General features: G+C 29.5%; 3 protein-coding genes across 5 annotated transcripts; all 3 read left to right on the top strand.

The window, feature by feature from the left end:
- Nucleotides 1–21,435: 21,435 nt before the first annotated feature.
- On the top strand, nt 21,436–26,555 carry LOC113850954 (solute carrier family 40 member 2-like). Its single transcript, XM_027481460.1, has 8 exons — nt 21,436–21,555; nt 22,143–22,293; nt 22,608–22,804; nt 23,194–23,676; nt 23,944–24,115; nt 24,314–24,451; nt 24,593–24,703; nt 26,415–26,555. Exons 1-8 carry the CDS (start codon nt 21,446–21,448, stop codon nt 26,553–26,555), a joined length of 1,503 nt encoding a protein of 500 aa, XP_027337261.1. The 5' UTR covers nt 21,436–21,445.
- Nucleotides 26,556–29,057: 2,502 nt separating this feature from the next.
- LOC113850401 (solute carrier family 40 member 2-like) lies at nt 29,058–34,712 on the top strand. 2 transcript variants are annotated; one of them, XR_003502199.1, is made up of 8 exons: nt 29,058–29,211; nt 29,619–29,769; nt 30,721–30,917; nt 31,361–31,843; nt 32,579–32,750; nt 33,196–33,333; nt 33,807–33,954; nt 34,400–34,581. XR_003502199.1 is itself a non-coding variant. In XM_027480939.1 (8 exons), exons 1-8 carry the CDS (start codon nt 29,099–29,101, stop codon nt 34,541–34,543), a joined length of 1,509 nt encoding a protein of 502 aa, XP_027336740.1. In that variant the 5' UTR covers nt 29,083–29,098; the 3' UTR covers nt 34,544–34,712. The 2 variants fall into 2 exon arrangements, 1 of the variants encoding a protein (XP_027336740.1); XM_027480939.1 differs by having other exon boundaries at nt 29,083–29,211; nt 33,844–33,954; nt 34,400–34,712.
- Nucleotides 34,713–60,268: 25,556 nt separating this feature from the next.
- LOC113849131 (F-box/LRR-repeat protein 3) lies at nt 60,269–66,030 on the top strand. 2 transcript variants are annotated; one of them, XM_027478794.1, is made up of 8 exons: nt 60,269–61,717; nt 62,340–62,471; nt 62,897–63,001; nt 63,098–63,491; nt 63,567–63,696; nt 64,121–64,415; nt 64,513–64,764; nt 65,295–66,030. In XM_027478794.1, exons 1-8 carry the CDS (start codon nt 61,073–61,075, stop codon nt 65,346–65,348), a joined length of 2,007 nt encoding a protein of 668 aa, XP_027334595.1. In that variant the 5' UTR covers nt 60,269–61,072; the 3' UTR covers nt 65,349–66,030. The 2 variants fall into 2 exon arrangements, with proteins under 2 accessions (XP_027334595.1, XP_027334596.1); XM_027478795.1 differs by having other exon boundaries at nt 60,916–61,717; nt 62,897–63,017; nt 63,111–63,491; nt 65,295–66,028.
- Nucleotides 66,031–66,737: the final 707 nt, after the last annotated feature.

Below are 66,737 nucleotides of genomic sequence, written 5' to 3'. Positions count from 1 at the left end.
TTTAGAAATTAAATGAAGTTTTGAGTTTAAAGAAGTTAAAGAGTTAACTACATTTATAGTAAGTGAGATGTAAGAAATTGAATTGTCTTTTTTGTTTTTATATTTGTTTTCAACTACAAACTGTAATTAAAAGTTAGAAGAAAAAATTTCACATGAAAGCAAAATACTGTTTTTACTTTGGGTTCCTTTCAAGCCTGAGCTTTGGATGGTCGCACTTCTAAACTACTCTGAGAGCCAAGCCTAATAACACAACATATAAATTATTATACAATTAAGGTATTTTTTTTACATCCTATTTTATTATTTTTGAAACTTATTAAAGTAATAAAATATGATAATTCTATCCCTTCTCTCTCTATATCTATATATATATATACATTCTTATCTTATCGCTCATATAAATTTTATGAAATTACATAAGAGATATAAAATAATCGAAGAGATTTGTGTTAAAAATAGATAAAATAAAATAGACAATTTTTGTTACTTTGTAAATTAAGAAAACATTCTATATTCTCTCATGTAAAATAATTATCGCTATTAATTTTATATTAAATATGTCTAATAGATAATGAAGGTTAGTAGTCTATTTAAAAAATATAAATAATTTTTAATTTTTAAAATATTAAAGAAATTATAATTATCAATTTAAATAAGATAAAAAATATTCTTTTAAATTACAGATATCATAACAAACACTAGATAAAATAAATGGAATCTTATGAGAAAATCACAACCTCTAGTGCCATTCATTTTATTTGCAAGTTACAAGAGAATTGAGTAAAGAATAGGTTGGAGGTTAATTCTTAGAAAAAAAGAAGCAAAGTCAAATTAGACATTACACTTGAAGCTAACGCAATTAATTTACTTAAATAAAAATATTCGTTTCTTTGTTATTTTTGTAAGATTTACATAAGTAAATTTAATTAACATAAATAAAAATAAAAATAGATATTTAGTTTCCATCACAGCGAAAAAAATTTTAAAACTATTATTTTAACATGTATAAAAAAAATAAAATAAGCTTATATTGATCTTATTCTATCATGTTTTAATTTGACTCTTATGTCAAATTCTTTCAATTAAATAAGTTTTTCATATAAAATTCTAGCTTTAAATCAAAATAAAAATTAGAGATTTAAAATCATAAATCATCATAGACATTATAAAATTTTATAAATTATCTTATTAGTTTAGTATTCTAATCTGTGCGGATATGGAAGTAAAAGGAAAAGAAATTATAAAGTGCAATAAGGGGTTTCTAAGTTCTTGGCTTAAATATGTGTCTATTACGGATATTAGAACTATTTTGAAGTGTCAGTGCATCCTTGGTTAATTATATACCAAACCTCATCGCTTACCTCTTGGACCATGGCGTTGAGTACCCAATTACCACTGCAGGATTACTAATTTTTGGAGAATTTTCTTTGCCAATGAAAGTAAGTACCATAGTGCCACCCATCATTAGTTCCTCCGAGCGTGATTTTAGAAATAGTTTGAAATCTTTTTCAAATTGCTTGAAGTACGCTTCATAGACTGATGGAGGGCTAGTACTTGTTATATAAACATTTCCCTTGTTGAGTGGTTCAGCCATGTTGGTCGAAGATTTTGGTGCCTGAAACCATAGGAAGATAGAATTAAAGCAATTAATTAACTTGGTGTTTCTGAAGCCACATATAGAATGGAATTCGAGGAGACATGCATGCCTTTAAATGCTTGAGCTAGCACTTTTTTATGTACATGTAAAGTTAAAATTTTGGGTCTTACTACCTTAAGTTTTTAAATGTAATATAACTATATATAATGTTAACCACATAATAAATCATTCATATCATAATGATTTGAAATTGGGTTAATGCTGTAGACCTGAGATAGCCAATGGAGAGAGCAGGAGGAATGAAAGAAGTGAATGTAATTATCAGGAAAAAGCCTTCCATAAAAGTTCCCTGGTGTAGCATGAGTAAAGCATGTTCCAACATTGTCTCCTATTCCTTTTTGTATACTTTGGTAGAAATCAGGGAGAAGTTTGAAGATGGTATTGAAATCATTTTCAAATAGATCATTAAGGTAAATTTGGAATACCGGTGGCACGCTGGTTAAGCTCAGACTAGCATTACTGATAATGTTTTAAGATATTTGACACAACCGTAATTGCATTTGGTCCTGAAAAGCAATTTATTTATTTATTTTTTTGTGAATGAAAGGGAGCAAGCCCCAAAGAAAACTAACTAACATTAAAATGAGGAAAATTTATCGCAAACGGCAACAAAATACAATGCGGAATAGTATGAAAGATTCAGATGCCACTATGAAATTTTAAGACACAACGAGTTAAAGTATCAGTACAAGAGTTGCAGGAGTGATCGACATGACCAATAACTACTTTCCAATTTAATTTAATTTTGGCTTTGATATCATCAACCAACAGTTGAAGTTCTGGTTCTAACATCAGATCCGGAATATTTGACAAAATTAAATCCACACAGCGCCTACAATCGGATTCAATGATCAAGTTCTTACAACCAATATCCCTTGCCATGTTTATGCTTGTAAGGATAGCAAGAAGTTCAGCGGCCATTAGTGACGGAGCAACAATCTTATCAGCAAAAGCTCTCATAAAACCGTCATGAGGGTCACGAAAAATTCCTGCGATAGAAGCCTTTCGCAAAATCATATGAAACAGGGTGTTAGTAGAAGAAGCCATGCCGTCGAATAACCTTTTGTTCCGGTGTTCCCAAAGAGACTGAGTTATCACCGCAAAGGTTTGGGTCCAATCCTTGCGAAACTTTCCTGACAGAGATCTACACAAATTCATCTTAAGCCAATCATGAAGAGTGCTAGAGAAGAAATGAGATATAAGCAGACGCTTCATTTCTAAAGTGTCGAATTTGTGGAAATAAGTCATCACCACAGTTGTATTTGGCCCGCATAACTTGAACCCAAAGACTCTCCCTATCTTTGATTAGCTTCCAACCCAATTTCATCATATATGCTTGATTTGTGAGGCGGGCATATCTTAAACCCAAACCACCATTTGTCTTAGGAGCGCACACTTTGTCCCAAGCTACAAGGTGAACTCTACGACGTTGGGGAGTAGTACCCCAGATAAAAGACCTGCAACTCTTATCCAAGTCCTTACAAACTGTCATAGGGAGAAGAGAAAATTGCATTGCATATTGAGGGATACCAGATAGCACCGACTGAGTGAGAGTGACTCGTCTTGCCAAGGAGATGAAATTAATCTTCCAAGAACTAAGCTTGGAGGTAGCTCTATCCAAAATAAGAAGATAAGTGTTACGTGAGGCCTTCTTATCAACAATTTGTGCCTTGAGATATTTACCAAAATTTGTGGTTCTCCAAACAGCCATAATATTGCAGATGTTATCCTTTAGAGAACGAGAGACATTGTTAAAGAAATAGACAGTAGTCTTGTCCTGATTAACTTTTTGACCCGAGTTAGAACAAAAAATCTCCATACACTCCATCAAAACATGAGCTTGGTCAACGCTAGCTTCTGTAAAAAGAACAAGATCATCTGCAAAACATAAATGAGAGATATAAGACCCGTCCTTTGAGAATGGGAAAGGCTTCCACCTCCCTTCATTAGTAGCAGCGAAAATAAAATGAGAGAGTCGTTCCTTGCAAAGAACAAAAAGATAGGGAGAAATAAGATCTCCTTGTCTGATGCCCCTAGATGGATAAAAAGGTTCAGACTCCTTCCTATTCTAAAGAACCCGCATATCTAAGGATGAAATACAGTGCCATATTACTTTGCATAAGGATTGGGGGATACTAATATCAAGAAGAGTATTATGAACAAAATGCCATTTAAGTCTATCATAGGCCTTTTCAAGGTCATTTTTTATTGCCATATAACCTCTTTTACCTCTTTTCTATTTCATACTATGAATAATCTCTTGCACAACAATAATGTTAGCAAGAACTAACAAGGCGCTGCATAAGTGGCTTGATTCTGTTTGCAGTTAGCTTCGTGAGAACCATATAGGGCACATTACACAAGCTTATGGGGCAAAATTGTTTCAGAGAAGTAGCTACCTCAGCTTTGGGAATAAGGACCAAAAGAGTTACATTAATTTTTCTCACGTCCCTAGGAGAGTGGAAGATATGCTTAATCAAGGAGCAGAGAGACTGGCCCACTATCTCCATTGAGATTGATAGAAGATTGTCTGAAAACCATCTTTACCTGGGGCTTTAAAACTACCCTACCAAAGAAGGCGCTTTTAATCTCATCATCAGAAAACAAGCAAGATAAATGACTAAGATACTCTGCATCAATAGTAGGAAAACAATTAAGAAGACATTTGTTCACAAAACAAGAATCATCCAAGTAAAGATTTTTATAAAAAGCATATTTTTATAAAAAGCAACAGTTATACCCATAAGGAGTTGGGGATCAGAGATCTAATCTCCATTACCATCTTGCAAAGTTCAATGTGGTTACGACGTCGCATAATAGTAGTCCCATGAAAATACTTAGTATTTCTATCACCACACTTTAACCACTTCACCCACGACTTTTGCATCCATAAAAAATTGCCACTTTTCAACAACTCTCAAAAGTTATGTTGGACATCATCCGGTTCACACTATATTCAAGTATGCTCTTCACTTTTATTGCCACTTTTGCCTGCAAGAAACTTAATTTGGATTAGTATCATTTTACACCCTAAGCATTAACTAGTCTACTATCCCTGTTGAAATATAAAAGTAACTTTTCTAATGAAAAAAAAGAAAAGAACATACTCACAAAACAAATCCACAAAAACATGATTTTTTTTTTACATTCTTTTTAAAAGCCAAAACAAGAAGAAGTCAAATGTTACTTCTTTATTTTCCTTCTTTCTCTTCTTCCTTCATCCTCCCCTTCTTTCTAAAACTTCCTTTGCCTTACCCTCTTTCAGGCTTCTTCGAACAACTTAAACATATTTTAGCATCATTTTATTTTAAATTTTCTTTGAATGATTAAGAAATCTAATGTTTAGTACTTTGAAAAATAATAAATCAATTTAGAAATGATGAGACATTCTTACATAAATTTTGAAAAAGAATATATTAAAGAGTCAGCTCCATTTTCGAATGGCAGTGGGATATGTTTCTTTCTTTTTTTTCATTTTCTTTTTAATTATGAACATTTTTCCATCAGTAAAAAGAGGCTTGCCACCATAATGTATCATACAATATTTATCTTTATACAATATACAGTAAAAAGAGATGATACCTAAACTAAGGAGTTTTTCGTATAGTTAGTTTCTCCCACACCACTCTTCATGGCAAGCACCCTATCAGTTGCCATTAACTGTGAACATTGACCATACACGTTCTATCAAGTATTTCATTGTCCAAGATGGGTATAAGTAACAAATTGACCACGTTTTCCTCACGCACAACATACTGAATTTTTTTTTCTCTTTTCCTAACATGTCTCTAAGGATATATGTTAAAAAATTATTAATTTTATTTTGTTATTATCATAAAAATATTCTTATTACTGCTTCAAAATAATATTTTTTTCAATTTTTTTGATAGATATTATTATGTAAAATAATCTGTTATTATTTTAAGTATATTTTGTAGCATTAATTGCCTAAAAGTTAGCCTAAATTATAGCTTGTCAATTATAACAATTATGTCATTCTTGAGCGTAGAGTTTGCTATGAAGGATCTTGGTCCAGTTAGTTATTTTTTGGGGATTGTAGTTACCTGTAATGCAACTAGTATGTTTCTCTCGTAGAAAAAGTATGCAGAAGAAATTCTTGAAAGAGTAGGGATGACTAATTGCAAAACGTATCCACACCGGTTGATACGAAGCCCAAACTTGGCGCTTGTAATGACATTCCCTATGAAGCCCAAACTTGGGGTGGATGTCCGAATACTAGACGACCTACCTCCGAATATTGTGTTTTCTCCGGTGATAACTTGAGTTCATAATCGTCCAAACGATAACCTACATTATTTCGCTCCAGCGCTGAGGCCGAATACAGTAGCTAATGTTGTTTCTGAATCATGTTGGATTCGCAACCTCCTCCTTGAGCTTCATTGCCTAATTCACATAGCTACATTGGTGTATTGTAACAATGTGAGTGCCATTCATCTATCGGGTAATCCTGTACAACATCAGCACACAAAACACATTGAGATGTACATTCACTTTGTACGTGAAAAAGTTGCCCGGCGAAGTCCGTGTCCTTCATATTCTGTCTTGCTATCAAATTACTGATATCTTCAGTAAAGCCTTATGCGCATACTCTTTGGTGATTTTCTGGACAGTCTAAGCTTCTGTCAAATTTCCGCTTTAACTGCGGGGTTGTGATAGATATTATTATATAAAATAATTTGTTATTATTTTAAATATATCTTGTAGCATTAGTTGCCTAAAGATTAGCTTAAATTATAGCTTGTCAATTATAACAACCTAAATTATAGCTTACAAGTTGTATATATTCTTTATCAATGTATATGCAAATCATGGATGATTTCCTACATTTTTTATATGTAACTGTAAGGTTTTTCTTCCGCCTCTTTTCTAACTAAAAATAGAATTAGATTCCCTGTTTGACCTATCCTTATCCAATCTAATTCAAGACCTAGTAGACGGACACTACAATAGTAGTGGATTGAAACAACTATTGTTTCAACATTTATCGATTCCTTTTCACTACTAGAATCTTTCCTTCAATATGAGACGAAAAGATTTACAGCATTTTTTGGAATAAACCTTAAAATTTAGAATAAAACAAGTTTCAAGAATCCTTTTGCTTCGCTTGTTTCAAATCCTCCTAGCTATTATCCTATTGCAATAATTTTTGCTAAGAAAAATGTCCATGTTGTGGCAATTCCACTTAGAAGGTAATGGGTTACTCCTAGAACACGTCCTGTACAATGTTCAAGGATCTAGGCTGAGTAGCAGGAGCAACTTTTAATTTATTATGAGCCCAAATAATGGATTCAATAAGTTCTTGCCAATAACCACATCCGCTGAATAGAAACATTAAACTAAAAGCCCATATAAATTGGGCAAAAAAAAAAAAAAGATTATATGCAGTTAATGAAAAACTGTAAGATTGAATTACCTGGATGCCTGCGCTCACATTGACAAATTTTCTTTTATTTGACAAAAACTTGAGAAATTCACATTTGCTTTATAAACAAAAATAATTTATCACTTTATCTTTTTCATATTCGATAAATTTTATTTGTTTTAAATTATTTACTATTTTAGAATATAAAAAAAATTTAATTACTTTTTTCAAACAATAACCTTATTTATTAAGGATTTTTTTACCAATTAACTATTGAAATAATTTTAAAAAATTAATTACTTATAACCTTACTTCTGTAATGATTTTGACACTTTTAATATGAATATTTTTATAAAACCAATTTATTTTACTATAATACTTGATAAAGTTAATATTTTTTTAAATGCGTGCATTACTAACTAACACTTTAACATCAGACAAAATAAATAATACATTTAAATAAACCCTGTAATATGAAAGTACACGGTCTAATTTTATTTAAAAAAATGTTAATATTATTTCTTATGATTGAGTTAAAACAACAAATAATAATAATCGTTTGGTAAGTTATTATTATAACTTAATTTAAATTCTTCATGGACGATCTACTTCAAATTTTAAGTGGACTCATTTTAAAAGTACATGTTAAGAGAGGTTCAAGAAAGCTTCAAATGAATTTTTTTTAAAAATTTAGGCTAGATATGTAACTATTAAAGGATATTTTAGCTAAAATGATGCAAATTAAGGGATTTGGGTCTTATTTAGCTTCAGCTTGTTAATTTGAGCGTAAAACAATATTTCTTTGAAAATAAATCTATATATAAAAAGAGTTAATTTTTGTTTCCAATTTTAGGTCCAACAAATGAAATGTCGTGGGTAAACATTTTTTTTTCAGATACAAAATATGTCATCATCTAGGTTAGCATTCTTTTATTATTTTTTTTGGTTCATTAAATATAATTCTCGATCTTAAAAATTTCATAATTGGATAGGATAATTGAGAAGATAAAATGCTACTTATTTTCTAAATTAGCAAAAGTTTCTTTAAATTTGAAAATCTTTTTTGCTTAAAAATTAACAAGTGAATTAGAATTTTTTTTATTTCTCTAGATATGATAGCCTCCCATCTATATATATATATATATATATATATATATATATATATCAGATAACCCGAAGTGGATCAAGGAAAACAAAAATATGTAGAATAAAAGACTGAAAGGAAAGTAGGCAGTAGCAGGACTACTAAATGATATGCAGAAATTAAAAGTGTAGTATGTAAAACAGTTAATTCATAAAGAAACTAGAACGGTGGTAAAACCAACACAGATCTAGTGAAGGGAGAAGAGAAGAAAGCCGGAGCGACGGTAGTCCGAACAGGACCGGCTAAGAGGGAGAAGAGAGGAAAATAATTTGAAACAGCAAATTTTATTGAAAGATCTCAAAGAAGAAGAAGGCTTACAAGAAGTTTTTCTCTCAGAGCTTCTCTCTCTTAAATCTCTCTTCTCTTGCTAAATGAAAGGGTACCTCACAATATAGACGAGGCCTCCTTATATAGAAATTTTTAAAGTACTATTTCTACAGTTCCGGTTGGTGACTGGAACTATTCACTATAGTACCGGTTACTAAAGATCTTGGATATCAATACCGAAACAATCATCTTCATTCTGATTATCTTCAATATTGGCATCTTGGTTAGAAGTTTCTCCTTCTTCTTGGCTTTGCAATAACAGGAGAACATCTTGAAGATTTTTCTTCATTTTTTCTTTGGTGTCGCATCCTGATAAGAATGCTGCAATTTTGGATTTCTGATTAAGGAATTGAAATGTTGCTGGGTCAGCAAGATTTAATAATTTGGGATTTTTCCCAAAATATTCAGCAACTCCTTCTGGTCCAGCATGATCTGCATTGAATTGATTCCACCACTTTACAAAGGATATGCAATAGAGGGAGAGTGTCTTCATTCTCTGTCTTGCCATATCTGTATTGCCATGAGAATACCCATGCCAGGGCAAAGTCAGAGAAGTATTTAAGATCTGCTGGAATTCTTGATTCTCGCAGATATCTGCCTTTGTAGATCTTGTATCCTTCCTTGACAGGGGTGGGAAGGATTTCTTCTATTGGCCCAAAATAATCCCACCATTGGAGGAACCAATTTGGAAAGTCATAATTCTGATTCTTTTTAAAATATATTAACCAAGAATGTCGGTTAAGTTTATTCTGGAACCAGAAAGTTCTTGTCCAAGCGTCAATGTAATCCCAATAATTGTATCCTGCTGGATCAAATGGTTGGGAAAACTTTTTATAAGAATTTAAATTTTTTCCAAAAGCCTTTGGAGTTAAGACTTTCAGGATCTGGATTGTCGAATGGGTTGTGACTGATGGGTCTTTGTGGTCTTTGTAGTGTTTGATGGAAACAGAATCTGAATCTACCAAGATAAACTCATAAAACTGTCTAGTTTTATTAGCCTGATATGGCCTGAAATGAAACCCTGGTGGGAAAACTTTGGTAATTGCCTTGTATGGGTTTTTGTCCCAAAATTCAGGTTCCATTTGTATAACTGAGGAGAATTTTCCTTTGGCTATATAATGGCTTGGACTTGAAGTTTTTTGTTTTCCTTTTTGAAGGTCAAGGGTCCCTTCTGGTCTATTGGTTATTGTTTTCTGGGTTTGGTTGAAGGACTGTATTATAGTGTTTAGGCTGGCTAAATCTAATTCCATTTCTTCTTCAGAGGCAATGTCTGCCCAAGATTTATTTGGTAGGCTATTCAAGCTTCCTTGTTGGACAGCTAAAAGCGTACTAATTGGGAGAGCATAGTCTGCTTTGGTTTGTTTGGTGGGTTTTACAACAGAATCAGTCTTTTTAGAGGATTCTTTTGGAGTTCCAGATTGCTGAGTTGATGACTCAACAATTTGGATTGCCTTTTGAGTCGATGACTCAATGGGGGTAGATGACCCAGAAGAAGAGGTATTTGGGTCTACCGAAGCAGATTGTGATTTTGATTTGTTTAAAGTCAGAGCTAATCTGACTTTGCCGCCTTTAGTGGTTCCTCCCCTAGAAGGGGTAACTGCCTTTCTAGGCATCTTACTTATCCTGTAAATATTCACGGGTAAGATAATCAGGAAGGGAGTTTGAAGTGCCTTTGAGATATTCTATATCAAAATCAAAAACACTTAAAATTGCTTGCCATCTCGCAAAGATTTGTTTTGAGGCAAGATTTTTAACATCCTTTTGTAAAATTTCTTTGGCAGACTTGCAGTCTACCCTAATTAAAAATTTTTGATTTAATAAATCAGATTGAAATTTTGAGACGCATAAAACAATTGCCAAAACTTCTTTTTTTACAGTAGAATAATTCTGTTGTGCAGAATTCCAATGTTTTGAAGTATATGCAATGATATGCTCATGAGACTCAATTTTTTGTTTAAGAATGCCTCCATAACCTATGTCTGAAGCATCAGTTTCAACGATTTTGAAGGCTTGAGGGATGGGAAGATATAGGCAATTTATCTTCCTGACTTTGGTTTTGATTTCTTTAACGACATTAGTGTGGACGTCAGTCCAAGAGGGAGGATTCTTTTTAAGCCTATCATGTAAAGGCTTGATAATGTTATTTAGGTGGGGGATGAAATCTCCTACATAATTGAGGCAACCTAAAAACCTTTGCAATTGGGTTTTATCAAGAATCCTGTCAGGAAATTTATCAGCAAATTCAATGGATCTGCTGATAGGAATAATAGTACCTTGGTGAATATTATGTCCAAGGAATCTGATATTAGTTTGAAAAAGACTAATTTTTGATTTTGAAACGGCGAGACCGTTTTGTTTAATAACATTGATAAAAACATTTATATGTTTAAAATGCTGATCAATGGATTGAGAAAAAATTAAAACATCGTCAATGTAAACGATGACAAATTTTGAATAAGGATTAAAAATGTCATTCATGATTTTTTGAAATTCAGAAGGGGCGTTTTTTAGGCCAAAGGGCATAACATTCCATTCGTAATGCCCAAAGGGAACAGTAAAGGCAGTTTTGTACCTATCATTTTCGCAAATTTGGATTTGCCAAAATCCAGATTTCATATCAAATTTCGAAAATATCTTAGCAGAATTAAGTCTGTTAAGAAGATCTTTCTTATTGGGGATAGGATGCCTAATCCATTGAAGGGCTTGATTGAGAGGTTTGTAATTGATGACAAGTCTGGGAGTACCTCTCTCAATCTCAGCAGGTTTATTGACATAAAATGCTGAGCAAGACCAAGGACTCTTACTTTTCCTAATAAGGTTTTTGTCTAAGAGATCAGTAATCTCTTTCTGACAATAATGAAGAAGTTCTTCATTCATCTGAATTGGTCTGGCTTTAGTGGGAATCTGGGTATCTTTGAATCCCGATTCATAAGGGAGACTGACAATATGTTTTTTCCTATTCCAGAAAGCGCTGGGTAGGTCAGAACATATAGAAGCTTGGATTTTGTTTAAAAGAGCTTGGATCTTCTTCTGAAGTGAAGAATTACATAAATATTTTTCAATATTAGCAAAAGAAACTTCTTCTTTTAAAAAATTGATTTGATTAATTTTGTTTTGGATGGAATTAATATTTTTTGTAAAAGGCTTATTAGAAAATTTGAAGGTTACTTGTTTTCCTAAATAACGAGTGGATATGCCATCTTTCGAAATTTGCAAAGGGAAAAGAGCCTTTATGAACGGTGTTCCCAAAATAACTTCATTTTTTAAATTTTTAACAAGAAGAAAATTTGTTTCAACCTTAAGCCCTTGATTTTCAATCACGGCTTTAGAAAGTTTGTAATTAATTTTCAGCTTTGAACCACTAGCAGTGCTGAGTTTTTCAGAGGTTTTTTCAAAATATTTTGTAGGAATTAGACCTTCTAAGATACAATTTGAATCAGCACCTGTATCAAAAAGGGCCAAAGTATCAAGAACAAAATCATCAATAACGATTCTGATATTAATATAAAATTTTTGTATTTTGACCTTGTTGATCAAGCACATAAAAGTTTCTTCTGGATAATCAGAATCATCTTTCACTGAATCATTTTTTTCAGGAAATTCAACTTTCTCATTGTCAGAATCCTCATCTAATTGAGAAAGGATAATTTGATGAATTTGTTGTTGCTCTTTGATTTCTCTGATCTCTTTCTTGAGATTATTTATCTCAATCTGGAGATCTTGAATGGTGGTTGGTTTAATACTAGAATTCTTTTCTAATCTTTTGAAAATGTTTGTAATATCAAATTTGTTTGAAGTGAAATATTCTTTAGGTTTAGTTTTGTTTTCTAAAACCTCTTTAAACTTGTTTAAAAAATCTTTTCTTTCTTGAAGATCCGAAATAGAGCTTATAGCTTCAAAAAGAAGGTCTTGTTCTTTTGTCAAAACATTGATTTCTGGAGTTTCATCACTGTCAGAAGAAGAGGCTTGGTCATCATTTTGAATTTGGTTGACCTCTTCTTCGGATTCTTTTATAGAATCCTCATCAGAAGTATCAGCCAGGAGATTGTTGATTTGGTCTTCTAAGGAAGGCTCTAAATTGAGACTACTAATCTTTTTCTTTAACCTGCAATATTTACTAATATGGCCAGGTTTACCACAATTGTAACAAGTTATGCCTGTTCTGGGTTTTTTGGGAATATTGGTGGGGATGACATTATCCCCCTGTTTCTTAGGACTGGGTTTTCTATTGTACCGGCGCTTATAGGGCTTTTTGTACGGTTCTACAGCCTCTTTCTTAGGGGCATGTTTCTTCCTTTTGGGAGAGCAGGATGGAAGACCAAACTGTTCGCAGAATGAACCTAATTCTTTCTTGCTCAAAGCCTTTTCTTTGGCAAGCTCTTTTTGGAGTTTATCTTTCTGGCAGGCTTTAATACCGCTATGGATGATAATAGCAGTAAGCTGACCATAATCATAATTATCATAATTAATTTCTCCAGTGGGAGAACGACTTCGGAGTTTACTTCTAATAAGATCTCCGAAGGCTTTAGGAAGACCATCAAGATATTTTTCTTTCCAATAAGCCTGGTTGCAATCTTCCCTAGTAAGGACCCTAGACATGAAGGTATCTTTATACCATTTGAAATGTTCTAGGGAATCACATTTGAGTTTTGAAAGTAACTCACCGGATCTCTCTCTCCAAAGAGAAGGATCACCAAGGAAATGTTGAGATATTGTGTATAATAACGTATACACAGCATCGGGGAGACGCTCATTATCACTGACAATGGTTTTCCCTTTATCATCAATTTTGACTGCAGAGAGAATGTTATCTCTGTCGGCTTCAGTGAGATAATTATCCCACCAGCCTTTGAGTTGGCCCGTAAAGCCAGCGACTAGAATATAGACAATGGTGTCTTCAGGCATATTTTGATTAGTAAAATATCCCATAGCAACAACCGACATATTTTGAAGTTTGGCAATGATATTATATTCAGATAATCCATCAATATTCCAAATATAAATATCATTAGAATTAAAACTTTGAATAAAATCTTGTTTTTCTTCTAAAACAAGATCAGGAGCAGTAGCCCTATTATAATAAAGCTTGGAAGAATTTTTCCAATTATTGATAGGATTAATAGCTAAGACAGAATCTGTTTCAGAACAATGTTCTGAATCAGTCTTAGAGATGGCATTGATAGTTTTGGCAAGAGACCTAGTTCTGGGTTTAGCACTAGATTCTTCAGAAGGTTGAGGAGTGTCTGGGATGGTAGTGAGGAGACTAGTAATTTTACTAAGCAACTCATTTTGATTTTCCTCATTTATTTTGGTTTTCTCTTTTTGCCTAAGTTCTAAGATTTTCTGCTTAGCTTTGGCGCTGATCTTAAAAGGTTTAAAAAGAGGTTTTTCTAGTTGTGGTTGGGAGGATGAAGAAGCAGTTTCTTCAATTTTTGTTTTGACAGGATTAACAGAGATTTTCTCTCCTAAAACCTGAAGGTATTTATTGGTATAATTGGCCTGTTCCATAAGGCCTTGGATGTCATGAGGAGTGATAGGCTCATCAGCACTCTTAGACTTGAAAGGAGTGGCAGTAACAGGGTTACCGCCTTTGTCTTTCAAATTAAGCAATTGGTATTGAGATGTGGGCGGTAAATCACTTTGGACTATTTGTCCATCTTTGATTTGCCAGGTTATAACATTAGCAGAGGAGGTGCTAATAACATCTTCTTGCCAGGGATAATTAATATTATTTCGAATGGTATAAGCATGATACCAATCAAAGAATGGAATATTTTGTTTGACCTTTTCGAGAAATTGATAGAATTTCTCTTGGATAGCAGACCTGTCTTTTCCCCTATAATTTTGAAAGAACCACTCTCTTTGAGGTTTCCATTCCTCAGAGTAAAAATCTTTCCTAAGGGTTTCCTTATCTATAATGAATTTATGAGATAACATCATAAGACTCATTAAGGGAAGAGTAAGTTGGAGATTGGATACTCTGATTTTCGTCTTCTTTTTCAGAAGTCTGATAAACATTTCTAGGAATCCTAGAAGAAGTGTCTAAACCTTGAAGATTTAGAGAGGGGTCATGATTAACAGACCTAGGAATATCAGGTCTAACATAAGATCTAGAAGAAAAAGATCTCCTAGCAGAGACAAAATCAGATCGATTACTATAAGCATCGATCCTAGAGGAGAAAGAGTTTCTCCTATCAAAGGTTATTTCAACCTTTCCAGAATTGTCCTGTGAGATGTCCTGTATTTGAGGAGCAGGACGAGGAACACTAGGTGAGGCTTTATCCATCACCCATTTTTCTGGGAGAGTAACCTCATCCCATTTAATAATTCTAGGTAGAGAAACATTAGCCTTTGTCATATCAGTGATAAACAAAGTAGTTTCTCCCTTTTGAGGCTTGAGAAGGACTCTAGAGGCACAAGAATTCATGACCTTATACTGAATCCTATAGATTAATGCGGCGGGAATAGATCCCTCTTTCATGTCTAACCCATGAAAGCAAATATTAAGAAATAAGGAGTCTAGGATGTGTTCATCCATAAGACTCACAGTTTTGTTGGGAAAACAGTTAAAATAAATCGGTCCTTGACCGAGACTGGTTTCAACTGTTCCTATGAGAGAATCATCAAATTTATTATGACGAGTATCTCTTAGACAAATTAAGACAGCAGCATCTATGCCTATGTCTATCAAAGGTTTAATTGCTACCTGAACACATCCTATGTGAAGGTATTTGTACTTTCTTTTATGGTCATTGAGGGAGGATTTGGACAGGAGATGAAATTCTTCTCCTATGCCTTTCCCTAAAGGGATATTATTTTCAACAGTCTTGATAATATAATCAGAACTGTTTTTCTTGGGTTGGTCTTCAGGAACATATAATGTATCCTGAGGAATGACTGGAATAGTCCAGTCATCCATACTTTGATTGATCTCTTCAAAACGAACTTCTTCGTCGAAGAGGTTGTGTTTGGGTGTAATTTCAGGAGAATGATTCTCCTGGTCATTAAAGAGATTGGTTTTAGTAGGAGAGGAGGAGGAGGAACTGGAGCCAGAACGAAAAGAAATACGAGAGAAAGAGCGTAAGAGTCTAGACATGATATAAAAACATCTGGCTCATTACCCTCATTTGGTTCCGTAACAATACATCTGTTAATTATTTATAACTTATTCAACTGGATCTGGTTATTTTTGGACTTTTTTTTTTTTTTTTTTTTTTTTTTTTTAATTTGATTTGTTTACAAAATTCTGAAAATTCTTTTACTATAGCCACCAGTTTCTTATGTTCTTTTTGTTTCTTTTGAATACAGCATCGTCAAATTAGCCTTACTGCCCTTTCAACCATACGGGACTTACTGCTACAGCCCTATTCAAAAGAACGAAGAACTGCTGTACTTCCAGTAAAGGATTTTCAGATATGCAGAACTGTACAAAAGCAATATTTCGGTACCATTAGTTCGTGGCGTTGTTACAGACAGGGACGATCATTACTGATCTCACCCGAAGGGCCTGTCAGCTGTCCAGCCTATAAACCATGGTTACAGAAATTTCATAAAGGAATTTAAAGTCCAGATCCAGAAGAACATAGTTACAGACAATTAACAGTTATATTCCTACTTCCCCATCAGGCTCTGATACCAGATAACCCGAAGTGGATCAAGGAAAACAAAAATATGTAGAATAAAAGACTGAAAGGAAAGTAGGCAGTAGCAGTAAGTCCATCCTGCTCTCCCAAAAGGAAGAAACATGCCCCTAAGAAAGAGGCTGTAGAACCGTACAAAAAGCCCTATAAGCGCCGGTACAATAGAAAACCCAGTCCTAAGAAACAGGGGGATAATGTCATCCCCACCAATATTCCCAAAAAACCCAGAACAGGCATAACTTGTTACAATTGTGGTAAACCTGGCCATATTAGTAAATATTGCAGGTTAAAGAAAAAGATTAGTAGTCTCAATTTAGAGCCTTCCTTAGAAGACCAAATCAACAATCTCCTGGCTGATACTTCTGATGAGGATTCTATAAAAGAATCCGAAGAAGAGGTCAACCAAATTCAAAATGATGACCAAGCCTCTTCTTCTGACAGTGATGAAACTCCAGAAATCAATGTTTTGACAAAAGAACAAGACCTTCTTTTTGAAGCTATAAGCTCTATTTCGGATCTTCAAGAAAGAAAAGATTTTTTAAACAAGTTTAAAGAGGTTTTAGAAAACAAAACTAAACCTAAAGAATATTTCACTTCAAACAAATTTGATATTACAAACATTTTCAAAAGATTAGAAAAGAATTCTAGTATTAAACCAACCACCATTCAAGATCTCCAGATTGAGATAAATAATCTCAAGAAAGAGATCAGAGAAATCAAAGAGCAACAACAAATTCATCAAATTATCCTTTCTCAATTAGATGAGGATTCTGACAATGAGAAAGTTGAATTTCCTGAAAAAAATGATTCAGTGAAAGATGATTCTGATTATCCAGAAGAAACTTTTATGTGCTTGATCAACAAGGTCAAAATACAAAAATTTTATATTAATATCAGAATCGTTATTGATGATTTTGTTCTTGATACTTTGGCCCTTTTTGATACAGGTGCTGATTCAAATTGTATCTTAGAAGGTCTAATTCCTACAAAATATTTTGAAAAAACCTCTGAAAAACTCAGCACTGCTAGTGGTTCAAAGCTGAAAATTAATTACAAACTTTCTAAAGCCGTGATTGAAAATCAAGGGCTTAAGGTTGAAACAAATTTTCTTCTTGTTAAAAATTTAAAAAATGAAGTTATTTTGGGAACACCGTTCATAAAGGCTCTTTTCCCTTTGCAAATTTCGAAAGATGGCATATCCACTCGTTATTTAGGAAAACAAGTAACCTTCAAATTTTCTAATAAGCCTTTTACAAAAAATATTAATTCCATCCAAAACAAAATTAATCAAATCAATTTTTTAAAAGAAGAAGTTTCTTTTGCTAATATTGAAAAATATTTATGTAATTCTTCACTTCAGAAGAAGATCCAAGCTCTTTTAAACAAAATCCAAGCTTCTATATGTTCTGACCTACCCAGCGCTTTCTGGAATAGGAAAAAACATATTGTCAGTCTCCCTTATGAATCGGGATTCAAAGATACCCAGATTCCCACTAAAGCCAGACCAATTCAGATGAATGAAGAACTTCTTCATTATTGTCAGAAAGAGATTACTGATCTCTTAGACAAAAACCTTATTAGGAAAAGTAAGAGTCCTTGGTCTTGCTCAGCATTTTATGTCAATAAACCTGCTGAGATTGAGAGAGGTACTCCCAGACTTGTCATCAATTACAAACCTCTCAATCAAGCCCTTCAATGGATTAGGCATCCTATCCCCAATAAGAAAGATCTTCTTAACAGACTTAATTCTGCTAAGATATTTTCGAAATTTGATATGAAATCTGGATTTTGGCAAATCCAAATTTGCGAAAATGATAGGTACAAAACTGCCTTTACTGTTCCCTTTGGGCATATCAGAATCGTTATTGATGATTTTGTTCTTGATACTTTGGCCCTTTTTGATACAGGTGCTGATTCAAATTGTATCTTAGAAGGTCTAATTCCTACAAAATATTTTGAAAAAACCTCTGAAAAACTCAGCACTGCTAGTGGTTCAAAGCTGAAAATTAATTACAAACTTTCTAAAGCCGTGATTGAAAATCAAGGGCTTAAGGTTGAAACAAATTTTCTTCTTGTTAAAAATTTAAAAAATGAAGTTATTTTGGGAATAATTCCTACAAAATATTTTGAAAAAACCTCTGAAAAACTCAGCACTGCTAGTGGTTCAAAGCTGAAAATTAATTACAAACTTTCTAAAGCCGTGATTGAAAATCAAGGGCTTAAGGTTGAAACAAATTTTCTTCTTGTTAAAAATTTAAAAAATGAAGTTATTTTGGGAACACCGTTCATAAAGGCTCTTTTCCCTTTGCAAATTTCGAAAGATGGCATATCCACTCGTTATTTAGGAAAACAAGTAACCTTCAAATTTTCTAATAAGCCTTTTACAAAAAATATTAATTCCATCCAAAACAAAATTAATCAAATCAATTTTTTAAAAGAAGAAGTTTCTTTTGCTAATATTGAAAAATATTTATGTAATTAAAACTGTTTTAAAAGAGAGAAAGAAAGAAAATTAAAACAAAATCAAAAGCGTATATAAAGTAATATATGATCGTAATGTTTTAAAAAGAGACATTAAAGAAAGAAGAAAATTTAAATTGTGAACTAAGAGGACTTAATTTTCTTTCAAAAGATAATTATTTTAAAAAAAATTCAAATTCTTTTTTATCTCCTATTTAATTTATATTGATCTTATACTTTTATATATATATATATATATATATATATATATATTTTAAATATTAATTTTTTATTAAAAATAAATTTAAAGTATAAGAGATACTTTATCTCATACAACTCTAAAGAAAATTAATAATATATTTAAAAAATTATTAATTTAATTCACATATAAAATTAATCTTTCTCAATATTCTGCTATAAACTATTTTTAATAACGATACTTCATAGAATCAAATATTTTACCAGTATTTAACACATAAAATATTATTCCACTCAAACTAAATTATGCATACTACCTTAAACTATACTATTATAATCCTCTTTTATTTCTTTTTTCTACGTTAGATTCTATTTAAATATAAACTCACACCAAACTATTCAAATATTATTTAATATTTTTTATACTTATATATATATATTACTTTCTTGTTTATTAGTGTATTCAGTCATTAAATTGTCAATTAAGTTGTCTTAAATGCTGCAATAGCTCATGAGAAGGCTGAACTGGCACGTGAATTAGTTAGATCTTAATAAACTGTTATTTTTCATTTTATTTATGATAATTTGTTTTATTTTAACATTATAATTGATGTTTCGTCTCTTAAACTTGCTAAGTTTCTCTCAATTTTCATGCGAGAATGCTCTTGTTAATAACAACACCGTAGCGCAATCTTGTGCTATTTTTCAAGTAAACGCGGTCGTCCTCGGCATCAACATACCCATGTTGAACAACACAAATCAATAAAGTATTAACGTAAATATTTTTATTACAATTTTATTATACGTAATTATTTTAATTTATATTTAATATATTTTTATACATCGTATAAAAATTTCCATAAAATATTTGAAAAGACTTTATTTCGTAAAAAAATTATTTACTATCATTGAGAATTGAGATATAAAAATATGTCACTATTTAAAATTTTAAATTTTTTTATCATGATATAATTAAGTAATTCTTATTGTATCGACTCAAAATATTATTAATTGATTCTTATAATTCTATCTTTAATTATTAATTAGATCTTTTATACATGAAAACAAATATTTAAATTTTTTTTATTAGAAAAAAATTCTTTGTTATCTAAAACTTTTCTTAATATTTTATTAATTACAGTTATGATTTTTTTTTATTAATCCATCCATTCACTAAATACTATGACTTTTTTAACTCAAATATATAACTTCTAATTTTTAAAAAAATCATGATCTTTAATTTGTTATCCTATATTTATTTTTTTTAAACAAGCTAACAAACTTTTTTTTTTTATTAATATACATTTAGCTTCTACGATCGACACTTGTTTACGAATTGATTTTTATACTTGAAAAAACTTACAACAATGATAAAACATAACAAAACAATCGTATAAAAAATAGAATATAATTTTTTTAAAAATATATAAGCTAATTTGTAAACGAGTGTCATTTTATCTTGGTTATACGAGTTATACTTATTTTAATATTATTATAAATTTTAATTAAATCATTTTATTTTACAATATTTATAATGTTGAAAATTCTTATCAAATATATATATATATATATATATATATATATATTAAATTATTCTAAAATTATTTAATATCTCATTCATATATAAAATTAATGTGATATATATTTTAAAAATAAATAAAAATAAGAATCAATTAAAAATTTATCATTATTATTTATAATATTTGACTCAAATAATCTTGATTTAAAAAATTACAGATAAGATATTGAAAAGGATAATGTATGTTGTTATTAATAAATATAAATATTTTGTTATATTAAATAGGAGTAAATTAAAGAATATTATATCAAGATTTAAAATATAAAATTAAATTAATAATATTTAAAAATAAAGATGAATAAATTAAATAAAAATTAAACGCTCGTTGCATGATACTGTAAATAAAAGGTGTATGTTTTTAATTAAACGAAATAATTGTGATAAAAAATGTTTTAAAATTTTATTACTAAAAGTTAAATGTTGAAAATATTGGTATTCATTATTTAAATATATCACATTGCATGAAAATTGTTTAAATATAATAAAATGTATTACCAATTAGTTCATTAAGTAAAATACTCCCTAGTAGAATAGCATCTCCACCAGTAGACTTGACATTAATTGTTTTCTGCAAAGTAATCTCATGTTCAATGTTCAAACACAAAATTCAAATTTTATATTCAAAATATATTCATTCAAAGTTTTTGCCCGTGAAGTTATTTTACTGTTTTTTTTGTTAATGGGTCCATGATAAATGATATTTTATGTACAATTCTTTCTAACATTACACAGCATCTCCATGTGTCTCCTACGTGGCTACAGCGCACAATACATGGACTAGTTCTACATACGTCTCACTCTAGCTACCTCATTTCATAATACTCTAACTGAGATTCCAAATGCATTCAACGTAACTATTTTTCTATAACCCTAAGTAGAGTGAAAAAGTGCCTCTTTCAGTTACCTATTATTATTTTATTTTATTTTTTTGTTTGTTTGTATAATTGAACTCAACATCATGTGACACATTAATGACAGAAACTGCATGTTGGTTGTTTAAGATAACCATTGTGGAAGAAAACAAATGATCAAAAGGACTAAAGAGGAAGAATTTGATATGGAAAAAAGCATCATATTGAGGGAGCCTCTGATTGCCCAAGAACAAGAAAACCCATCTCTAATCAACCATTTATATATTGGTCACTTCTTAGCTAGATGGGGTGCCAGGTTCTTCTTTCATCCATCTCTCACTTTGATATAACACATAAATAATATTGATATATCACTATTTGCTCTTGTGTACTTTGATTTCATTGTTACAAAATTTTTCCCTTTTTCTTCTAGTTTTTAAACATCACCTTTTGTCAAGAAAATCCTCTCTCTCCCTTCTATTTAGTACTTTTATTTCAGTTTAATTTCGTGTTAATTGGATTAATTAATGGGTTTTTATACCGTATTGTTACATAAAGAGATGAATTGAAATGATTGTCTTTTCCATGAAATCAGAAATTTATGACTGGGATATAAAATATCTCAATATTTATTATATTACCATGACCCAGATACATGTATCAATTAAACTAACTGTACCAAGCTGAGAAATTGGACCACATTAGATATGGTATATTTAGTGCACAGTAGGTGGTTAGGAATTAGGATCACTAGTCTTGGTTTGATAGTTGAGATCTTCAAAATCACTGTTACATCAGTGAATGGTTTACTGTAACAGCTCTATGTTACATTTACACTATACTGTTGGTTTGGTTTGTTTTTATATTTTCTTAGTTTAATTCATTGAGAATATCTGTTTGCAGAATGTGGGAATTCTCTGTTGGTTTATATATGATCAACATTTGGCCAGACTCGTTGCTCTATGCAGCAATATATGGTGCCATTGAATCTGCCTCCATTGCACTGTTTGGTCCCATAATTGGAAGATGGGTTGATAAGTTGTCTTATGTGAAGGTGAGCCCCAAATATTGTTTATCTCTAATTTTTGTGTAAGGATTATGAGAAATTAAATTATATGACCTCTAAAGCTTTTTTCCTGTTGCAATTAGCTATTTTGTGTTTAAAATTCTACAAAAACGTGCTTCCGAAAAGCCAAAATCTTTTCATTTACTATCTAAAGAATGAAATCTGAACAATTCAGAAAAGGTATGTAGTTGTGTCTGACTTGAGTAGCTTTAGTTATTTCAATTTGCTGCATAACTTTTCGATTATGAAGGTCAAGGTGCATCCTATAAGGAATTAACTCTGTCTGCATGTTTTATTGGAAGGTTTTGCAATTGTGGTTGGTGACACAAAATCTCTCTTTTGTTATTGCTGGGGCCACTGTAGTTGCCTTACTAGCCAACCCGTCACTGAAGAATACAAATTTCTCAGCTTTCGTATTACTAGTGTTGATAATCAATATCTGTGGTGGCATTGGTGTACTTTCAACTCTTGCCGGTACAATCTTGATTGAAAGAGAATGGTAATATTGCTGAGGTTGTAGTGAGAAATATCTACATTTGTTTAATCATACCTAGTGAAAAATCTTTTACTGGAATCAAATATCGATGCTAAAGATTTTGTTCTAATAACCATCATGTTGTCTTTACAGTCTTTCAAGCTTTTCAACTCAAGTAAAAATAGTGGATTCTTTTCTAGTAGTTTGATTGTAGACATTGAAGAAAAAATGATATCTCACAGCATTATTAATACTCCTATGTTGCTTTCTTCAAAATGTGATGACTTTGCTGATATTTCTTAGTAGCACTTCTTATGGGGCACTGAATTAAGTGAAATGTCTATTATGTAGTTGAAGTTATAGAAGAAATTTTTAGTAAAACAATTGTTTTTATTCTAGTTTCTATTATACAGGTTGTTGGTTATATCTGAAGGTCAAGCCCCAGAATTGCTGACAAAGATGAATTCAGTCACGAGACGCATTGATCTAAGCTGCAAGCTTTTTGCTCCTGTCATTACAGGGTTCATAATAAGTTTTGTATCATTAAAAGCATCTGCTATAACATTAGCACTTTGGAATACTGTGTCTGTTTGGGTTGAGTATTGGCTTTTTACATCTGTATATAATGGAATTCCAACTTTGGGCCAAAGTAGCCAGAGGAGGATGGCAAGACTTTTACAAAGTGATCAGGAAAGGAACAGTCCAACTTTGGTTGAAGACAACATGCTTTCTGTTACTGGTGGTAATCCAGAATTGGCTGATGATAGAAAAGGCCAGAAAAAATTTTCTGATTGGATTTCAGAGATCCCTTATATTTCTGCATGGAGAGTTTATTTACAGCAAGAAGTTGCCCTTCCTGGAATAGCTTTAGCTTTGCTATTTTTTACTGTATTAAGGTGAAAGCTTACCAACAACTAGAACAAGATATATGATATGAAGAAACATTAGTCTTAACTATGGCATGTTTGGATTAGCGTTACTCAAACATAGATTCATTCTATAACTACAAGTTATAGTTTACAGACGCTTAGCAATGCTGGGAATTATACTTTAGCCATTTAGAAAATTTCATTCTAAATACACTTTAATAAACATGCATTGTATTTCTTTGATGTCAATTGGGCATGAAGCCTCACTGATGAATTTTCAATTACTTGCCTCAGCTTTGGAACTTTGATGACAGCCACCTTAGAATGGGAAGGCATACCTGCATATGTTATTGGAATAGCAAGAGGAATTAGTGCTGTGATTGGAATAGCTGCAACAGTTGTATATCCTGTGCTACAGTCTCATATATCCACTATTAGAACTGGACTTTGGTCTATCTGGTCTCAGGTATAAACTTAACAATGACTTCAAAGTATATATTTTTTGTATGAATAACCAATGTACTTGTCAAATATTCAATTTCGGTTCTTTGTGAACAAGTACACAAGAAGTGTCACGTATAATACTTAACATGAAGGCTGTTCTTCTTTATGAGTAATTCCTATTGATCATTGTTGTCTTTCTTTATGTATATTTTATATGAAGTGGACCTGCCTCCTCCCATGTTTAGCTGCAATATGGATCCAAAATGGCTTTCTATCATCATATATTCTGATGGGAAGTGTGGCTATATCGCGGCTTGGATTGTGGATGTTTGACTTATCTGTACTTCAACAAATGCAGGCAAGAGATAACCCTGATTGTTTCCTAAAGATATTTTTAATAAATGTGAAATATAGATTTTAATGTTTATTATGAATCATTGTTGGTCTCTTTCTTTATAATCATATTAGTCTTATTTTTCTTTTCATCTTTCTTAAATAGGATCTTGTTCCTGAATCTGACCGTTTGATTGTTGGAGGTGTTCAGAATTCACTTCAGTCTTTGATGGATTTATTGGCCTATGTAATGGGAATCATAATATCTGATCCACGGGTGAGTTTTAAAACTACATTGATTCATTTCCAACCCAAATATGCATATTTTCTTCATCCTTGTTACGAACATACAAATGGGGAGAGTAAGAATGGATATTTCTGTCTCTCTCTATCTCAGTGAAATCACTTAATATACTTCATTATATCGTTTCCTTTGAAGCTTCTAGACTAATATTCACTCACCAATCTGAAGAAGAGACGTTAAGTCACCAGTGAAATGGTTCATCAGATCTTGCTAATACAATTGACATCTTACAAAATGCCAGCTTAATGAGCAAACCCCAAGTACAGCTACATAATTTGATTCTGAAGTTTATGCAAGAATAATTCCTTTTATTTATATCATTTCATTTAATCTATCGATTTGTTTTCCTATAGAAGTTTGGAAAAGTTTGAGAAAACAATAACCGGAGTAGCTCACTAATCTCTTTAATAAGATTTTGAGATTTGAAAATATGTCAGATGAATGGATGAAGAGTACTTTGGTCCCTATATAAAAGAATAAGGGTGATATTCAAAATTGTGCGAACTATAGAGAGATTAAACTCATGAGTCACACTATGAAGTTGTAAGAAAAAGTGATTGAACATAAAATACGAGAGAAAACTGAGATTGCATGAAGATCTACAAATGAAGCACGACCAGTTATCCTATATGTTAGTGAATGCTAGGCTTTAAAGCAACATAAGAAAAAAGTGGAAGTAAAAAAAATGAGAATACTAAGATAAATAATGGGACATACACTAAGCTAGATGATTGGACATGTAAGAAATAACATAATACAAAATGACAGTATACGAGAGTGGATTGGTCATTGTGCAAAGAAAACCTTTGGAAGTGCCAATAAAGAGAGAATGGATTGTATGACTTGTAGTCCAGTAAAAATAGATCAAGAGAAACTCAAAAGAACCTGAGACGAAGTTATTGAAAGAGACATTTTAAATTAATCAGATTTCTGATAATTTAATTTTTGACCAAGTTCAACAACATTGTATGATGTAGCTAACTGCACTTAGTGAGATAAGGCTTGATTGTTGTTGTATTGATTTGTTTTCCTCTACATTTTTCATTAATGACTATTGCTGTAGTTTTCAATGTTAGAAAGGAATTCTCTAACTTTACCGCCACCAAATTAGATCTAACAAAGGCACTCTAGTTAATCTAATAATTGCAGTTGAAACTTTAGACTACAAATTCATCTATTGCATCTCTATTTGACCACTCCCACGCTTTCTTTTGCACCATATAAAGATGTAGCAGCATATTTCTTTCTCTGATGGAGAAACTACAATTCAACACCCATGATCTCTTCCAAAACCACAGGAGAAACACAGAATTTCACTATCCTGAGAGAATTATTGTTTAATAATTGGTCGTTGCTCCAAAATAAATGCATGCTTAGATATAGCAACGGTAAAACAATTTACATCTGCTTGTTCATTCGCATTAATGCTTTTAGTAAAATGTTCATGCCAAGTAGGAACACAATTCCCTCATTTCTCACCTTGCAAACAAATTTTATCTCCAACTTTACAAAAACTATTCACAACACTACTTTGGATATAATTTATTTCTGAGTAGTACCTTTATAGTTATACTTAACGAAAAAATTTCACCTATTGTCAAAAACTGGCTTTTGATTTGAATCTGATGCTTAACAAAATCACATTTTATTGATCCTGTTTCCTGTTATCTGATTTTCTTTTCAGGACTTCTGGAAGTTGACTTTATTATCATTTCTTGCAGTCACATTAGCTGCATTCCTCTACTGCATTCATGTATACCATGTGCGGAAGCACATCTTTCACTTTGATCTATTGTGGGGTAAATGTTTTGTAAGAGAATCTTAAGTTGGGGAGGTCTATTTGTTGGGCCAAAGTTTTGTTCCTGTTAATAAAATTTGGAGAAATGTAAATACAATGGTTATGGAGTGATAATGTATGGTGCTTGTCAATAATCATCCTACTTTTAAGCAAAACATTTTGCATATATAAGAATTGCCCTTAATGAGATACTGGATTGATCAAATAACTGAAGTTTTGAAATCTATATACTTGACTTTTTTTTTTATAGTAACTGATGACATTATCAAATTTGCACTTAATGAAATAAGATCATCATTGTCGTCATCTTACTTCAAGTGCTTCTAATTTTATTATGTGTTTGGAAATAGGTTACAAAACTTACAGAAGCTACAACCAATAATGTCATAGTAAATACGGCTCCATATTTAATCGCGAATCCAAACATATTGAGTTGCTGATTTCGTTACAAGTGCAATGTGAGTGATGCATTAAAGACTTGATGTGACTCACGTTTAAGCTGATCTTTAAGAGAACCTCATGAATCAAGAATTTAATTTTTCTTCTATAGAGCCAAATATTGTACAATTCACCTCATAAGGAACAAGACACAAAACTTGAAACTGAATAAACAAGTCTTTGGTAGTAGAGACTTGCTTTCTACTTGAAGAATTCACGACCAAATGTGTAATTGGATATGCTTTCTTTGATATCTATTAAGCACAATGTATAGTTGTTGTTACCACCTGCAGGCTCATAAAATAATATTAGATTAGAAAACTTACTAGCGGTGATCACATAGAATTGCAACCAATGCCTAAACAATTACAGAATAAATAAGCAATTAAACATATTTAAGAGTCTCCAAAAACCATATAACAATTGTCACAACCATCTTAAAAGGTGGCCACATTGAAAAGGGCAACTTAAATTTAAAAAATTTGGAGTTCCTGCCATATCTTGTGTGACTACGTACGATATATAAACATGCCAACAGCATCATCACCCATTTGACACTATCATCTCGGTGACTACCAAAAATTTTCTTAATCGTTTGTTCTGTTGAAAAATAGAATGACAGGATTGGACACCTCAAGAAATGATGTGCAATTTAGAGCTAAGATTGGGGAGTTAATCACAAATTGGAAGGTGCAGCACTTTACGTTGTCCATAATGAATGAATATTTATTAATTATAGAAATACTAGTAACACATACTAATATTCCATGTAGCACATTCTCTTTTAACACACTATAAAAATTATAAAGAATAGTAAACAATGCATTAATAGTTACAAGCGTTTTGATTTGTGCAATGCAATGTTGTAACTAACGCATTGAATATTCTATCTGAAGAGATTTTGTAAGTCTTATTTTTCGTACTTATAAATTAATGGTTTTTTTCTCGTGCTTACATATTTTTCAATAAATGTATGTCAATTTAGTAGTGTATGTCATTATTAGTCTTCCTCTTATTATTATTTTTAACAACTGCCAACAATATATTTAACAAAAAATAGATATTTAGGTCATACAAAAGTAACATTTAAAATCTCAATGAAATGCTTTAAAATGTTATCATAATAGTAATATGCATATACGTCGTATCTTTTGTTCATATTATCATCCATATTGTTGCTAAAACTTGCACTTTTTGCCTTTCCATCCATCCTGCATTGAAGCCTCCTACGTAGTGGTCAACTCATCTATACATTTTATGCATCACAAAAGCAAATTGATATCCTAAAAACAAAATCATATATGGAAGTAACATTTAAAATGAAAAATTAGAATACGAGCTCATAAACACTTAAATTCATTTAAAATTAAGAGATTAACACATTGAGGATGCAAAACCATTTAATCAACATCTCTTTAAAGTAATAAGTACAATGTTCCTTAATTTTTAAATTTACCTAAGTTAGTTTATTAATTTATTTTGTCATTATTTTTTCACTTCATTTCCCAATATTTTAAAAAAAAACCAATGTTGAAAAATCCATGACAAAATTCAATCTTTACATTCAATATTTATTCATGTAAAAGCTTTGCCTTAGACATTATGTTACTCTTTTCACTTTTTTTTTACGATTAAAGTTTTATACAAAATTTAAAAAAATATTAAATATTGTAAAAAAATATTAATTAATTTTCATTATACTTTAAAACTAATATCTTATTTATTTATTATTTTTTATTAAAAATAAATTAATTATTAATAGTAAAATTATAAAAACAATAATTATTTCTATAAAATAATAATAATCATAATTTAATAAAATAAACTTGCTAAAGTGTAAAAAAAATGAAGAGAGTTGTTGCTGACATCAAATTTGTCTTCTACGTGGCTACAAAAACAACACGTAGACTCATTACTGGCCTCATTCTAGCGGAGATTCCAGCCGCAATTCAACGAACTGTTATTCTGTAGCTTTGACTTTGAGCAAAATTGTTTGTTTCATTGGCCAATTATTATTATTTATTTATTTTGTATAATTGATGAGAGAAATCGCACGTAGGTTAAGATTAACCACTGTGATAGTAATGGTCAAAAGGAGTGAGTGAGTGAGTGAATGAGGGTAAGAATCGGATATGGAAGAAAGCCGCAAATTGAGGGTATCTCCGTTCCCTCAACAACAGGAAAAGCCATTTGCTCTCATCACTTATTTATATATTGGCCACTTCTTAGCAAGATGGGGTGCCAGGTTCTTCTTTTACTTCTCATCATTGGTTTAAACTCATAATTAACATTGATAAATCATTAGTGGTTCCTGAGTTCCTTTTGATTTCATTGTCACAATTTGAATTTCTTGCTTTTAAAATCTTCCTTTATCAAAATAGGATCATGGGTGTTTATACATTATTATCAAAAAGGATGAGTTGAAATGTCTATAATGAGAAAATCATTAGTGTGATAAGAAATATATACCTCAATATGAATTATGTCACATCCAGTTCAACTGTATCTATTAAATTTATCTATTACAAAGTTGACATGCAGACTACATTAGACGTGATATCAAAATCGTTGGTGGATCAGTGAATGGTTACACCAGTTTGCTTTGTTTTTTGTGTTTTTTTAGTAAAATTTACGGAGGATCTTTGTTTGCAGAATGTGGGAATTTTCTGTTGGTTTATATATGATCAATATTTGGCCCGATTCGTTGCTCTATGCAGCAATATATGGTGCTGTTGAATCTGCCTCCATTGCCGTGTTTGGTCCCATAATTGGAAGATTGGTTGATAAATTGTCTTGTGTGAAGGTGAGAGCCCCAAGTTTTTTATCTCACCCCTGAAGCCATGCTCTCTTTTTGCTATTGCCTATAGTATTAGCTAAATTCTTGTTAATTTTAGTTCAGTGAATAGGTTTAAACTTAAAACATTCAAAAGTACTAATTTTTTATTAAAAATAAATTTTTTATAACATAAATACCGCTCACAATAAATTTATTTAAAGTAAATTATTTATAATATACACTACAGTCTCTAATACACTTTTAGTTATTAGCTAAATTTTGTAAAGAATTACGTAAGTCTTTCTCTTAATGTAATGATTTTATCTCTTAATTTAATGATTTTTACTTATACTCTTATAATTTTTAATAAATTTTAGTCAATAATTCATGGTTTGTTAGAAAATATATTTTTAGTCCTTTTTTTATTGGTAACATTGAAAATACTTTTATACTTTTATCTCTAATAAAATTTTGTTATTATTTTGAAAAAGTTGTAGAAGAGCAAATAAATATCTTTAGACTAATTTATCTTTCACTTGTGTCCCGTAAAGGATAAACCATTGACCCTCTTTAACCAATATAAAATGTTGCTTAAATAAATCCCAAATTTCCACTCTCTTCAGAGAAGTTATGGATCTGGTATTGAGGCTTACTTCTTGGTCACTTTTTTCGCATTTACTTCAATCATCACAGATTTAGTTGGGATTTCAAGTATGAATGAGATGTGGGAGAAGAATTCCTACATAACACAAGAAAGAAATGGACTAAATGAGGACTACATAGGTGCAAAGACTCAAGAGTATGTAGTTTCCTTGCATAGTATTATCTAAAATGAGATATCAACAAAATTCAAAGATAAAATGTACATAGCAATTTCACACTATTAGTGGTAGCTAGTCCAATTTGCTTCATTATTCTTTGATTATAAAGGTCAAGGTGCCTCTGATGAAGTAACTCTATCTGCATTTTTATTGGCAGGTTTTGCAATTGTGGTTGGTGACACAAAACCTATCTTTCGTTATTGCTGGGGCCACTGTGGTGGCCTTACTTACCTTCTCATCTTTGAAGTTTACAAATTTCTCAGCTTTCATATTGCTGGTATTGATAATCAATATTTGTGGTGGTATTGGCGTACTTTCAACACTTGCCGGAACAATCTTGATTGAAAGAGAATGGTAATATTCTTCAAACTTCATTCAGGAAAGATTTATATTTGATCAAGCATGTACATTGTACAATGAGTAATCTATTGCTTGAATCCTATATTGATGCAAAAGATTTAGTTCTCAACGTCATGCTGTCTACAATCTCTCAACGTTTACTAATCGGATAAATTTCAGTTGTTCCTGTCTAGAAATTTTGCTTGATTTCCTGTAAGTTTAATTGTGGATGATAAGGAAATATGGTACTTTACAGCAAGGTCAATACTTCTATTTTTCTCTCATCAAAATGTAATGACTTTGCTGATATTTTACATAATCACTTCTTTTAAACGATATTGAATAATATGAAATTTCTAAGTTATAGAAGAAATATTCTATAAAAAAAATGCTTTTATTCTCGTTTCCAATGAAGAGGGAGAGCCTTGGTGAAACATTATGGTTGCTTTCTTGTACAGGTTGTTAGTTATATCTGAAGGCCAACCCCCAGAAATGCTGACAAAGATGAATTCAGTCACAAGACGCATTGATCTAACCTGCAAGCTGCTTGCTCCTGTCATAACTGGATTCATAATAAGCTTTGTGTCACTAAGAGTATCTGCTATAGCCTTAGCACTATGGAATACTCTCTCTGTTTGGGTTGAGTATTTGCTTTTTACAGCTGTGTATAATGGAATTCCAGCTTTGGGCCAAAGTAGCCAAAGGAGGATGGAAAGACTTCTAATACTAAATGATCAAGAAAGCAACGAGTCAACTTTGGAGGAAGATAGCTTGCTTTCTGTTACTGATGATAACTTGGAATTGGCAAATAGAAAATGCAGTAAAAAAATTTCTGAGAAGATTTCAGAGATTCCTTATGTTGCTGCATGGAGAGGTTATTTAGAGCAAGAAGTTGCCCTTCCTGGACTAGCTCTGGCCTTGCTATTTTTCACTGTACTCAGGTGAAAGGTTACAAACAACTATAGCAAGAAAATATTACATGAAAAAATTATAGTCTGAATTGGCCTTTTCCACTAATGCTTAAAGTATCTGAACTATTTATGAATAAAAAGAAGGCCATAACACATGAAGTTAAAAATGGCATGTCTATAAAGGATTTTCCTTGATATTTTCATTTTTAACTCCTTAGAAGCTTTTATAGTACTATTATGTGTAATGTATCTCAAATTTTGCTAGTTAGACAACACTCTAGGGCTAGCTAATCTTTTTCTTTTTTAAAAACACCTCAGAATAGTAGATGTATGTATCAAACAGTTCATGGACATTTCAAATACTCCCAAGTCCTAACTACATTTTATAATATTTTACTTGAATTTTTATGTTAATTTTGTTTTAACTTTATATGATGTTGTACTAATGATATCATGTCGGATAATTTTTAACATTTGTCAGTGTCATATCTTTGTGTCTATATCATATCATCTTTGTTCTTTATATTGGGTTAGTGCTTTCTAAGATTCAGCAACAATGGCATCTGTAGCAGTTGTGCGTCCATGTTGTGTCAAATTACTGTTTTATTTATTAAAAAAAAATATCAATGCATTGTACTGTAGTCAATTGACACAGTCGTTCAACAAAATTTTGTTGTAAACACACTTTAAAAAACATGTCTTGCATTTCTTTGCTGTCAACTGAGCATGAGGCCTCACTAATGAAATTCCAATTACTTGCCTCAGCTTTGGAACTTTGATGACAGCAACCTTAGAATGGGAAGGCATACCTGCATATGTTATTGGAATAGCAAGAGGAATCAGTGCTGTGATTGGAATAGCTGCAACAGTTATATATCCTATTTTACAGTCTCATATATCATCTGTTAGAACTGGACTTTGGTCTATATGGTCTCAGGTATAAACTTAGTAATGGCTCGAAAATGTTCTATCTAAATAACTAGTTTAGAATTTAGATTGCTTGTACTTCCACTATCCTTTTTATAAGAAGCTCTTAAAGATTTTTCTTGGTCCTTAATATAAAACTCTTTACTAAGTTTTGGGAGCATTTATTAATTTTTTTACATATTTGCCTTTCATTATCAAACCCTTCTAACTTCTTGATAATTAATATAAAAATAAAGTTTGACTTTAACTGGGGTTAAACGTAATGCTGTAATGAATTTTTCAGACACCAATACATTAACTGCTTCTAATAATTTTTCTTAACAAGTGTGATTTAGTTAAAAGGTTCTTATAGAAGTACTCATTTTTCCTCCTCTGTGGACAAGTATGAAAAGACATTAGTATATAGGCTTTCTTCTTATCTTTGTCGTCATAGTTTATGTATGTTTTGCATGCAGTGGACTTGCCTCCTTCCATGTATAGCAGCAATATGGATCCAAAATAGCTTTCTATCATCATATATTTTGATGGGAGGAGTGGCTATATCTCGACTTGGGTTGTGGATGTTTGACCTATCTGTACTTCAACAAATGCAGGCAAGAAATTCCCTTATTGTATGAATTATTTAATAGTTTTGACATCTAGCTTTTAGTGTCTGATGAATCCTTGATAGCTTTTGGATACTGTCTTTGGACATTGGAGATAGAGACATTGAGACAATAAAGGACAGAGATATTAATGTTTGTGTCTTGTATTGTGTTTGAATATAAAAATTATGAGGGTAATCTATGCAATTTTTAAAAATTATGTAATTTTTAAAAATTATGAGAGATATTTTTGTCTTCAAAAGTTTATCTTCTATCTCTAGAGCTGGGACACTAGTATCCTTTTTTCAGGAGATACACTAGTGTTCTTTGAATTTGTGTCCTAGTGTTATTTGTGTCTTTCTCTCTCTTCAATGAGACACTAGTCAAACATGATACGCTGCCTCCGTATTTCTGTTCTAGTGTCTTTGTCTCAGAACCAAACGCCACTTGAAGTTCACTTTCTTTATGATCATCTTGGCCAGATTTTTTCTTTCTTTGTCTTCATTTTTTTTAAAACAGGATCTTGTCTCTGAATCTGATCGCTTGATTGTTGGAGGGGTTCAAAGTTCACTTCAATCTTCGATGGATTTATTGGCCTATGTCATGGGAATCATAATATCTGATCCACGGGTGAGTTTTAAAACTATAATGTTTCATGTCCAACCCAAAACAGATCATTGTTCCACAAATAAATGCATGTTTAGGTCTGCAAGGCTAAAAATCTACTAGTCCATTTACATCAATGCTTTTGGAGACCTACTTGCATACTTTTAAAGTAAAAGCAGTTATTTAGAAAAATCTAAAATAATTTAGGGACCTACAAATTAATTTAATCTTAAAAATTTTACCATGTTGTATATTCCCCCCTTACCTTTCAAACAAATTTCATTTCCTCCAACAGCAATGCAAAAATTATTCAATGCTATTATTGACTTAAGTCTACAGTTTTTTGTATAAAAGTAAGCTTAATGAAAAATGTTCCATCTACTTTTAAAAACTAGCAATTGCATTGAGTCTTATGCTTAACAAAATTGTTGTGTTAACCCTGTTTCCTGTTATCTCTTTGTCTTTTCAGGACTTTTGGAAGTTGACTTTATTATCATTTCTAGTTGTCACATTAGCTGCATTCCTCTACTGCATGCATGTATACCGCGTGAGGAAGCACATCTTTCACTTTCACTATCTATTTTGTGGTAAATGTTTTGTAAGAACATCTTAAGTTGTGAAGGCCAATAGGCAAAAGTTTTGTTTTTCATTCCATTTTTTGTTTTTTGGTGATGTCTTTCATTCCATTTGAAGAAATGTCTATATTTATTTTGCATTTTAGAGCATCCTAAAGTGCCAGTGTTTGAACTGCTAGGTGGAAATGTTCATAATCATTTTGCTTTCAAGTGTATCCTTTTTGCATTAGAATATCCTCCAATAAAAGAAAAGTATACTTGAAACTCAAATTATAATTAAAAAAATAATTAATTAAAGTTAAAATAAAACAAATTAACATTAATTTCAGTCCTTAAAATTAAATTTAAACTTTTAATATTAATAAAATTTTATTAAAAATGAAATATTTATTATATTTTTATTTATTTAATGTATAAATATTTTATTTTTTAATAAACCTTTATTACATTTAAATGCATAAATTCAACTTTAAAATTTAAAGTTTACAACAAATGACCTTTAAAACGCTATAGCAAAATAGTCTATAATGAGATAATTGATGTTTAAAAATTGTAATATGCATGTATAATATGTTATGTACACAAAATTTTAGTATAAATGTTCAAAAAATTCTCAAAATTAATTCCGTAATCATAAAATACTGCAGTATAAGTGTAATTAAATAAAAAATATTTTCATAGGATAAAGTTAAAGTTTAAATGTAATTTGACCCTAATTTTAATCTAATCAAATTCTATCTTTGATTGAAAATCATCTTCTTCATTGTCACTCTTCACACTACTACTTCTATAGATGTGTTCTTCATCTTCTTTAGTTTCTTCATCTACTTTTATTTCTTTCTCTTTATTTTGCATAATATCTTTCTTTTTTTAGAATGAGAGGTAGTTACAATTTTCTTTTGTAATATTGTTTGTTATCTAGTGTAACCACTAGATCAGCCCCAATAGCTTTAGCAATAATTCTCCAAATTCAATTATCAGCATCAAATACTAACTCATCTTCAGTATGTTTCATGTTTTTTCCTTCTCCTATTTCTCCAATCAATCACTCATTTTAATTGTCAAAATCGTTCAAAACAATGAGATTAATCACATTACCACTATTATAATGATCTAACATATTTTGGTTATACTTAATATAAACAAAATCTTATAACTTTGGTTCTCTAATTTGCTTCCCTTCTTAGAGTGAATTTAATCATCAATTAATATAAATCTAAAAAAAATTACTAATTAAAACTTAGTTACTTACATGTTCAAAAAGACTTTAATTTCTCTTACAGCTTGATGAACAACAAGTCAAGCTCAACACTTTAATGGTCAACTTTTGCAAGTTTGGAACTTGATTTCTATTATTTCTCCACCATTTAGCTTAATGAAATTAAAATATTGGCATTATTTAATTATAAAAAAACACAATAAACAACATTTAAAAGAAATCAAATTCTTTTGATTTAAATTAAATAGGAGCCAAATTATGTCTTTGTCTTATAGTTGCATTTAAACTAAAGATTTCATCAACTCTTTTGTACGTAGTCAATTCAATTGTAATTTTATCCACCTCTTTTCAAACTTACTCAATGCACTTGTATAGTTCATGGTTATTTCAACATCAAAATCAATACTTAGATTATAGTAGAATTTGAGGTTTAAGAAATGACTTGTGTCATGTAGTGGATGATGAAGTTGATATTCTCACCTTCTATCAATGGTTTTAAATACATGCTTATACATCTCTTCATTTTCAACAACTTTCTTAGCTCTATCCATTGCTTCATCTATATATATATATATCCTATTGTTGTCCTTTTTTCATTGTCTGCAAGTTTTAGTACACACACAAGAGACTTTATCACCTTAAAAGTGTACAAGACTTTATTCCAAAATGTAGGTATCAATACAAATGTAAGTTGCCTTCTTACCTTTAGTCACTTTGGTTATCTTTTATTTCAACCAATCATTCGAAGTGAACATTTTTCTACAGTTGCATTTTTGTTTTTGCAACATTTGCAAAGTGAGAAATGTTGTTACAAATCTAGTGACTCCATGCCTAATCGATTCTATCTTTTTGTGAACTTTCTCATCAAGTTCAAAGCCAAGGAGTGATTGTATATGAATCCTACAAGAGAATAACTTCTTTGTATGGTCCTTTCAACTTTTGGAATCTTCCTAATATCCTTCAACATAAAGTCCAAAGAATGGCTGCACAAAGAGTCCAAAATAGGTGTGATCTCATTGCTTATAAATATTTACCTAAGGAAAGATTTTAAGAATTTATATAAGATAAAAGTATTAAAAAGATTTTTGTAGTGTATAATACTTATAAATAAAAAGTGTCAGTCACTATTTGGACAATTTTTCCTCTCCTATCTCATCTACATAGGAATTGAACAACTCAAACAATTTTTCTCCAATTTTTACAAACGAAGAAGTATTGACACTTTTTATGAACATTACGTCACATGGACAATTCACCAAAAAATTAACCAATGTCCTATTCTTCTTATTTGTCCATCCATCTAACATAATAAAGCATTCAAAGTTCAATTGTTCTACCTCAAAAGGTTTCGTCATCTCCTTTATTAGTTCCAATTTCTTTTTTCAACAAAGGAACTCTCATTTCATAATAGCTTGATGGTTTTAAGTGTCAACCATAATTTTCAATTGCTTCAACCATGAACTTGATGCTTTTAGACTTCACAACAGTAAATGAGATTGAATTTCTATAAAAAAACTTTGCAATGTATATTGCCATTGTCCTTGCTTCTTTGTCCCAAGTATCATTAATGTTTGTTTACTTTTGAACTTTTTCCAATTTAATTGATGCTTTTCGCTTCTTCATGAGTAGCAAACCCAAAGAACCTTTTAGATTCATTCCCTTCTTCACAGCAAAATCAACACTAATTGATTCAATTGTAGGTCTTTTTACATCCTGAACGAGGTGTATTTCTCAAACCTTTCCTTCTTCATCTTCATCTTCATCTTCCTTCAATCCATCAATTGTATCTTCATCATTTTCAACCTTCTTTTGTTGGTATGCTTCAACGAGCTTCTTCTTAATCTCTAATAGAATTTTTTTACAAGTACTCACATCTTCCCTTATCTCAATTTCGTGTCTTTTTTGCTCTTGTAGTTTCCCTGTTGTGTTTTTCAAACAAAAGTCGCAAGTAACACTCTTCTAAGGCTATTCAATTGCCAAACAATGTCAATATTTTCTTCTGTAAGCTTCACCAAACCACAAGCAAAGCAACAATTGCAGAAGCTCATTGCTTCTGTTCCTGTCGAGAAGATGCAATAGAAGGGGATTAGAAGTATGGAATAGCAAAAAGAGCTTAGATCATTTTCTTTCCAAGTAATAGGGTATGAATAGAAAAGTAGAGTATTATCTCTTTCAGCAAAACAGAGCATGAAATCATGAACAGTAAAGGAAAGTATGAACAAATAAATAGAGCATAAACAGAAAAATAAATCTTAAACGACAAAGTAGAAGATGAGAAAAAATAAACAAAGTTTGAAGCAAAAGTGATCAGTGAATGAAAAAAATAAGAGAGAGAAGATGAAGTTGATTTAATATATAGATTTCATATAGGTAATAAATTACATTTCTACCTTTAAAATAAATCAAAATACTATTTTAGTATAACAAAATAGAATTTATTTTACTTTTCTAAAATTATGCAATAAGACATGCAAATTGTAGTGGCAAACATGGTTGCACCATTATAGCACATTATGAATAGTTATGATTTTAACATTATTTATGAAAATAGCTTAACTCACAATATATATTACTTTTAAAATTTAACCAAAAAAAAGAAAAAGAAAAACTCTACAAGTACTAAGGACCTTCATGAGAAGTTTTGGAAATGCCATTAAAACATGGTTTTAAATTGATTTATTAAAATTTACATTAATTATATATAATTTTATGAAAATTTCACCATTACTATGTAAAGTAACGATAACAATAATAAAAAGTAAAAGATTTTTTATGTAAATAAATAAAATTTGTTAGCAAATTATGCCTATGTCTTGAAATCAATTTCATCAAGAGAATGTCTTGATTTTGGCATATGAAAGTCGATTGAAAATAATTTTCCCATAGAGATTTTAAAGAAGTCAATTATAATTAACTTGTAAAGTAAAATGATAATCGATTTGAATCAACTTTAGTATTATTCTGGAGACAAATATAATCGACTTCTTTAGCTATTTATCCTGAAACAAGAATAGAGAAAGTGGGAGCTAAGAAGAGCGGGGAAGATAGAGGACAATAGGAAGATAGATAACAATTTATATCGATTTAATTTTATTAATCATATTGTAAGTAAGCTTTCAATATAAGTAATTTAATTTTAAAATATATTTGGTTAAATTATATTGAATTATTTTTGTATTTAATTTAATGTGTCATTAATTCTGTAATTGTATGTTTGAAAAAATGTGTAGATGTTAATTATTATATTGTAAATTAAATTTAATTATTTGTTATATATTTCTAATTATTATATTTTTAATTTTAATTATTTTCTATTATATATTTTTAATTATTATAATAATTTAGTTTCATATTGTAGTAATTTATAAATTATAATAAATTGAAATAAAAATTTTGTTAAATTGATATTGTGACATAGTTAATTTAAATTTAATTTTGTTGTAATGTTTTAATTTAAATTTCATGTTCTAGATGAAGAAAATATCAATCAATAATTTGGTGCAATTTTTATTTATTTGATATTTAGTTGGGAGGATTGTATATATTATTTTGTTATTGTACAAGATTCTTAGATTTTCAAAAGTAGACATTATAATATGATAGTCGTCTCTAGATCCAAGAATGGAAATTAGTCTTAGTACATAACATAACCAGACGATAAATGGAGATAGTGGTGACGTAAACTTAAAAACATTAGTCTTTGTACATAACATAACTAGACAATAAATAACAGATACAGTAGAACAAATTAAAATTAATATTGCTCTTAGTACATAACATACTGAATTAATTATGTTGGCTAAAGAATGAAGCATTTGGGCATGTCTGTCTGGTGTGACTGGTACCTCTACACAATCCACATCGTTTTCTCTAGCTCAGATCAGTCTCATTTTTTTCATTGTGAATCCTCGTGGTAACCGAATGACCCTCAAAAGTTTGCTTAAGTGCAGGATTTATCTGTATAGTTGGTCCAGTGTATTGTGGCCACATGTCTTCATTTAGAATTGTGCTTTATACACATTGAACACAGACTCCATGATATAAATCTCATGAAAAAAAGAGATTCAATCTCGTCGAGCGTCAAAACACGCAACGAGTGCATGACGACATGGATAATGCAATTTTTAAAATTCTCCACAATCACATCATCGCTCTATTAATTGCACTTTGAATTCCCTTTTACCACAATTTCCTATATTATCTTGTTTAAACACCAAGTATTCTAAGGCATCACGAGTCACTCGAGAGCTACTCATGTTACCAAAGTGTTGTCTGTGCTCCTGAATTGTATTTAATAGGGCCTCTGAAAAGCTTTTGCTACTTGCAAGTTACATCTTCGCCTGTGTGCCCTTTTGTACAAACAACTCAATAAGGTAATAATAGGTTGACTTAACTATGGCTATAATGGAAAGATTGTGAGTGCCTTTCATGATAACATTCATACACTTAGATAAATTAGTTGTCATGTGGCCAAAGCAACAACGCTCATCAGCATATTGAGCCTACTTTTTGTGTAGTATGTTATTAGTCCATGCACATATTGTGGGATCCACATCGCCCAACGTTCTAAACCGGTATAGAAAATTATACTCAGTCTTTGCATATGTTGCATTCATTAGCAATCGCTTTGCACCTTTATTCTTGAACTTTATAGTAAAATTTGACGCAGTGTGTCATGAACAATATGCATGATAAGCTGAAAAGGGATGTCAATCACTGCCTGTATCTTCTAAAGATGCTTTGATAGCATGATGCCTATCAGATATGACAAGAATTCTCTCTTGTGGTGTCACATGCTCATGAACATTTCTCAAGAAAAAAGATCATGCTTCTTTTGTCTCTTCCTCCACCACAGCAAATGCAACCGGTAAGATATTTGAGTTGCCATCTTAGGCAATTGCAATTAACAATGTTTTAGCATACTTTCCATACAAGTGTGTTCCATCGATTGAAATTAGTTTTTTGTAATATTTGAATGCCTCTATGCACAGTGGATAGGTCCAGAAAAGACGGTGGAACATAAAGCTACCATAATCAACAACATCACTAACATAGTATGGTTTAGTTTGCATTTGGACAATAGTACCTGGCATATAAGACTACAAGCCACCCAGCCATTTAGGAAGTTCATTATATGATTCTTTCCAATCTCTATATATCATTGCAATAACTTTCTGTTTCGCCAGCCACACATTTCTATATATTGTCTTGAATTTCAACTCTGACTCCACTCATGCTTGTACAGATTTAATGGAGATCGTCAGATTTGCTTGAATTATGGGGTATATATGCGCACAGATAATATGATAATCCATCTGAGCATGCTGATTCATAGATTAAAAAAACACGTGTGTGGTTCTATTAACTTTTGCACTTTCTAAAGTTGCAATTTTTGGCATAAAGTGACACGTATACTCCAATTACAGTCAATGCCAAAATTTACACACTTGCAATGAAATTTAACGTGGTCAGACTCATAAAATTTATACTGAAGACCTCTTCGAATGTTATAATGTTTAACAGCAAACGTCACTTCATCCTTAGTACAAAATACTTGGCCAAGTGCCAAATCATTCTCTCTCCCTATGCTCAAACTTGAACTAGACTCACCTACATTACAATGCATTACATCTAAATCAACCATTGAGTAATGACTATGATGTTGTCTTGATTGAGATTTAGAATGAGATCGCGACATCAAATATTCACCAAAGTTCACATCAAAAAATTGTTTACCTCCTTTATGATCAAGGTCCTCCCCTTGATCATTTTCATCATCTTGTTGCTCTACAATAAAATCAAAATCTCCAACCAAATTACCTTATGTCTTTTCCTGTGCATTTTGCGATAATGACTTTTCAATCTATTTAACAAGGTATTCAAAACTTAATGTATCTCATCATGTGAATTATGCACGTCATGGCAAAACACCTCAACTAATGGGCTGGATTTGATAGAGAAGGTGATGGATTCAGAGCTGAACCTCTAAAGCTAAAATGATCATATTTTAGTTCGACAAATAACTTGATGAGGTTTATCCTAAGCCTCTTGAATTTTGGACCTAACTAGGACTATGATGTAACTCGAGTTACAAACTTCGGAATGGAGTGTTTCAAAAATGACAGGAAAGTTCACGTCGTAAACTATGATTTTAGCTCAAGAATCACTTAATTTGGAGTTATAAATCATGAGATATGAATTAAAGTTATTTTGGGTACAAATTAGGGTTTGTTTGGAAGATAATGTTATGAACCCTAAAATTCAAAATTGGGGAAAACTAAAATTCATACCTTCTAAATGAAAAAGAGGAAGGAAATATGATAGAAAGGGTGCCACAAACGATGATGTTTGATAAGCCAACAATATCGCCACAAGAATGGATGAATTCTTGATAAGATCGAAGATTGCAAGGAAGGACCCTAGCAGAGCACAACACTCACTTTAATTTGATTTCAATCTGATGTATTTCATGTGCTAATGCTTCTTGGGCTTTCTTAGCTCTTGATCTTGTCATCGGCCCGCATAAGTCTTCAAGTGGATCTTGGACCTTCCTTGGGGTGTGAATTCTTCCATGGGCTTGGGCCTGAATGTCCTCATCATAACTCTACTGTAAAAGCTTCAGCAAACGAGATAAAAAAACTAAACATGTGATTAATGTGCTCATTTTTCCAAAGTTGTCACCTTTTCTATCGAATACCATTTAGCGCAATATCAACTAGCATCCTATAATTTTTTTTTAAAACTTGTATGTTGTTTCCCTCATACTCTTCAAATATTCGACTTTCCAATTGTAACAAAGTAATCGGTAGACGGATAACCAACCAAGCTTGATTATTACTACAAAACTTCTCTCCTTCCAATATATTTATAATCTCACTAGTATAATATATAAGGACATAACCCTCTGTCATCTCACTACAAACGAGATAAAATAACTAAATATGTGATCAATGTGATCATCTTTCCAAAGTTGCCACATTTTCTATCGAATACCATTTGACCCAATATCAACTAGCATCCTATAAAATATTTTTGAAACTTGTATGTTGTTTCCCTCATACTCTTCAAATATTCAACTTTCCAATTGTAGCAAAGTAATCGGTGGATGGATAACCAACCAATCTTGATTATTACTATAAAACGTCTGTCCCTCGAATATATTTACAATCTCACCATTATAATATATAAGGACATGAATCTAACCCTTTGTCATCTCACTACAAATTTTACACTCAATCTTATTTTCAAAAATAATTGTGCAAAGTCAAGAGTTAGATATGTCCATTTATACTGAACAAGCAAATTTGTTTGGATTCTAATCAATAGAATTTTATTAAAATCGACTTCTGTGTAAGATAGAAATCTATTAAAATCAACTTCAATGCAGAGAACCACCAATGTGTGTGAATACCAATTTTTATATTTTCGGAATGGCTTCCAATTTTTTTTTAATTTATAAAAATAAAATAAAATTATTTTACAGAAAAATGGAAAAATTTGAAAAAAGGGAGAGACCGATTCATGGAAATGGTATCCCTGCACTATGCAGTCTGAGACCCCAGTTTCAAAACCGACTGAATGCATGAAAAAGGAAAGGCTCAGATTTTGGCATTTTGTATAAACCCTAAAGGAACCCAGTATAAAATCTCAAGCAAGAGATCCGGTGAAGGGGGTTTTTTTTTTCTTTTGGAAGAAAGAAAGCCAAAGATTTCAAAAGAAGAGAAAAAAATGAGATCGAAGCTGAGGAGAAAGGAGAACAAAACACTTAACTGAGAAGGAAGAGGGAAGAAGACGCACTGGCTATACATCATTCTCTGTTCTTGGTCGAAAATATTTTCCAACGGGTATATCAGGCAAGGTATTATGTCCATTCTTAACTCATGACCAGATGGTATGTTTCGAGTTTTTTTTTGCAATGTAAAACGTGAATAGAAGGTGAACGACGGAAACAAAAACTCACGGGTCTTTTATTATTATATAGTTTTTTATAAAAAAAAAAAGTTAGAAATGTTTAATGTATTTCAATATCCCAGGAGCATTTATTTATGAAGGTTTCTAGTTTTCCGTAATCGATTTCAATAAAGTTATGATTATTTTATTAGTTTAAATGGTTGATTGGAAGTGTTGATATGAAACGTGTTCAGATTCATGGTCTCTTGCTAGATTTGCATAGTTATGGATTTTATAATCAAATCATTCCTTTTTTTTTTTAATTTATTTTGTGCCTTTGTTTTTATTCCATTATTATTATATGTTTGTTTTGTGGTGCAGCAAACTAGCATTAGATTAGAAAAAGATATTTATATTAGGATAGTTGCTGGATTAGATCTGAACATTTTCTTTACTTTTTAATTATTTTTGTGTTCTATTTCTTCATTATTATTGTTATATTTATTTCTTTTATTACTTTGAAACATTGAATTCATCTAATTAAATCAAACAATAGGTAAATAAATTATTTATGTAAAATAAATAGGTAAAGTAATGTGAGAATAAAAATTCTCATAGTGATTTTTGTATTATTGTTTAGATTCATATATTCATGTATTTGTGAATTGTTTGTTTTTTAGTATTATTATATTAATATTAGAAGATAGATGTAACTTAATTTTGAATCAATATTTTGACCTCTTCATATAAATAAATTACATCTTAAATTTATTTTACAATGAATGAATAAATAATATATGTTTGCATTAATTTATAACATTAGCGTGTAGCTTCTCTATCGTCGTATGTTATAAATTAATAAAGTCTATGTGTACTTACGTTACCGAGACTTTAGACAATATTAATTTATTATATGTTATTAAAATTTAATTATCTTAATAATCAATCAAAATCTATTCTCTATAATTACTATTTTACTAATCAATCAATTTAAATAGAATTTATTTTATTAATACAATGATTTTTAATGCTAATGTGTAGCGACTCTACCTTTATGCATTATAAATTATTAGAACCTATGTGTACCAACGTTACCTTAGGTTTTATACAATATAAATTTATCAAACAAAGTTTTAATTTTTTTATTATTATTAAATATTTTTTAATCAATTCCAATTTATTTATTTATTTCATTAAATGAAATTAATTTCATATTTTAAAATTTCTTGAATCATATTTCTAATTTTGATAAATTAAATAACAAATCATTTATCCATTTTATTATATTATATAATTTTTTATAACATCGATGTGTGATTTACATTACCTTTGATTGTCCAAAAAATTATAAGAGATTAATGTATAACTTACGCTATCTTTAATTATCTTTCAACATTAATCATAATTAAAATTTAAATTCAAATATTTTATTTATAAATAAATTTTTTTTAATGATTTGCAATATAGTTGTGTGATCTTCCTTCACTTTCTGTATTGTTTTCTCGTAGGGTACATGTATAACTGCATTATCTTATATCCTAAACATTATAATTTTACGAAAATGATTTTAATTTTAAAATAAATTTTTCTTTTACTAAACTTAATTATAATCAACTAATTTCATAATTTTTAGATAGAATTACGTGGCTTTGAGTTTCCCACACCTAGAGATACGTAGGAGCAGGAACCGAACCCGTCAAGTCAAAATAATTTTTAAAATAACCCAAATAATATTCCAATAAATAGTTTTTCTTCTTCTAAAATAAAATAATTAATGTTTAGGGGTTAAATAAATATTTTTCAAAATTAGAATGAATTTGCACAATTAATTTTAGGTAACCATTTTTAAACGGATGTTGTAGGGTGCTAATACCTTCCCTACACGTAAATGACTCCCGAACTCATTTTTGGTTTCAAAGATCATATTATATTTAAGTTTTTTCAAGGTTTTTTTCCTTAAAATAAACTTTGGTGGCGACTTCTCTAATATTTTTGAAAACGTTTTTCGCCGCCCGGTTGCGACAATGTGAAAGTTGATTAAAGTCAACTTCTTTGTAAAAAGCATGAAAAATATAAACAGAAGTTGATTACAGTTGATTTCTATGTTAGTGTAAATTAAAGTGTGAAAAAAAGTTGATTTAAATTGATTTTTTTTATAGGCACAAATTTTAAAATGCTAGAAAGTCAATTCAAATCAACTTTTATTGAAGCTCCATCTAAAAATTATAAAAAAATTAATTTCTTTTAAAATATAATCAAGACATATATGTAAACAAACTCATAAAACAGCATTTACTTAATATTAACTTTAAATTCATTTATTTATGTAAAATAAAAAAAAAACCCAAAAGTAGATGTCTAAAACAAAACGAGCATTCGAGCTATTAGAGTTTTACGAGAAAATTGCTAAATATATGACAAATGGCTTTTGGCTATGTTTTTAACTTTTTATTTAATTTAGTCTACGATAAGAAGATTATAAATTTTATAAATAATTTTATTTTTTAAATTAGTCTCTATAAAAAATTTTATTGCTCGATCTTTAATATTTAAAAAATTAGTCAATTTTATTCAAAAACTTTGTTTAGATTTAATTTCTAATAAAAAAATTTATTCCTTTAAAATCTTAGGGACTCAAATTTTTTATAGAAATTATTTTTAAAAATAATTATATTTATAAAAACTAAAAACTTATATAAATTTATCTGCACCATAAAGAAAAAAAAAACAAAGTATAAGCCTTAAGCTAACAAGCACGACTATTTTTTAAGAGTCCCAGGTGGAAAATTGATTGATGAGGCGTTGTTAATAAAACTTTATAACAGATAAAATAAATAAATATTAAAAGATTATTAAATTTTGTTAACTTTAAATTGAGTTTAATTATTTATAAATAAAAATATATATTTATTATATTAAAGTTATAAGAATATAATAAATATGTTTTTAATAAAATTTATTATTAAAAGTTAACAAAATCCAACAAAATTTGCGTCGTAGGTCCTTTTTGAACTCAAGAAGCTTTGCCCTTGTCTATACGACACCAATAAAAATGGTCTTTATGGAAAGAAAAAAGAGTAGAGTGAATAAAATAAAGATTTTATTTACTTAGAAATATTTTGTTGGCTCTTCCCTTTCGGTACATGTGACCTTATTATAATTATTCAAGTAAATATAAACAAATCACATGTTTATTATATAAATACAAAACAAAAACATTTTTGTAAAACATGAGTCACAAGTTCTAAACTTTAACTAAAATACGTTATACTGCATTTTTCCTCATCAACACATATATTCATTTGGCCGCATATTACTAAGATTGATAAGTTGGTGCTTACAAAAAATTAAACGCTTTATAAGGTCTGATAATTTCAAATAACCTTTTGTTTTGATGAACAGTTGAGATTGCATCAGACATTTTTGAAATACACAACCCTCGTTTTTAATGTTTCGCATATTTACTTCTAATGTTTCAAACTTGCATAATGTTTCATCGTATGCTTTATTTTTTAAGAAACCTCCGTGATTTTGTCTTTTCTCTTTGCTTTCTTAATGCCGTTTTAAGATAGATAGTCGGGATTTTTAACACTCTTTCCTTAATAACAGACATTCACTCCTTAATAACAGATATTCCTTGTAGTGTCTCAACACTGTTGTTCTATTCAGTTTTTTGCCTTTTAGTTAGTGAATTTGTTTCGTCTTTGTCGTTTTTTCACTAACTTAGATATTTGTTGAGTTATGCAACTCTACTTCTTTTTTTCTTGTTCATATATGCTTTATTATCTAACCTGCATATCCTAGACTTTTCTTTATCAGACTTTTCATGCGCCCTCTTTGTTAATTGTTAGATTATAATGTCGTTTGTTGAGTTATTGAATTAAACTTTATCCTAAACATTTAAAGAGTTTTTTTTCCAGATTTTGATCCAAATAACTCCATCACATCAATTGCATAACTTAATTATGCTCAAAATATACAAGAAAATATGTTCAGATTTCTCATATTTTGTAAGAAATGTAATCTTACATGACACAGGTGAGCCTAATTTCCCAAATTATAATTAGTATCACCCCATTAAGCACAAACAAACTTTAAGAAAACTAAAGGAGACAATTAGGTATATGAAAATTGTTCTCATTTTTCGAAATTGGAGTCTGAATAACAAACTTGAATTTGGGGTTGGGTTTGTCCAATAAGATAGAATGCAATAATTTAACTAACAAGGAATGAAATTTATATATATTGTCTTTCATTGTCATTCCTTTTGATTTATTTTTGTGGAGATTGCCTTGTGGGAACATCTTAATTTGGGGGTAGTCTAAACAATGGTGTTGTGGTGGTAGTGTTTTTATCTGCTGGCAGAAATTCCTTATAATCAACCCTTTTGAGAGCTTTGTGTTGCTCTCTTAGTGGAGTAGCCTTGCTTGAAATTTTGAAGTACCCCACTTTCAAGTGTGCACTATGAATGTGATGCTATACTATGGGAGATGAAGCCACTAATGAACCAAGTTGAAGTACCTAAAATTGATTGCTGATCGTTGACTATTTCATAAGTGGTGGAGTTGGTTTATAATACTAGTATCTTTTTACATTGGAAACAGCTTATGTTAATTGGAGGAGTTGATTTTAATTGTTCCTATGTACTCGCGTCATTTTCAATTATCTCAAACCAACTGATCCAAACAGTCAACTTTTAGGTAAAAGCACACTGAAATTTTTTAAATTATCTTTAATGTATCATCTTACACTTAAATCTTTTCACTATACATTTAAATGAATACTAATATATCTCCTCTGCATTGTATGGTATGATTAAATTAAAAATAAATAAATTATGTTAAATTATATATTTTTAATTTAATAAAAAATATATTATTATAAAAATTAGTAAATTATAAAATAAATTCATATTTATAATAAAAATAACTTATTTACAACTAAACAAAAAGATATAATACAAAAGAAGTATTAATTAAGGTAAATTACACTCACACTTCTTAAAATTTAACATTATTTCACTCAATATTTTTCTTTTCGTCCTTACACTATCCGTGTACTTTTGATTTCTTATGCAGTTATACAAATTGACAAAAAATTTCAAAGTAATGTAGAAAAAAGAGCGGAGGAATATTATGTAAATTCTTGTTCAAGGGTATGAATATAATTTTCAATGATAATAATAATACATAAATAATAAATGATCTTTCTACAAATAACATTTACGTGATTCTTACTTCTAACGTGGACAAGTTTATTAACAATTTTATATCTTATAATCAAAATGTATAAAATGTATAAGGTAAGAAAAAATATTTTTTATAAAAAAATAAAATATTTATTATATTATAAAAATTAATATTTACTTTCATTAATTAAATGTGTTAAAAAAGTGTATATTTAACGTTCTTTAACTTATCCATCAAATACATAGGATTAAAAAGGGAAATTTTATTGAAATGTTAAATATATTTTTCCTCTGCGTATTATCAAAATTATTTTTATGATCGCACATGATTAATTTTTATAATATTCATGTAATTTTAAATGTAAACAATATATGTCTGGTTTTATTTTAGAATGTACTTGACTATCTTATACTTTTAAGTAAATTGCTTTTAAGTAAATTGTTCTTGTTAATTACTTTTAAATATTGATGGTGAAGTAAATTTAAAGGATTATGAATATATAGTTCAACTAAAATTTAATATTTTTATTCCTTTAAATATTTTTTTAATAAAACAATTTAACCTCAATTAAATATTTTAGAATTTGTAAAAATAAAAATAAAGATAATAAAACTTATAAATATTGCATTATAAAAAAGAAGTTATTTTTTAAAAAAGCTTAAATATGAAATAAGTTTATACATTTAGTCGCGTTTTTCTAGCATCAATCACTTTTAGTTGTTCATATATGCCCAAATCATATATTACTTGCTTCATGTTTGCTTTAAGCTCTCAAAATTAAGAGTTAAGGATTTTATTTTTCTTTCCTGCGTCTTGCAATGCAATCGTTGCCTCTTGTTCCAAACAACTGAACATGGTGGAAGTAAAGTGTTCTCTAAACCATCGTCAAGCTTGTGTAAGAAGGTTTGTGGGTGTGGGGATTATGCTATTAGTGTAAAAAATTTAAGGTGAAAAATTTAGTGTCGTCATTGGATGTTTGGTATTCTGTATGATTTTATTTGATTTTGCTTAAAAATTTATTTTACTATTTTTATGTCTTATTTATTTATTTATTTATTTTATGTGGAAGGTAGGTGGTTGTGACTACTTTGAAATAGTGTAGGAAGAAATCATTGAAGAACATTCAAGTCAACCAACTCATTGTATGTGATGTTTTGAGATTACAATTGAAGATTCTGCTACTGCATTAAAAGTTGAGAAGGTACCAAAAAAATTATAAATGAGCACAAGAAAGTGAATCTTATTTTTATTTTGCTTGTAATATCATTGATAGTGTTTTTTGTGTTTAGGTTATCTTTTGCAAAAATGCCCCTAACATATGTAAGTAATGGAAGTCAATGTTGGTAAATATGTTTTGTAAATGTGATGTGATAAATGTAATAGAGTATTTTACTGACTAATTTTTGTAAATTGTTTTCAAGTGAGTGAGAATGAAAATTTCTTATTTTGTGACTAAATTGGTCATGATTTTATATTAAATGCTTAATAGATTACTCATATAAAAAAATATGAAGTAATTTCACAACATATTTTTAAATTTTTTTAAAAAAAATGATTATTTTAGCTCAATTTTTCTTATTTTTTTCTCTTGTTATTTTATATTACTTCTCAAATGACTTGTAAATTTACGTAGGACGATGTGGATTTATTAGTAATACATGCTTATAAATTATTTAAGAGTCTTTAGTTTTTCTTTTAAATAGATAAACTAATAAAGTCGTTTGATAAATAAATTAAAAGAAATTTATAATTTTTTAAAATTAACTTATAAAAAGTTACTCTAATTAATCTTTTTTTTATCTTTTATTTTTATTCTTAACATTTTAAGCAATTCATACTCACACATTATAACTTTGACACTTCTTTTTTATTTTTTTTAACACATTTCAGCTAATTATAAAGGTCAAATAACTCTAATTAAATTAAATAATTATAAGCTTTAACTATAAACTACAAATTTTCAGTTAATTTATCAACTATAAACTTTCAATTATGTTTATTAAATACAACCTTAAGCCAAAAAATAATAAAGGGTGATTTGTTGGTACTATTAATTAAAGTTATTGTAATAAATTAATATCAACTCTCTATCTTAGGTATAGACAACATTATCTTAAATTTATTTAGTTAAATCCGTATATATATATATATATATATATATATATATATATATAACTCTTTATTAATTTCTAATTTTGTAAAATAATATTTAGTTTAATATTTTTAAGTATAAAATAACAATAAAAAATAAATATGTTTTATAAATTTAAAATTAAATTATTTTAAAAAATTAAAATGCACAACCTATCTTAGTTTAATTTTTTATATTTATTGAATAATAGGATATGATAGTTTACCTTATTTGATAAATTTCAATATATATCTCTTTATTAAAGTAAGAAGTTATATAAAATATTTAATAAAAAATTAATTTTTTATTTAAATATAATTTTTATTTTATTTTATTATTTTTGTTTATCTTAAATATTAAACCAGATGATAGTATTATATGTTGTATTATCCTAGTAATGTATATCATACATAGCATAAAATAAGAATTTATTCTTGTCATATTGTTATAAATTATCTGGACTATCATGTTAACTAAACGTGAGAGTCACAGATTTGAGGATTTTGTATAATTATAAAATCAATTAAATTTAATATATTAATAAAAATAGATTATTTATAATGTATATTTTAATAAAAATATAATTTATATATAGACTATAGTATTGTATTAATAAAATGAAAATTGCAAAAAAGTACATTCATTTTATATCTTTGATAGTGTGATAGATAGAGAAAATTAAAAAAAAACTCAACATTAAAAAAATTATTATAATTAATTAAAGAAAGAACGATAAAAGAGAGTACTGGATAATAATACAAATTTTGAGGAAAAAAGAAAAGATGGAAGTGATGAATCATGCAATTTTTCATATAAAGAACATGTTCTTTACACAAAACTAAAAATATGTAATTGAAATTTTTACTAAAAATATTGTAAATAATAGATTAAATATTATAAATTTTATAAATATAAACATAGATATTTATTAGAAATTTAAAATTTGTATAAAGTAATAATAAAAATTTTATAAATATAAATATAGGTTTTTATAAAAAATTGAAAAATGTAGTAGAAATGTTTTTTAAAATGTCAAAGGTTTACACGTAATTTTGGTCTCTATATTTTAATGTATGTGTGATTTTATTTTTTTAAATTTTAATTATTCATATCTATCTCTATTATATTTTTATTAATTAAGAGATAAAAGTTTAAAGTAAGTGACTTAATTTAAGCATTTAAAAAATCAAAGAAATTAAATGTACGAAAAGAAATAAGAGAAGCAAAATTATATGTCGTTAAAGTATAGAAATAAAAAAAATACAATTATGTCAATGTAAAAATAAGTAACCACAAAAATTCTAAAAATTTATATAAGTTAATTAAGGAAATCAAGTAACTTTTATATTTAAAATTTAGAATAAAATTGATAAAAAGTGAATAAAAAGTAAAATTATTGTAACAAAATAAGATATAATTTACATATTATTTTCAGTCAATTTTCCAAAAGAAAGTAACTATATTTAGTGTTTTACTTTTTCATGTAGCATACTCTTGTTTATAATATAAAGGTTAATAATCTTATTTTTACACTCATTTTTTTTCTTTTTTTCTTTTTTATTTCTTTCGTGTCTTATTTATTTAACATATGAAAATTTTAGTGTCAATTATTTTTTTTTTGTAATTATAACAGTTATTTTTATTAAAAAATAGTCATTAATATTTTTATTTTAATTATAAATAATATATATATTGTATTATTTATATAAATAAATATATTTATTTCGTTTAACATATAAATCACGTATTTAACTATTTAATATTATTGATATTTTTAAAATATAATATAAATTTATAATATATGATTATTTTTTATTGTTTGTATAAATTAATCCTAAATATTTTTATTAAAATAATAGAAATAGTAGTTGTTAATTGTCCGCCGATTGGCTTGTTGCATTGCATTAACAAGAGTTTGATTTTGATAGAGGTCCACATCACTGGGTCGGTTTAAAAATTATAAGTAATTGATTATTTTATTAACATTAATTTTTAGAATTAAATTTAAAATAATTAAAAATAAATAAAATTTATTACCTTTTAAATACTTAAACTTATCTCAAAATACTAAAATTAATAAAATAAAATAATTAATAGCACTATATATTATCCACCAAAACAATGATTAGATTTGAAAGAGAGTGGCTAGCATGTGAGTGGATCCATTCGTACCAAATTCGTAATTCGGCGCAGCTGACCCTTCCCTGGTTGTAAGTGTAACTTGTCCTCTACAATATGCTTCTGCTTCGTTTTGTGAAAAGCTAGATTTCAACATTCCCAAAGCTGCATATGCATATCAAATTATATCATTTTATATATTCTCTAGTTACTATGATCTTTTATAAAACTATTAGTAATTCAAAAATTAAAACTATTCTGTACATTTTATCGTTATTTAAAGATTGATTTTATAAAATTGTATATTATACAGAATTCTTATTCTACAATTAATTTGTTTTCAAATTTTCTTGTCTTGTACTTTATAGTTGGACCTCACTCCAAACACCCTTTGATATTATTTATTTTATTATCTTAAGAAAATAAAATAGAGTTTTAAAGTAAGTGCATGCTCGAAAACGATTGTTTTTAAAAAAATTAAATGCTTGTTTACAAAAATTATTTTAAAAAGTAACAAAAATAAATAATTTTAAAGATAAAACAAATTAAATATACATAAAGAAAGAGAGAAAAATAATGTTAGTATTTAAATAGATATTTGATTTGAATAATGTGTTTTTTTCCAGCTAGGAATAAAATAGAAATAGGCCTTCATGATGAAACTCAATCTAAATTTTGAAGACGACAAAGTAGAAAGAATAAAGGGGAGAAAAATGTCATAGGCAATCGTGTGGAAAAGATTGCATACTAGATGAAGCCTGAAAGCATGAAACTTTATATAATCTTTAGCTTAAATAATGGAGCATATATCTCTCGTTATGATTCTCTCATCTTCTTTTCTGGATCTTAACTTCCCTCTACCTTTCCCATCAATGGTGGGTGGTATCTGTGTTTTGCCTCTTCTTGGTGGAGGTTTCTTCCGATTATGATGCACATATATCGTTAAATTAATGTTGCATTCGCCTTTATAATTAAATGATAAATGTAACACAAGGAACATGCTCATGACTTATGACAACATTATAAAAATATGAATTACGATTAAACCACTCACATACTGTGTTTTGTATACTCACCCTATTTAAAAATAAGTGTCATTTTAATATATATTTTAAGTAATATTTTAATAAAATTTTGATTATATAATTTAAACTTTATCCCAAATAAATAACAATTATGAAAAAAATGAATTAAATATATACAGTTCAACTGAGTGACGGTGATATCTGAGTTTCGTCCCTTTCTCGTGGAGGCTCTTTGTTTCTTGACATTATGGTTAGGTGTTACTGCTATATTTCGTGTATTTGATTTTTGTTTTTTAAATAAGGCAACGCTTTACAATTGAAAATTTCAAGAATATGCTAGATTACAATACCATGTGAAACAACAGTATTCTATAAATAATTTCCATGAGATGTTGTGTCTCGCCCATTCGGTGTTTGATTTGATTCTGATTTTCTTTCTATGAATATTACCAACATAAGAAAATATATTATTTTTCTATTCAAAATTATTATATCAATAAAAATATAAATTCTTGATATCATATTAATGACTGTCTTATTCTTATTAGCACTTACCTCCTATCGCGAATCATGGCAGAATATCAAATACGAGGAGTTGTTTATTGACAGAATATATGGAATAATTTTAAATTATACATAAACAATTAATATTAAATTACAAAATTATATAATTTTCTGAGCGAATATATAAAAATAATATTTTTTTATTTTAAAATTTTAATTTGTATAATTTGGTATTATTATTATTAAATTTCATACATAATTTGCACGGTCACTATTATACCATGACTTAATTTGGAATCCTTCTTTTGGGTCTTTGAGGCATATGCATTGTTTATTTGCATTCAACTAATATTTGAGTCCCTTTATTCTTCAAGACATTGAAATCAGTGTCATTTTCAATACCGCTAAGAGCCTCCCTAAATGGTTATGATTTGCAAATTTCATTCATAATTAAGTTGTTTTTTTTTACTTCAATGTCATGATCTTGATTAAATTATGCACATTTCCTCTCCTTTTCTAGAAAGTGTAAATAATAATAAAAACAATGTTAACTCCACACACATTAGCACTTCATTTTTTGCATTTATAATTTAAAATTATAATATTATGAAAATCATATATAAAATATAAAAATAAACTCTCACACAAATATTATAATAATGCATGACTATTACAATCAATTACATAAAATATAAATAAAAGTATTCTGCTAGAATATATATTCAAAGTGAACAGTTTATTATTTTAATAATACAATATGTTAGTATTGTCTAAATAAAATAATTATTAATATTTTTATTATTTTGTCATACAACTAATCAATTACCATTATTTTATTTTAATATAATTTTTAATATTTGTGATGTTGAATAAATTCTCTAATTATGAAAAGTAATACTTTTAATCTTGAAAATCTTTAACATCAACAAATTAGCACTGTATTCATTTTTTAAATATATAATATCATAAAATCAGAAAAATAATTATACGGCTGCAAAATTTAATTTAAGTTGAGAAGAGTCTTTTATTATTATTGTTATTATTGTAAGTTGAGAAGAGTCTCCCATTGTATTCAGCTTTCTTAACATATAGAACAGGCGCATGGTGCACACCAGTTCCAGAATTAACGTGTTTGGTGCATTCCTGAAAAGATGATAAGATAAAAGGTAATACTAGCAAGAGCTGCATTTATTATTATTAAAATTTATTAAAACTTGTGTGAATTTTTTTAAATTAATATTTTTTATATATTTTTAGTTTTTTAATTTTAATTTGTAATAAAAATTATGTTAAAAAATATATTAAAAAATATGTTATTAACTTTCTTCAAGAAAATAATATTATGAAAATCATAAATAATAGTAAAATTATATAGAAGTACAATAAAAAGAAAGCCTCTCACTACATTAAAATAATTTATATTAAGATGAAAAGAGTCTCTCATGGTATTAAGACTTTTTATTGGATCAATAATTTAATTAGATATTTTTATTTGAAATTTTAGGACATAAATTTAATTATAAATTTATTAAAAATATTTTAATTAGTTATATAAAAAATTTTAAAAATTAAAAAAATTCAAATTAAAAATTAATTTTGTAAGAATTTAAATATTTTTTCAAAAATATATATTTAAAAGAATGTATTTTACTAAAAAAAAAATCTTCTAAACACACACTCCCTGCAGCATTTAACAACTAAAAAAAAAATGTGCAGTGCAGCGTAGTTCTAGAACTCTCCAATATTCGGTGCATGTTGGAATCTATGACTTTCGGTCAAAAAAACCGAAAAGAAATCTCGTTCGTTTGGCATGGCACGTGTACGGATAATCCACATAACTCCAATATATCCAACCACACACTTTCTTTTTTATGTAGAATCACATACTTTTTCAATCGTTTAGCATTGCAAATTGCCTTCTGAACATATATGGACATCTCAATGGGTAAAATTTGGATATGGAATTATAATATCTATTTATATTTTAAAAATAAATATTTAGATTCGCATTCATAGTAATTTTAATATTCGTATATTCATTGTTTGAGTATTTATATGCTCGTACTTTTAAACCTATTATTGGTATATTAATTAATTTGAATATAGTTTTTTATCATGCATTTATTTGATAAATTAATAAAGTATGAATATTATTATAATATTAATTAATTATGAGATCAATAAAAAATATTAATTAAAAATTATATATATATATATATATATTTAATTGAAGAAAATATTTTAAAAAAATATTTTTTAATTATAAAATTTAGACAGAACTTTAAAAGATAATTCTATCCAATGACGACGAGATCCATGTTTCACTTGTTTTTTTTTGTAAATTCAAGGTTTTAACTATGAATTTATACATATAAATTGAGAAATGTTAGTAAAATACTCTTTTAATATTTTTGTAATTTTTTATTTTTAATCAAAATTTATTGAAAATAATAAAAATTATGTGGATTTCACTCTTTCTTATTCATAAATTAATTTAAAACAATAATAAAAAATGTATTAAAAGTATATTATTACTATTATTTATATAAATATATAGTCATTAAAACTTTTAGATTAATAATATATTCATAAGCAAAGTATAATAAAGTTGATTACGGAAAACGGTTACGAGCCTAAATAATAAGATTTTCAGAATGTGAAGGATTAAGAGCCATGTACAATATGCATTAATAATCATTATACTTTTTTAAACTAAAATCACAGTGCAGAGTGCAGACTTGTCTATTATTTGTGATCTTTTCTTTCCCTGGACAGTTAAGGATGCATTTTAATCGTTTCAATGTCAAATCTTAGCTACCGATAATTTGAAATTAATTGTTTTCAATTTGTCTCTTTAATTGGTAAATCTAAATAACTTGTATATTTGTAGTTGAAATAGAAAAAAAGAATACCTGTGTAATATATAGAAAAAAAAACTTGTATATTAAAGAGAATGTTTTATAGCGTGTCTTCCAAATAAAAAGATAATGGCTTAATGGGTAGTAAACAATGGGACCACTGGGGTTTTTATAATATAAACCAAAATCATGTAGCATGCAACAAAAGGCAAAAGAGAAATTGTGGTTGTGTTTTTGACTTTATTGCCTCTTGAGAAATTTGATAGGTGCATACATTTGAATGGTAGGGTAGTATGTATCCGTAGTACTAGCCACTAGGTACACATTGTTGACCACTCATTTGCATTTCCATCTAAGCTTCCTCCTATTCAAACCAATGCCCCATTAACACTCAACTACCTAATATACTCCAAATCAATAGAATTTCCCACTGACCATTTAATTAGTTGTTTGTAATTGAAATTTCCCAGAACTTTCTCGTACTTGAGACTATAAATATTGAAGAAGTCCTCATTTACTCATAGGTCTCATGATTTGGTAGATGTTCTCATATTATAATTAATTGTGCTTTGCTTGGTTATTATTTATAACTTTGTAATTTAATGAAATGTGTAACAATAATTCATAAACTATATGTAAAGAGATTTGATTACTTTATTATTCCATTCAGATACAATAGTAAGTTCAAATCATTGTACATGTTGGAAGAGGTTTAGAGGTAATGATTTTATTATTTTAACTAGTTGTTAACCCTTGAGATGCACGGAAATTTTAGTATTTTTATATAAAAAGGTAATTTATATTTTTATTGTATATAAAATCTTTATTCTCATTTTAAAAATTTATTTATTTTAAATGAATAATAAAATAAATTAAAAAATAATTAATAATAAGATAATAGTAATGTATCATATAATATATAAATTAAAAATTATCTATATTTTAAAATAATATGTCTAATAAAAAATTAAAATATCATATAAAAATACAAAAAACTTTACTGTGGAAAATACTCTTTTAAAACAATCAACTAAACAAATATTATATAAATAATATCACACATTATAACAAATTAGTGCCTTTCTTTATAATCTTTTCACGCTTAGCAATAAAATAAATTAATAAGTAACAACTCTATTATAATTATATAATATTATATTAATAACTTCGATATTAAATACTCAAATCTCAACTTGTATTATTTTTAAAAAAATATATTAATTTTGCATCTCAAATTTTAAAATTAAATATTTTTAATTTTTACTCTTTTACCAATAAGTCTAAATTGATTTCTATATTTTTATCTAAAATAAAAATATTTATTGATACACAAATTATAAAACAATTACCAACGTCAGGTACAAAGATAAAAATAAACAAAACACACACTCACACAATATAAAACGTAAAAAAAGAGAGGAATTCATAGGCTAGAAAGGTGCAAGTGCAAGAAAAATCAAGTCTAAGATGATATTAACAGACACAGTCACATTGAGATATTATGAAACCAAGCTTTATAAAATGGAAACACTTTTGTTTGCTAGCTAATTAAAATTGATATTAACTATAATTAGATATTATAAATGTTATCATTAGATATTAAGATTCATATATATAACTATTCCACAAACATCCATTTTTTGGATGAAGAGATCTTGACCACATGTTCATAAGTGTTGCAGTATCATGATAGCATCGATTCAACAAATCCGAAATAGATTTTGGTCTGCCATTTTGCATTATAAAATGTTTTTAATATTGAATCGATTTCATATTTTTTTTTCAAATTATATATAATTTGTTTCACAATAAATACTTTGTTGATCGAATTATTTTACGAGTATATACGTTGCCAATATATTTCTTTTATATATTTAGTTGAATTTATTTCTGTTAATTATGTGAAAAAGTTGCAAAAAAAATACCTTTTTATGAGTTTTAGTAAATAAATTATAATTATCTTTAATTTCTTTGATACAGAAAAAAAAACTTGATTAAGATAAGTAAAAGTTTGTAGTTTGTGGTTAAAATTTCTTTTTAGCTGACTCTTATTTTTATTTTATTTTTAATAATTAATAATTTTAAAAACAAACTAATTATTATACATGATTATATATATATATATTTATAATTTTACCCTAAAAATAATTATTTTATTCGATTTAGATATAATAAATTATTTTAAACATTTTTTTATATTATTTAAACACACATGTAATATTTTTATTTATTTATACTACATGTATCTTCTATTAAAAATAATAATGTTTAAGTTAGATAAAATGACTATACATGATAAAAAATTTCTTTAAAATATTTAAGACAATTATATTTATTAAAATTTAAAATTAAAATACGAGTCAAGTTAGAACAAGATTATCAATTAAAGAGACGCATAATTTTCCCTTTTGGCGTATGGAGCATATGATGATAAAATAAAAATATAAATAGATCACTATAACCGTCTAATGATTCAACCCTCCCCTAAGTCCTAACTAGTCTATTTGGAAGAAGAAGGGTTTCCAAGGAAGAACCTTACTACGCTGATGTACGGTGTTTGGGGGGATGTACTAATATAACATCTGAGATAACAAATATTAAAAAATGATTTAAAATGGCGTGTATGAGTCACACCAATGGCTTCCATGACCTAAATTGGAGGCTCGAAATTCAAACCATGTTGTAGAAATATGACACACTTTCTCTCTCATAATCATTTAACAAACAACCATTTTCTCTCTCTAACCGTTCTTATCTGAGTCAGGCAGGTACTATGCAAGGTCATCTATAAGTACGGCAAATATTTTTTTCCCAAACTTTGGACTTTTCACAAACATTTCATTTTCAAAACCTTCCATTTTCCCTTTTCATTTTATTTTTTTTACTCTTTGCCTCACACCCACTTCCAAAATTTATAAATATTTTAAATATTTTGGGAAAGAGTATATGTCGCTTTTTATCAAATGGCCCCTTTCGTACTGCCCGCACTTGAATCTGTCCTTCCTCACATACTCCTCCACCATATGTCATCTGCATTAGATAGAGAAAGACACTCTCCTTCTCAAATTACCTTAATGCCCTCCTCATTTCAACGTATTTTTTCCGTCCTTACCTGTCCTTCTCCGTACGGATTGTTTTCTCCCTCATGTAACCCAAAAATACCCCCCCCCTTTTTTTCATCTACCATGCTGTTAACTATTAAGCACTAACTATTACATTACCCTTCTTATTTAATAATTATCTATTACAGTTTTGGCTATGTTATAATAATTAATATTTGAATTTTGTTTCTAATTTTTAATTATTATGATTAACATTTTTGTTAATTATTTGATTCTGATGCTCCTGACCTAACTTGTGTAATTGTCAAGGAGAAATAGGGTTAATTTTGTCTTTGCAGACGGGGATACAAACAAATGAACAATACTAGAAAGAAGACAACGATGGCATTTTGGTCCTTGTGTTTCTCTTCATCTTCCTCAGTCCGTCCTCTCTCTCTCATAAATTTCGAAAAACCAAACACTGCTCAATAATCTCTCATTAACCGTTATTTCCACACTGCTCAAACCAACAACAACAGATACAGAAGAAACTTTACCTTGTTCTTCTCCGCAGAGTCACAAGCGAATAACGATGAAGAAGCAAAAGTGCTTAGAGACGCAAAACAAAAACCCGTTCGAGTTTCTAACGGAGGAGTTAATATTCACCATCCTCGACTATCTACAAACGGACCCGTTAGATAAAAAGTCTTTCTCCCTCACGTGTAAGTGGTTCTACGCCGTTGAAGCCAAACACCGTCGATCGTTGAGGCCGTTACGGGCAGAGCACCTGCCAGCTATCGTTGCCCGCTATCCCTCAGTCACCGACCTCGATCTTTCCCTCTGCCCGCGCGTGCCCGATGCCTCCCTCGCCCTCGTCGCCGGCGCGTACCGCAACACGCTCCGCCGACTTGACTTGTCGCGATCGCGGTTCTTCACCGGGAAAGGGTTGCTGAGCGTCGGAGTGAACTGCTGCAACCTGGTAGAGCTTGACCTGTCTAACGCGACGGAGCTGAGGGACGCTGCGGCGGCGGCGGTGGCGCGTGCGAGGAACTTGCAGAAGCTGTGGCTGGCCAGGTGCAAGTTGATTACGGACATGGGGATTGGGTGTATTGCGGTGGGATGTAGGAAATTGAGGTTGATTTGCTTGAAGTGGTGTGTGGGGATTGGATATTTGGGTGTGGATTTGGTTGCAATCAAGTGCAAGGAGCTTCGCTCTTTGGATCTCTCTTATTTGCCTGTGAGTTCTCTCTCTCGCGCGCGATTTGTGGATTAGGGTTCATTGATTGAATCTGGTTATGGATGATTGGTGGTTAGAGATGTTTTCTGTGTTTGGATCATGAGTGATTGAATTAGCTTATTTTTAGTAATTAGGAATTAATTAATAGCTTTATTGTTAATTGGCTACTCGAGTTTGCTTTAGAGGATAATTTTATTTTTTTTTAGTGGAATTAAGTTTTCTCAAACACCCCAATCAGGATCTCCCGGGGGGGGGGGGATGGGGTGTTCTTGTAATTAGTGTGCGCGGTTGATATTATGCTAATATTCTATTTTAATTTTTTAAAAATTTTGTATGTATTTTATTCATTTCCAATTTAAGAAGTGGTTTCATTTTTGGTTGGGGGAGGGAATATGGTATGATAGTAAATGTTGATGGTACTAAGAATTGTTTGGGGAAATTAGACAGGATAATGCTAAATTGGTGGTTCGGTTAATTTTTGTTGCTTAATCAGAGCGTTTAGACTGTTGTGATGAAGTTCGGTTGAATTAGTGATTTGCTTGATTGATTGTGCTATTTGTTGAATTTTGAAATGATCTGGTTGGTATGTATAACTAGTGTTGTTGATTCTGGTGTTGTGCAGATCACGGAGAAATGTCTGTCGTCAATCTTCAAATTGCAGCATCTTGAAGATTTGGTCATTGAAGGATGCTTTGGCATTGATGACGACAGCCTCGATGTCGAACTCTTCAAACAAGGGTGTAGGACGTTGAAGGTATATGCAGATGGTTAACTTGTTAGTTTCGTTCATTGTTTATATGTTAATGACAAATATAGAATGATCTTAAGACTGTCATTATTCAATTTAAAAATCAGATTGGATCTGGACAACATCAGTGTAAACTTGTTTAAATGGTGTACCGCATTTTATTTATTTATTTATTTTATTTTCTCCCTTTTTTTACTCTTAGGTTGAGTGTGAACATGGGTAGAAGCTACTGTATTTCTTTTCACCTCTTTTGTTCTATTATTCTATGGAAGAGTTAAATTTGTTGCAATTTTGATGTGTTGTTTTTGTAGTTACTTGAAACAATTCGATTGCTTGTATAATATCAATATATTGTTCATTTTTCTTGCCTGTAGAGTGCAGTTGTTTTCTTGATCTAACTTGTTATTTGACAAATTCCGTGCCTTCCACAGAAACTTGATATCTCAGGTTGTCAAAACCTAAGTCACATTGGGCTGTCAAAGCTAACAAGCATTTCTGGATGTGTAGAGCAACTTGTTCTATCAGATGGTTCTCCTGTAATTCTTCTGTCTTTGTAATTTTCTTTTCTTCTTGAACTTGAGGATAAAGATTTCATTGCAGTTGTAACTAATTATTGGCATTTGATTATCCAGGTGACTCTTGCACTTGTTGATGGTTTGAATAAACTTTCCATGTTGAAATCAATCATATTGGATGGCTGCACTGTTACTTCTGATGGATTAAGGGCCATTGGAAATTTGTGCATTTCACTCAGGGAGCTTAGTCTGAGCAAATGTTTGGGGGTGACAGATGAAGCTCTCTCTTTCCTTGTGTCAAAACACAAAGATTTAAGGAAGGTTGACATCACATGCTGCCGCAAGATAACTGATGTTTCCATTGCTGGCATTGCAAATTCCTGCACAAGTCTCACTTCGCTCAAAATGGAGTCATGCACACTAGTTCCACCAGAAGCATTTGTCTTGATTGGACAAAAATGCCATTTTCTTGAGGAGCTTGACCTAACAGATAATGAAATTGACGATGAAGGTTTGCCTCTATCCCTACTCCTTTGGCATTATTAACTACCACATCAGCTGCTATACTTACCTTTTCTTTCTGCAGGTCTTAAGTCCATCTCTTCTTGTTCACGACTCTCCAGTTTGAAAGTAGGAATCTGCCTGAATATAACTGACAGAGGACTTGCCTATGTTGGCATGCGTTGCTCAAAGTTAAAGGAGCTAGATCTATATAGGTCTGTAGTTCAACTTTATGAGCCTTTGCTTCTATTCTCATAAGATGAATAGTTTATGCATTCTTTTAATTTTCTTTTTCTCCCAAACTAGTATTGAATTAGATTAGAATTTTCAAGTTAAAATTAAAATTTGTGATATAATTTATTTCAGTAGTCAGTATTCATATATAAACCATTGAAATGTTTATTTAAAACATTTGGAATCATATAAAGTCTAGCAAACTTGCTTTGATGAAATTTAGATTTAGCTTGTTGATTAAACAAGTCTAACAAGATTCTCAGATCTAACTTTTCTAAAGCATATTATTTTTTCTCCCATCCCTTGTAACAGATGCAAGTACATCATGAATATCTAATGATTTTTGCTGTCAAAATTAAGATTGTCTTCTGTTGTCATCAGAGATTGTTTTATTCTTTTTTTCAGGTCTACAGGAGTAACAGATTTGGGCATTTCAGCAATTGCTCATGGATGCCCTGGCCTTGAGATGATAAATACATCTTATTGCACTAGTATCACTGACAGGGCACTACTCTCATTGTCGAAATGTTCAACTTTGAAGACCCTTGAAATTCGTGGATGTCTTCTTGTTACATCAATCGGTGTGGCAGCTATTGCAATGAATTGCAAACAGCTAAGCCGTCTAGACATAAAAAAGTGTTATAACATTGATGATAGTGGTATGCTTCCACTAGCTCATTTCTCCCAAAATCTAAGACAGGTATTTTATTCATCTCTCTTTTTTCTGGGAAACAGCAGAGATGCAAGAAATCTTTGCTAATAGTCTGATGATGTTATCTTTTTTGCCTGACTTGCAGATAAATTTGTCATATAGCTCGGTTACAGATGTGGGGCTGCTTTCACTTGCTAGTATCAGTTGCCTTCAAAGCTTTACTGTGCTTCATCTGCAGGGCTTGGTTCCTGGAGGACTGGCTGCTGCCTTATTAGCTTGTGGAGGGCTCACAAAAGTGAAGCTCCATCTTTCACTAAGATCTCTGTTACCTGAGCTGCTTATCAGACATGTAGAAGCACGTGGATGTGTGTTTGAATGGAGAGACAAAGAGTTTCAGGTATGCTCATGTCTGGTTCCTCCTGTCTTTAAGATTTACTAATTTTTAGACATGCTAGTCTACTTCCTAAATCTTATATGTAAAATAGCATTGAAAGGAAAATGAGAATTTCGGAACCAACTTTTCTTTCTTGGAATCACTGTATTCTGGCCCTCTCTATAGACACTTCTGCTAATCAGGACCCAGACAAGTCTTCATTTCCAAATTCTCAAAGGAACAATTGTTCAATACTTATATGCGTAAATTGAAATTTTATAAATTCTAAACTATACATAGTGATTATCATTCTTAGTGAAACTCAAGGAGCTGGGATTAACACTCAATTAAGTTGGGTTATGTTTTATTGGATTTTCTTATATCATGCATATAAGTATTGAACATATAAGTTGGGCTATGTCTTATTGTATTTTTTAAAATTTCAATTCTTCCTTTTAAATTCTTTAGTCAATCATTGTCAATCTTTGCTGATCTCATCTAGTGAGAAGAAGCTGGTTTCCTTTTTGTCGCTGATGTTCTTGTCTTGTGGACAGGCTGAATTGGACCCGAAGTGTTGGAAATTACAGTTGGAAGATCTGATGCAATAGGATTTTCTCAGGTTGTTTGAAGTTGATAGCTTGCCTTGGCATATGAAACAGTAGTTAGTGATGAATCTTGCATGGCTCAGATAATAAATACATCTGCAGTCATCCATTTTCCACTTCTCTACCCTGCCCACCTACAAACACTAAAGGAAAGAAAACAAGAAATGAAAGAAGAAAGTAGTATGGAAGATGTTAGAAGTATTTTGTTTAGTCCATTGGGATGGAGGCGATCAATTATTCTTCCGTAAGTCCCACCAACTAGAAGCTTAGTTTTGGACTGTCACAACTCACAAGTAACTCCTTTGTCCTTGGTATAGAACTTTGAAGCAGGGGCAATCGCTCTTTTTTGCTGTGAAAAGCAGAGTGTATAGATAGTAAGAAGATTGGTAAATCTCTTTTTTGGGTCTGCGAAAAGCAGTGAACCCGGGATAATCAAGTGTATAAAAACCTTTGTAACCTTTTTTATTTAATTTTTTGGAGCCCGGGATAATCAAGCAGGGGCAATTAAATGTATAAAAGCATTGTAACCACTTTTGTTAACTCCCTTTTTATTTTTCTATAAGGTCCCTGGTCCTTGGAAAGGCAAAGGTGATTGGTGTGTAAAACTTATTTTATTTTTTTATTTTTGTCCAATTGGATCTTTTCAGAGGCATCAAGAATGGAAGATCTTTCAAAATATTTTTGCTAATCATGTTGTCATCATTTTGTGGACTATATTCCCCGCCTTAATAACACCCTTTTTGTTAAGATTTCTGCGCTGGAATTAACCCACAATAACTGGACCATTTTGTTTTTTTGAAGGGAAGCGTTAATTTTTTATTTTTAAATTAAGGTGATTATATAATATTTGGTGATTATATAATATTTTGCGTAATAAATAATTAATTAATGTGTTAAATTTACGTAAATATGTTATCATTATATTATTTTAAAAAAAATAATCAAATAAAATGTTTATTTAAATTATAAATTTTACTTTTGTTTTGCTTTTGCTTTAAATGACCTTTTTTTTCTAGATAACTTTTTTAAAAAATACTAATAAGGTTTTAGCCATTTTCATGAGATGAGAAATGATAGTAATATCTTACTTTAAATTTTTTATTTTTAATTAAAATTTAAGTTAAATTGCATTTTTAGTGTTTATTCAATTTGAGTCCATCAATTTTTATTTGTGCAGTTTTAATTTTTTAGTTTAGCAAATTTCTCTTTTTTCTATTAAGTTAACATCTAATTTTTAATAGGAATTATACGATTTTTTTTCTCCTTGTATTTTTTGTTTTCAAATTATTATTTTTGTTCGATTTTAATTCTTTAAATTTTAATTATACAATCTTAGTTATCCTATTTTTTTAATTTAACAAAATTTGTCATTTCTTTGAGTTGTCATTCAAA

This window comes from Abrus precatorius, unplaced genomic scaffold, assembly GCF_003935025.1.
Source record: "Abrus precatorius isolate BTA unplaced genomic scaffold, Abrus_2018 Scaffold9, whole genome shotgun sequence".
In the NCBI taxonomy this organism is placed as follows: Eukaryota; Viridiplantae; Streptophyta; class Magnoliopsida; order Fabales; family Fabaceae; genus Abrus; species Abrus precatorius.
The sequence above is the reverse complement of the archived record's forward strand: the minus strand, read 5'-3'. Positions and strand labels throughout refer to the sequence as shown.

Bases quoted from the DNA above. Each gene is read 5' to 3' on its own strand.
- LOC113850954 (XM_027481460.1), top strand. From the start codon at position 21,446: ATGGAAAAAAGCATCATATTGAGGGAGCCTCTGATTGCCCAAGAACAA. The intron at 22,294-22,607 runs GTGAGCCCCAAA...TTTTATTGGAAG, and splicing joins ATAAGTTGTCTTATGTGAAG to GTTTTGCAATTGTGGTTGGT. The intron at 24,116-24,313 runs GTATAAACTTAA...TTTTATATGAAG, and splicing joins TTTGGTCTATCTGGTCTCAG to TGGACCTGCCTCCTCCCATG.
- LOC113850401 (XM_027480939.1), top strand. From the start codon at position 29,099: ATGGAAGAAAGCCGCAAATTGAGGGTATCTCCGTTCCCTCAACAACAG. The intron at 29,212-29,618 runs GTTCTTCTTTTA...CTTTGTTTGCAG, and splicing joins TTAGCAAGATGGGGTGCCAG to AATGTGGGAATTTTCTGTTG. The intron at 32,751-33,195 runs GTATAAACTTAG...TTTTGCATGCAG, and splicing joins TTTGGTCTATATGGTCTCAG to TGGACTTGCCTCCTTCCATG.
- LOC113849131 (XM_027478795.1), top strand. From the start codon at position 61,073: ATGAAGAAGCAAAAGTGCTTAGAGACGCAAAACAAAAACCCGTTCGAG. The intron at 62,472-62,896 runs GTATATGCAGAT...TGCCTTCCACAG, and splicing joins AAGGGTGTAGGACGTTGAAG to AAACTTGATATCTCAGGTTG. The intron at 63,697-64,120 runs GTCTGTAGTTCA...TCTTTTTTTCAG, and splicing joins AAGGAGCTAGATCTATATAG to GTCTACAGGAGTAACAGATT.